General features: G+C 43.2%; 4 protein-coding genes across 6 annotated transcripts; 3 read left to right on the top strand and 1 right to left on the bottom strand.

The window, feature by feature from the left end:
• Positions 1-19,907: 19,907 nt before the first annotated feature.
• Positions 19,908-26,496, top strand: LOC101771804 (SURP and G-patch domain-containing protein 1-like protein). The gene is made up of 9 exons (XM_022824156.1): positions 19,908-20,057; positions 20,322-20,739; positions 23,871-23,994; positions 24,117-24,223; positions 24,310-24,444; positions 24,762-24,890; positions 24,986-25,165; positions 25,724-25,902; positions 25,980-26,496. Exons 2-9 carry the CDS (start codon positions 20,367-20,369, stop codon positions 26,004-26,006), a joined length of 1,254 nt encoding a protein of 417 aa, XP_022679891.1. The 5' UTR covers positions 19,908-20,057; positions 20,322-20,366; the 3' UTR covers positions 26,007-26,496.
• Positions 26,497-27,824: 1,328 nt separating this feature from the next.
• On the top strand, positions 27,825-31,476 carry LOC101772490 (ras-related protein RGP1). Its single transcript, XM_004956408.3, has 2 exons — positions 27,825-28,437; positions 30,786-31,476. Exons 1-2 carry the CDS (start codon positions 28,217-28,219, stop codon positions 31,231-31,233), a joined length of 669 nt encoding a protein of 222 aa, XP_004956465.1. The 5' UTR covers positions 27,825-28,216; the 3' UTR covers positions 31,234-31,476.
• A 13,318-nt stretch (positions 31,477-44,794) lies between these two features.
• Positions 44,795-47,818, top strand: LOC101772893. Its single transcript, XM_004956409.2, has 2 exons — positions 44,795-45,243; positions 46,693-47,818. The coding sequence occupies exons 1-2, from the start codon at positions 44,931-44,933 to the stop codon at positions 47,673-47,675; spliced, it is 1,296 nt and encodes a 431-aa protein (XP_004956466.1). The 5' UTR covers positions 44,795-44,930; the 3' UTR covers positions 47,676-47,818.
• Positions 47,819-48,497: 679 nt separating this feature from the next.
• On the bottom strand, positions 48,498-61,825 carry LOC101773308 (mediator of RNA polymerase II transcription subunit 14). Of its 3 annotated transcripts, none has more exons than XM_022824616.1 (9): positions 61,113-61,825; positions 58,601-59,674; positions 57,546-57,643; positions 56,641-56,815; positions 55,485-56,136; positions 55,231-55,365; positions 54,122-55,098; positions 52,317-53,368; positions 48,498-49,819 (listed from the first exon to the last, which is right to left on the bottom strand). In XM_022824616.1, the coding sequence occupies exons 1-9, from the start codon at positions 61,275-61,277 to the stop codon at positions 49,024-49,026; spliced, it is 5,124 nt and encodes a 1,707-aa protein (XP_022680351.1). In that variant the 5' UTR covers positions 61,278-61,825; the 3' UTR covers positions 48,498-49,023. The 3 variants fall into 3 exon arrangements, with proteins under 3 accessions (XP_022680351.1, XP_004956467.1, XP_022680352.1); XM_004956410.3 differs by having other exon boundaries at positions 61,165-61,825; XM_022824617.1 differs by having other exon boundaries at positions 54,122-55,008; positions 61,165-61,825.
• Positions 61,826-71,621: the final 9,796 nt, after the last annotated feature.

The raw sequence follows: 71,621 nt of genomic DNA, 5'->3' as shown, positions 1-71,621 counted from the left end.
GTATAAATTCGATCCAGACCTATCGCAATTAATGTGCATGCTGATAAACTTGAGTTCTTCAATTAGTATATATATTCATTCAGTACTATAATACCGATGCTGATAAACTAGTTTTTATAATAATTGTTGATAGTAATAATATCGATGGAGGAACCTATATTTTATGCAGGTTATTCAGGAGTTGTACAGTAGTATAAACCTGTGCTTAAACTATTAGTTGGGTTTTTTGCAATATGGCACATGATCATGAAGATCGTAGTTGGATGGAATTGTCACATACAGATGCTACGTGGCAAAACGGAGTTACTAAATTCATTGAAGACACCTTTGATGGCACCTTTCCAGGACAGACTGCACCCTGTCCATGTAGAGGATGTCGTCGCATGGCATATCAAAATAAAGAAGTTGTTGAGTTGCACTTGAATACCAGAGGGTTTGATCCGTATTACAAAAAAGCATCATACTGGTAGATCTGCTAAACGTATTGTTGTGGATGATGATGATTGGGATGTTTGTGAAGGTGAAGAAGGTGATCATGATGATGGCATCTCATCCACTAAACTGCTTTCATCACTAATTAGTGGCGCCATACATGGTGAAATTAGAGGTAGTAATATTGAGGAGCCAAATGAGTCAGCAAGAAAATTTTTCAACTTAATGGAAGAAGCTAAAAAAGAACTGTACCCAGGTTGCAAGGAGGCTACCCAAATATATTTTATTGTGAGGTTATATCAGATTAAGTGCATGTTTGGTATTAGCAACAATGCTCTAGAGCAAGTACTGTTATTATTCTGCCATGTGCTCCCCAAGGACCATTGTGTCCCAGATACCCTGGACAAAGTTTGAAAGGTAGTTCGAGACCTTGGCTTGGACTACCAAAATATTCATGCTTTTGTTAATGACTGTGTGTTATTCCGTGGAGAAGAGTACGAGAAGCTAAACACATGTCCAAAATGTGGGGAGAGTAGGTGGAAAGATACATATTTAAAGTGTGGTGGTGATGGCACTTGTGGAGTAAAGAAGAAGCTCTTACCTCGTAAGATACTGAGGTATTTTCCATTTATTCCTCGACTGCAGAGATCTATATGAATGAGACCACATCGACGCATATGCGTTGGCACAAGGAAGAATTGGTTGAAGATGGGAAAGTGCGGCACCCAGCTAACTCAAAGGCATGGAGGCATGCCAAGTATAGTTCATTTGCAAGTGATCCATGTAATGTTAGGGTGGGACTTGCATCGGATGGCTTCAATCCATTTGGGATGTTGAATGTGACTTACACTACATGGCCAGTGATCCTAATTCCTTATAACCTACCTCCTTGGTGTGCTTCAAACAATCCTATTCGATGATGTTGATGCTAATTCTTGGGCCTAAATCTCTAGGAATTAACATTGATGTATATTTGTAGCCTCTGACAGATGAGCTTAAAGAGTTATGAGACAATGGAGTTGATACTTGGGATGCGGAAAAAAAGGAAAATTTTACTCCGTGTGCAATGCTACTTTGGACAATTAATGATTTTCCTGCATATACAATGTTGTCTGGTTGGAGTACAAAAGGCAGGTTTGCTTGTCCTTATTGTCATAAGGATACTGATTACTTGTGGTTAAAATATGGTTCAAAGCATTGCTACATGGGCCATCGTCGTTACTTGCCTACGAACGATAGGTGGCAGAGAAACAAGGTCAGCTTCAATAACAAGGTAGAAATGAGGGAGACTCCAGTGCCCCTCAGTGGTGCATAAGTAGTGGAGCACTACAAGAGTTTCGACCAAGTCACTTTTGGAGCAACTACTTTGAGGAAGAGGAAGCAGCGCGATGAAGATAATAGATGGCACAACTGGAGGAAGAAGAGTATTTTCTTTGACCTTCCTTACTAGGATTATCTGCTTATACGCCATAATCTCGATGTCATGCATATTGAGAAGAATATATGTGAGAGCTTGCTAGGGACTATGCTTGATTTGGCTGGTAAAAGTAAGGACGGTGAGAAGGCTAGACTCGATATGCAAGAATTGGGTATAAGGTAGGATCAACATCTATTGTTCGATGATAAAGGAAAATACACTTTGCCACCAGCGTTGTACAAGTTAGGTGATGATTAGAAGGAAATTATGTGCAATTTTCTTCAAGGTGTTAAGATGCCCAATGCTTGTGCCTCAAATATAAAGAGATGTGTTGATGTTAATGGTTTTAAGGTTGCTCGACTTAAAAGTCATGACTACCATGTTATATTACAGAAATTTTTACACTTGGTGGTGCGCCAAATATTGCCTGAAGAAGTAGTGATCCCATTGATCGAGCTCAGTAGGCTTTTTAGTTCAATATGTTCAAAGGAGCTTGAGGAAACTGAAATGAAAGAACTTACCAAATCGATTGGAGAGACCCTTTGTTGGCTAGAGATGATATTCCCTCTAGCATTTTTTGATATTATAATGCACTTACCAGTTCATATTGCTTGGGAGGCTGAACTCGGGGGTCATGTTTCCTATAGATGGATGTATCCAGTTGAGAGGTACCTACGTACCCTCAAAGGCTATGTGAGGAACAAAGCGTGCCCAGAGGGTTCAATAGCAGAGGGGTACATCTCGGAGGAGTGCCTTACATTCTGTTCTCGGTTCTTTGAAGGTGTTAGTACAAAGCTGGATTGGCCAGAGCGTCAAGAAAGGAGCACTGTTAGTGAACCACCTGCTGGTCTAAGTGTATTTGCGAGCATGGACTTCACTGGAAATAAAAGTAGTCACAGGCACAATATGGAGATACCTTCTCCTGATTTGATGCTGCCTCATTGGCGCATGCTTTTATAAATCACAGATCTGATTACTACTGATTAGCTTTTTGCATAGCACTAGTAGTACTACATATTCATTCATTGATGCGGGGGTCTTGATATCTATGTGCACATACAGATCAGTCGAGTTGATAGGTGAGATGTGGCAGGTAATGGTACAGTGCTTGGGGGCAAAAGGACAAGATGTGCGCCTGGTTCAGGCTAATATTGATAGGGCACAATTAGACTTTGTCAGCTTGTGGCATTTCAAAGATCAACTTGGATATGATGCGCGGGACTACTACTACTACAAGAAGAGAATAGGAAATGTTGATGCATCTGTTGAGTCAATTGGTTACACCAAAGATGTAGAGCGCATGCTTCAGTACATGGATTCATCTGAAGAAAGGAAACTAAGGTTGATACTATCAAAACAACAACTGGTTGGAGCTGTCAACATTACACCCCTGAAACGACCAAGGATGAATGAGTCTAATGATGTTACTGATGCTGATGATGATACTAGTAATGATGAATCACTTGATGAATACAAACATTGGCTTCAAGACCAAGACCTAGATTGTGATATGTATGCTGTTTGTACTACACTATGCACATGTGTCTATAACTGTACAATGTACTCACATAATTGTGTTGGTAACTTGCAGATGTATACGATGACTACAGGGAAGAAACAGTAAAAACATACTCTAAATGGTAAAGGCAGAAGGACCATATGAGAGATATTGTAAATCCTTTTTCCTTTGAACTAATTCTTATTTTTGATGAAAATTGTACAATCCTCTAAGTGCACTTGTTTTTCATTTGTTCAGTGGCTTATAATAGAGGTCAAGCAAAGCCTACAGAAGTACGTGATGAGAGCAATGGTAGTAGCGCCACGCTGCCATCACAATGGCCAACTCATGCTAGGAAACCAAAGCAGACAAAAGGTTCTAAAAGCTTCACACCTTCTGCAGTTTTTTATGCTCTTATTATGCACGACTTAATGTAAGTTTCTATTTTTTTATTGTAAGTAGGTGGCAAGAAAATGGGCAGAGGATGCTTGAAAGGGCTAGCTGCGGTGGCCAAGAGATCGAAGACTGGCCCACAGAAACTGAAAATCAAATTTTTCGAAAATGTGGGTGGTCCCTGTGGAGATAATAGACGTACCTTTGTGGATGAGGTTGTTCTGTTTACAAAGCAGAAGGCTCCATTAATTGGAGTTAGAAATTGGAAATATGTGTGTCAGCATGTCAAGGATGATATCGCAGATTCTGTAATGGTATGTCAATGGCCACCTCATGCTGCATTATAATGTTATATATTAGTCTTGTTCCCTCTATTTTCTTGGAAACATACATTATGAATGTAGCATACATAACAAGTTTTCTTTCCCACTAGGATCATTGGGACCTTGAGACCACTGAGAGTCCGAACAAAAAGATATGGAAGGTTGCCAATGAACGCTACAAAAGTTGGCGATTCGTTTTGCATTCTACATACAAGGCATATGACAGTTATGATGAGAGAATGAAACATAAGCCTGAAGACATAGATATTGTGGAGTGGCACTATTTGAACATGTACTTTGGAACTAAGGACTTCAAGGTAAGCCCTCTTTTGTAAGTAAAAGAACACAATCATGAGTTCAACTTTTCATCGCTAACCATTACTTTACGAGATGATTGTGCAGAGTAGGAGCAGCACGAACTCTTCGAATTGCAGCCAACTGAGAACAAATCACTTAGGGGGTTCCAAACCTTTCTCGCAGTGGAGTTGGGACAAGGTAAAGATTTATTTACTTATTCTCAACTTTCACTACATTACACAATGATATATTAATGGCATTTAATGTTGCCATCATAGAGAGATCCAGTAACTGGTGTTGAGCTACCCCTTTTGGAACTTTGGAAGACTACTCACACTAGGGAAGGAAGATAGACAAATCACCTGGCTAAGAGTATTTATGTGAGTACTGAGTGCTAATTTGATCATAACATTGATTCGGCATTACAAGCTATTTTTTTGTATGAAAACATGACCAAATTAATGTTTCTTGCCATCAGACTAGTACATCCAGAAAATTATCTCAAACACAATCAGATGAAGAAGAACCAACAAGTCACACTTCTGGACCTACTAAGGAACACCAAATTTTCCAGGAAACATACAGGGAACAACAGGAGCCAAATACAGCAGGTCACGTGGTCATGGTTACTTGTCGAATCCAAAACGAAGGCAGGAAGCCCTTCAGGAGAGAATGATTCAGGAGAGAATAGAGAGGCTCGAAGAACAAGAATGTCAGTTACAGGAAAAAAATGTAGAAGCATGAAGCTGAAAAGGAAGCAGCGAGAGAACAACTTAAAGCCGCACTTAGACAACAATTGATGGGGGAAGTTGGAACAATGATTGCGCCTTATCGTCAGGCTTTACTGCGAGAGGTAACTAGAATATAATTTGTGCATGTTTATTTCTGTTGTGTTCTAAATTTGCATAATATCACTAATATCTAGCCTCCTCTCTTTTAAAATCCATAGCATACCCCGGCAAACAACAATAATACAACTGAAGTTGATGCTAGGACCACCGAGGATAACATTGATGCAAGGCCAGTACTGCACAGCCAAGAAACAAGGAACCAGGTATCGACAATAATTGGTTGTGATTGAAAATATATATACATATGTTGCTAATCTCTTGCCTGCCCGCTTTTAAATTGTGCAGCATACCCCTCAAACCAACAATAATACAACTGACGATGAAGTTGGGAGCACTGAGGAAAATCTTTCTGCAACACAAGTAGTGCATAGTCAAGAAACATCAAACCAAGTGTCGGGCATACATCCCAGGCCCATGAGTAAGCCCTGTGTGGCCCACTGAGGGGCGTAATCGGACGTAATCAAGGCTCGGGGGCTACACGGCAGAGGAAGGTAGCCTACTCGGACTCCCAAAGATTAGTCAGCATACATATGGAAACTACTGTCTACACCGAGTAGAACTCTGTAACCGTATCCGACTAGGATTCTAGCCTGTAACCCTGCTCCCCCGATCATATAAGGGTGGGCATGGACCCCCTCAAAGACAACTCTCTCTCAACTCGCCCAAGTTTAATACAAACGACATACAAGACGTAGGGTATTACGCGATCTAGCGACCCGAACCTGTCTAAATCGTGTTCCTTGCGTCACCATTGACTCCTTGATTCTCGACGGCACCCACCGCACAAAAGACCACCTAAACACCGACACCAAGTAACAACATCGAACAAGCATTCCAATCATGATGGTTTTTTGCATTAAATTTCAGCTAGCATTGTTCCAAGAACTTTATTATGATTTAGAATGCTCCAAGCACCATTGTCACAACCAAAAAAAAACACTTTGGCACCAACCAGAAATGCTAAAACTGCCAACGTTGCAAAGAGTTTGTTCAATGAGAATCGCGGTAAAGGTGCAGGAGTTGTTGCAGGATCCAGATTCATTAGTACACATCAGCTTATATCTGGTGCTAAAACACGAGCAGGCAAAATGAAAGTACAACAGGCATGAACTAGAATTGTGCTTTCAATATTGTTGCATATTGATTCCAAGACAAAGTAGCTTCACAAGTTTTAATTCACTTGTTTGTTTCTCTTCGCTTCAGCATGCCAGTTAAGCTACGGAGGGGCAATAAGACTCATGGTTGCCTACAGGTTACAAGCAGACCTTCAAGCAAAGTTGATCATCATGAATGCTGGGAGTGGTCAAGATTATAGATGCGTACGAATAATATAGGTGTTCTACATACTTTATTATTGGGAGTCATGTGGATGAATGGACAAGAGTATTTTCATATGTCGAATATTCTGTTTTATCATGAATGGTGTGCGTGAATGATGGATTGATTTAATTAATGATATATATGTGGCATCAATTTTTGTTTTGGATCTTTCGTTGTATTACAAAATAAGCATATGCACTACCCAAAAGCATATGACGATGACATATTTTCCATTGCGATATCTATTGAGCATATAACCACGACCCGTATTGTGTTGCACTACCCTGTACGCATATAACCACGACATATTTTGTTGCGATATGGTTGATGCATATAACGACGGCACATACCTCATTGTGATACCTTGTAAGCATATAACGACGTTTTCTCGTCGTTGCGATATCCATTGAGCATATAACCATGACCCATATTGTGTCGCACTACCCTGTACGCATATAACCATGACATATTTTGTTGCGATATGGTTGAAACATATAACGACGGCACGTACCTCGTTGTGATACCTTGTCAGCATATAACGACGCTTTCTCGTCGTTGCAATATCCGTTGAGTATATAACAACAACACATGATTCGTTGCGCTACCCTGTATTTGTAACACGACGACATATTTTGTTGGGATATGGTTGATGCATATAGCAACGACTAGTATTTTTTTGAGATATCCTGTTAGCATATTGCAACATCATAAGTCTCGTATTACAACAACATTCTTGCGTTGTATTAACGCTTGTTTGCAACAGCACAATGTCGTTGCAATAGACACTATAGCAACGACGCCTACCGTTGCAATTACCAAAATTGCAATGACAATGGGCGTTGTAATTTCCACCAATTGTTGCGACACATGTCGTTGCAACAACTCATCCTTATGCCCACGCCTTCCTGTGTCATTTGAATACCATATTACAGCGCAGGTTTAAACAACAACATCATTTTAAGGCAACGACACAAAATTGTCGTAATAGCTCGCTATTGCAACGAAACGACCCGTATTGCAACGATTTCGTGCCGTGGCGCTAGTGACAAAACCTTGTAGTGCTAGGTTTTTGGAGGATCAAGGTGAGATGGTTTTCATCTAATCCTATTTTTTTATGAGATTTAGAGCCTTTAATTAGCCTTTTTCGTTGGTTTAATTAGTGGTGGAATTAGAGATGGATCTCGTGATTGATCACTACTGCCAGCAGTTTTTGTTTCTCTTCAAATATGGACATGTTACAGCCCGAATTAATATTCCAACCAAAAAGAAGTTTTTTTGAAGACTCAGAGTTCTTTCCATGAAGTCCTAGATCATAATTTTGGTCATCTGGTTTAAGAGATATTGCAATTCAAAGTTGGCTATCTTGTTCTGGCGAGTTTCTAAATAGTAATAGATCTATTCAATTTCAGGGACCCATAGAGCCAGAATCAGCTCTTCAAATGAATACCAAAGTTTTAGAGTTTTTATGAAGCGTTCCCGATTGGTATAGATCATAATTTTCAGCTAGCTAGAACACCAGATATGAAATTCTAAAGTGGACTGTTAGTTTTGTGTTGTCAGATTCAACACTTGAGATTGCTACACTGATTAATTAATCTTAGTGAATTTTACTGCGAAGAGCCATCTAACCAAAGTTATGGATAACATAATTGTGAATTCTCTGGTAAAGTTTCATAATTTTTGGATGAATGACTTAGTAGATATAAAGGTTTTACCATTGAGTGTCAGAACTCAAGACAGATTCTATAGTCTGAATTGAACTGAAGATCAGGACAGTTTACTTTTGTAATGTTTTCACCAATGAAAGTTCTTCTCCTTTCTCTGTAGTTTCTGAATATGTATTTATTTACTTGCATTTCTTTTGTAGATTAAAAGATACAAAAAAAGAGAAGTGTTGCTGCTCTTGTAGGATGATTGCGTTTTTTGCTGATTTTGTCTTTTTGTCTTGTAGGATTCCAGGTGTAGGAGCCATATACCTATTGTTTGTATATGTTTGTTTGAGTTGTGTGTACTTAGTTCATGATGATACACAGGTGGTATTGCTCTGGATCGTGCCTAGTGGCATTTGCATCATCGCTTTGAGGCAAGTAAATGTAGCAGTGGTTTCGCTACAGCTTTGACTTGTGGTTTATTCTACCTGCACATTAATAAATTCAGAAACCTAACAAAGAAATATTCCATAACAAAAGATTAAGCTATTTGTTAAATTACCTTATTACTTGTTCTATAATAATATTGGTGGCTCCTTATTCCATCATGAGGTAAGAGGTATGTTTATGTATGTGGTTGTTTGTGGCATAAGTGGAAACCTTACTTGCAGTTGCACTATATCATTGCATCATATTGCATTGCACATCATTCGTGGATGTCACTGCTTGTTGGCCGCGACCATACTGGTACAACATCGTACGTTGCTTGAGGAGGGGTATGATGCAGCTTCATACCTTGTTGGGTATGGAGGCAAGGCATATGCATTGCATTTACACTCATTGTGGTTTATATATTAGAGTATTATGCATCAACATGAATTGGATATGAGGTCTTGATCATCTGAAGTTAATGTGCGGTTGTGGTTTATTCATTTTTGTTCATATGAGGATGGCTTTCACAATGATCTAGTATATCTTATTTTATCATGTATCTATGTTTAAATTGATGAATAATGAACTCATAGTTTAAATAACTTGGTAAAGCAGTTTGCTTACTGAGATTTATTCTCACACCCCTTTTATCTTTCCAGGTGCTTGAGTGGATGTTTTGCTTGAAGGGATGGGATTAGCTGCACATCTTCACATCTTTGCCACTTTCCATTTATAATAATAATGATACATTTGTCTTGTTGTAATGAACATACAGTAGATCTTGTGGTGACCATTTGTGATTTCCTAATGATGAGTGTGGTTGACCTTTGTTAATTTTTATTTTGTTAACTTGCTCATTAAATGCTAGTATGTGGTTTATCTCTGTATATCATTTATGTTGATGCTTCCGTATTTTACTCTATTTATGGGGTTATGCTGCCGAATTTTTTACTCCAGTATGTGGGAAGGATGTTTAGTGACATCTTGGGCTTTTGTGGTGTCTGGGGTGTTACACCGGTGTTTGGTTTGAGTAGGTGGTTGGTGAAGAGGAGGTCGGGGTGGAGGTCGTCGACAGTGAGGTGGGCGGCGGCTGGGAAATGGTGATTCCCATCCGAGAGGTGGATGGTGATTGATGCCAGGAAGTTTAGGAGGGAGCTGGTGAGGTGGAGAGGCCATCGGCGCATTGGCCGGAGCTTGAAGAATCGAGCCGATGGGCGTGGTGTGGTTGGTGGAGCGGAAATGGAGGAGGAAGGGAGGAGGATGAATCCGGGGTGGTCTGGTTAAATGCCGGGGGTACCGAACCGGAGGGTGTGTGGGCGTGGGCGTGGCAAGCTACTGCGGCCGTGGGTTGGCCATCCATCGGGATGGCCGGACGCCGGCAATTGGTGGCACAAGGGTTCTGTCGTCGGTCCGCTAGTGAACGGTGGACCGTTTGGTCTTCCAAATTTTTTTTTTGTTGAGTGTCAACATGTTTGAGCAGCTGTCTTCAAGGGTCCAAAACTCGAATTTTCTGCGCATAACCTTCACTTGAGTTCTATACAAAAGTTGTAGTCTAAGCCCAACTCTCCAACTTTCACTAACGGTGATAGTTCTAAAGTTCAATGGTTTGCAAGTTATTACGGCTAAAACTTTGAACAAACTCTATTTTCATTGGAATGTCAGTGGCTCAAACATAGGTTTTGGCCAAATTTGAACAAAGATTTGAAAGACAAGATATTTTTTAGTCATGCCAAACATGTTATTCTTGTCATTTTCTAGCATAGAACAAAAAGTTCTATAAAGAAATTTTTAAAAATTCTTATGAAAAATTGGGAGAAAATCAATTGCCCTCGAGGCTAGTTTGAGCTGTTCTAAGGACTTAAAGATTTTCCACCTGTTGGCCAAAATAGTGGTTTGACTAGATTTTGACCAAGGTTTTCAACATTTAAACAAAGTTTTCATACAACCGCAACACATCTAGATGAAAGTATATACTCTATATTGCAACTTTCATGTTGGTCAAAATTTAGATGTGTTGGAAAAATAATATTTAAAGATCGATCAAACATAGCAAAAAATGAATAAGAAATGTGTTTTCTCATTCTATCTCACTTTCAATTGAAATGTTTGACTTGCGTCAACATTCAAACATGTTTATGGTCTAATTTCGGTTCATTTGACATTTTTAACTATATTGGTAGATGTTCTATATTTTTCCCAATTTGCCCTTTATTTTTAAAATTACTTAATTTTTTAATTAGCTTAAATCTGCCTTAATTTTATTTTAAAATGTAAAAATACATCATTTGTGTAATAACACTTACAAAAATTGAATCATGAAAAAATGCACATATAAAAATACTAATGATCATGATTATGCAGATGATTAGGTCCTAATTACTACGAGGCTTTGTATGTCTAGCAACATGTTTTTGTTTGAGCTTAGCTTCAAGATTAACTTGCTTGCATTGCTGTCTCTCTTCCTCCTCTTTTGGTTAAGTCCCTTGAGTGCCAGCAGTTGGAATATGATTTTTAATCATTAATGCTACTTGATCAAACCTCCTATTGAGTTCTTCACGTAAGGTTCGAATCTGCTCCTCTACAACATCAACTCTCTTTCCCAATTCCTCCATGTCTTACTGCAGGTTCTCAAAGAAAACAACAACCGGAGATGATCAACGAGGTCCTGATACCATTTTGATGCAGCATACTAAATTGAAGGAACCACTCCAAGGTGTTGTAGGTAGTTGTAGCACAAAATGTTGAAGGAACTACTTCAACATGCTAGTAGATAATGCCCTAAGGGTAGTCTGAATCCACAGACAACAAGAGCTTAATCCAAAGCTCAAAGAAGAGATCTGGTCTAAGATCTATGATAGGTACATCAAGTTCAATTCATAAGGTAGTGAGTATATAAAACTTACAAACCTAGAGGGCATTGGCTCTATTTATAGGCTCAAGAGTGTTATACAATTCACATACAACTATATGCCAACAATTTGCCAACTAGATGGCAGCTAAGGGTACAACTAGATATTAGTCATAACAACTCAACTATTGCTCATTGACACCTAAGGCACAACTTCTAGGACAACATAGTAGCTTCTAGCAATATAATGACATATGCCATGACATCATATTCATCTTGACTAAGGTAATTTTTCATGAATATGTAGTAGAGATAAAACTCAAATTGACTTCTTGTTCTTGGTAGCAAAAGTCGTATTTACCTGTAAGGCTTGATAGTTTATTAATTTCTATTACGATGTCCCTCATCACCCATTCCACGTGAGGAGCTAAGCCATAAGCAGATTTTGAAGCGGGGTGTTATGTACATCGAAGCAATAGCTTGTGGGTGGGAGGGCAACAGCTAGCAAGGTCATGGGGTACGGGACAACAACGATGGTATGCAAGCGGTGGAAGGCAGGCAACGACTACTAGCGAGGTTGTTCGGGGGATCCACAAGTGCAGTGGTCGAAGACTAAGACTATAAGTGGATGTTTTGATTAGTTATAATAAGAGAACTAAAGTTTAGCCCTAGTTGTGCTAAAGAGGCTAAACATGGGCTAAAGTTGAGCTAATTAGTGCTAATAGGCTCTAACCACTAAATAACCACTATCTATACAACTGGATCAGTAATTAACTTTGATTTAATCCTTCAATTTGGCATCTAAATAAAAGTGCTAAAACATAGTCCTGGGGATTGAAACTTCCCCTAAAGCATAGAGTCGACGGCCTAGGCAACAAGCCATAGCGGTAGTGTGGTCACTCGGGACGAGAGGTTGAGAGCGGTATCGAGATGGTAGTGTGGTCACTCGGGACGAGAGGTTGAGAGCGGTATCGAGATATCTGACTATTGCTAATTGGAGGCTCCTTTTAAAACCTCCATATGAAGCTACCTGGGATCCTAGATGGACGCTCCTATTATGTTTTCTAAAATATTACCCACCTGCTATTATAAAAATAGCTTAAAGTAACCCCTACGAAGACAAAGAAGCCACTATTGCTAATATTACTCCTATGCCTTGGAGGTGAGTTTAGTCATACCTTTTCCTTGGTGCATGCATGCTACCATCCCTATCCTAAAATATCTAGACCACTGTAGGGGTGTTGCTGCACGCTTGCTTCATTAACATTGGTGGCCGGTGGTCTTCGCGCTTGGAGTATGTGCACCCATATGTCAGGATAAGATAGCAAGTGGAACACTTGCCTGTTCTCCCATTTTTACCGTGTAGCATTGATTTCCTTTGGACTGAAGGAAGGGCCAGCTCATGCAGTTCCATAGGTCCCTCCTTCCCAGGGCTCATTTCCGGTGATGTTCCTAGGATCCTTCCATGGCAGGCCAGTGCGTGACGTGGGGCCACCACGGCCCTAGGAGGTCTTGTCATCCCCAGGTTCAAGCTGTGTGGTGGGCTTGCCGTGCCATTCGTCGCGGCTGTCAGTTGCCCTTCAGGTTGGTCTCATCGTGGCGTCTGCATGCCCGCGACTAAGCGGACCCTTGTTCTTGTGAAGATGATAGTATCCATAAAATGGTTTTTTGCTTGTTATTGATGCCATGGTGCGGCCAAGTGTCATCTAAGTGAACACATGGTGCAGAACATCAATCTAGCGAAAACAACTTTCCTTTATTGTGGAGATAGGGCTATTTTGATGTACTCTAAGCTAGAGGTTGTATTTCTACACACATACTTTAGAGCTTCCACCACCAAGTTAAGTACATTGGTGTATAGCAATTAACACAAGATTAAGAAGTTGATTAGTACTCTCTTCGTTCAGAAATGATAGGCATATTTGAACTATGGAAAAATCTTCGACAATAGATTTTAACTATTAATTTATCTCATAATATAATATCAATCGCTAAACAAATCCAAATTATTCGCTTCAAGTATAGCAAAAGTCCACATAACCTTATTAAACTATTTTTGTTCAGTTTACCCAAAACTATATCAAGTACTATAACCTTATGATTCAATTTGCCCTCTAACATAATTTGTTTTTTTTCTTCTTTCACAAGTACTCCCTCCATTTCAAAATTCCCTCCATTTCAAAATGTATGTCGTTTTGGATTTTCTAGATACATAGACTTTGTTATGTATCTAGACATAACCCTATATTTAGGTGCATAACAATATCTATGTATCTAGAAAAACTAAAATAACCTACATTTTAGAATGAAGGTAGTACAATTCAATTTTGTGATATGATAGTAGACATCATAACAGATGTTAGAAAATTACATCATTAAATTTTTAATCAATATTTTATAGGTTAGGATATTTAATAACGATTAATCTTTTGGGTGCGAAATTATATGAAAGTAATGATGAAAACTTGATAATATATTTTTTGGACCTACCACCCTACAATATTTTTAATTAAAACTCAACTTGTCTATGGAGAAAAAAAGATAAATTGTATCATAGGCTAAATTGAACCAAATTGTATAGTTTATGGGTAAATTAAAAAATAGTTTAGAGATTATCGAAACTTTGGCTATATTTAATTAGATTAATTTGGACTTTTTCCCTAATGAAGTAAGAAAAAAGGGTAAAACATAGATAATGGGTAGGAATTCAGGGGCTCCTATATAACTTGTGGAAGTTAAATAAGCATGGTAACTTTAAAGTCCATTAGCTCAATATTTGAGAAGAATAGGTTTAACTTTTTATAAAAAATAGATCAACATTTAGAAATAATAGATTCAACATTTTTTGAAAACACATATCAATATTCTAAAAAATTTGCTCTATTCAATATTTTTCGCGGACTATTTCAACATTTCAAGAGAATGCATTCAACATTTATCACAATCTAGATCAACATTTTTGAAAAACATAGCTGGTCCATTGTTTTGTTCTCCGACGACGACGTGTGGCGATGGCGGTAGCAGTAGCGGCGCATGACCGGGGCAGTGGAGGCAGCACGGCATGGCGGAGGCGGCAACGCACGACAGAGATGGCGATAGAAGCGGGCACGATGGCGGGTGCAACGGCAGCAGCGGCCGCAGCAGGGGACGTGTAGTAGTGGTGGAGGCGGCGTTAACGGTGTGCGCAACAGCAGGGTCAGTGGCGGAGGGTGCGATGGAGGCGGTGGTAGCAGCGAAGGACCGAAGGATACAGATAGTAAAGCACAAACAAGTAAGCTTCACCAGACTGTACAAATGCACGGCGAGCCCATGCAAAGGGTTTGGCTAAAGATATGCCAAATTCCTCCAAGTACGCCCCAATTATACAGGTTTCAATCGGACGATTAGGGGGTGTTTGGATATCCCTGCTAAACTTTAGCACCTGTCACATCGGATGTTTGGATGCTAATTAGTAATTAGGAGTATTAAACATTGTCTAATTATAAAACTAATTGCACAGATGGAGTCTAATTCGCGAGAGGAATCTATTAAACTTAATTAGTGCATGATTTGATAATATGGTGCGATGGAGGCGGTGGTAGCAGCGAAGGACTGAAGGATACAGATAGTAAAGCACAAACAAGTAAGCTTCACCAGACCGCAAATACACGGCGAGCCTATGCAAAGGGTTTGGTTAAAGATATGCCAAATTCCTCCAAGTACGTCCCAATTATACAGGTTTTAATCGGACGATTAAGGGGATGTTTAGATACCCCTGCTAAACTTTAGCACCTGCCACATTAGATGTTTGGATGCTAATTAGTAATTAGGAGTATTAAACATAGTCTAATTACACAACTAATTGCACATATGGAGTCTAATTCACGAGACGAATCTATTAAGCCTAATTAGTGCATGATTTGACAAAATGAAGCTATTGTAACCATTTGCTAATGATGGATTAATTAGCCTTAATAGATTCGTCTTGCGAATTAGACTCCATCTATACAATTAGTTTGTAATTAGCTCATGTTTAGTCCTCCTAATTAGTATCCGAACATCCAATATAAGAGCAACTCCAAGAGACTGCTAATCTTACCCCCTAATACTTTTTTTGGGGAAAAAAGAGAAAAAACAAACTCCAACAGTACACCTAAACATTCCCCAATTTTTTAGCAACGCTAAAAAACAACCTACCACCATGTATATTTTAGCGTTCCCGTTTCTCCCCCAATCGCGATTCCCGCGCGTGAGCCCACCTGTTCCCGCGCGCGCGAGCAGATATTCCTTCCCCGTGCGGCCTCTTCCCGCGCGCGTAGCGGCGGCGGCGGGGAGAGCAGCGGGGTGAGGGGCGTCGGCCGGGTGGACGACGAGCGCTACGCGGCGGCGGCGGCCCGCGGCAGCGTCCCGGTGGACGGCGAGGGCCAGGCGGCGGCAGGTCGGGGCGGCATCCCGGTGGACGGCGAGCGTCGGGTGGCGGTACGCTCCTCTCCTCCCCTGCGCAAGAGTCCGGGTTCCAGGCGGCGGTGGCAAGCAAAAGAAGAAGGTGCGGCTGTCTCTCCGACTCGCTCGTCTCTTCGCACAGTCAGGGCTGCTGCCATCTCTGGGGTTCTAATGGTGGATGCGCTTATTTGTTTTTGCAGAAGTGGAGCAAGGGAAAGCAAAAGGAGAAGGTGAAGAACTCGGTGCTGTTCGACCAGGCCACCTACGACAAGCTGCTCTCCGAGGCGCCCAAGTACAAGCTAATCACCCCCTCCGTCCTCTCCGAGCGCCTCAGGGTAAACCCCTCATTCCAGATCTGGAGTACCATGAGTCGTGGGAACAGAACTAACTTGCATTATCTTCACTGTTCAGCGTGATCTTTGCTTATAAGTGACTGAACTGTTGTTTTGCTTCTGATGCTGAACTTAGCAAGCAACAGATACCTAGACAGTGGTGTTCACTAGTGTTGAGCACAAGACATTCTAGCCTTGTGATCTCGAACACTACTTATGAAATTAGCAACAGAACTATATTTATATTGAACTTTTGTTAACTTACATCTATGTGTCATATCTAACTGAACTTAGAAGTAGTCTAAAACCTATCAATAAGGGATAGCTGACTGAGTCTTTGTTTTTCCTTATGCCGTTGAATTCAGCAATAGAAACTGGTGCACTATCATTCAGATAATGCATTGGTGTTATAAAGTAATTACTATGATGATATTGAGATGACTGGTGTAAGAAGGTGACTGGTGTAAACAATTAACTGCTCTTTTTTGTCTAAACTGAAGGCCATATAAGTTAAGAATATTTCATATCAACAATGAACTTACTTTATTTTATTAGATGGAACCATAATACAACTAATATATTACAATGGTGTTGTGGAACAGAGCTAACTTGCATTGCTGATATTGTTCTGCATATCTTCGCTTGGACGTGCCTGAACTCTTTGTTGCCTGTGCAGATGCAGGCACCACGGCAGGGCCAAGTAAGGCGCAGTGGAGGGATGCTTCAACGGCGTGTGGTGCTCGTCGGCGGCGACCACATCCCTCAATGGAACAGCAGCAACAGAAATTTGGAGAGGTCCAGCAGCGACGACCTCGACCTGCCTGGTAGTGGTGACATGTGTGGTGATCTGCAAGGTCCTCCGATTGTAGCTCTTACCAGTGATGATTTGGACTCCCTATCGACGGTGCCGTACCCATCCAGCGGCGGCTCTTCTGGTGCTTTCGAACAAGCGGCCAACGGCAACCCATTTGTGAATGGTATGAATCATAAGCTCTTTAACTCAATTCCCCGTGAGATAAGATAGATTTCTTGTGCTGTGTAGTCAATTCTAAGTGACTACTGCTCCATGGCCAATGTATAGCCTGTGCACATGTGGATGATAGCATTGGCGCCGATGGGTCTTGCCAACAAAAGTAATAGTAGTTGGCCTGCTAATTAATACAATATAGTATATGTGCATGGCAAGCGTGACCAGAAAACGGGACTTGTATTTGTTGCTTGATAGCCAAAAAAGCGGTTGTTGTCTGAAAACTTGTCACATGGTGCTGCTGCTGCTGCATGGCCATGACAGTGCTTGATGATCCGCCAAATAGAGCAGTGGCTGTGGCCAGCCGACATATTGGTTCCTTGTGAGTCAGAATGGTCCTGATGGATGCCTTAATGGTCCTTATGACACTCCTGCATTTCATAACGTGCTCATGAAATTGCATCCATTCCCTTCCTTGCTGCCAGATGAACATCTCGATCCGAGGATCCTGCATTCGGAGGATTTCCCTCTGGTCTCTTATAACTCTCTTCCGCACTGTCCATTATTGTTATAGCATAGAGACATAGATAATGGTACTGCATGTAGACTGACTGTGATCTGTGAGAGATGTATTTGTATTTGCAATATGCTATGGTAGTTCTAGATCATTAACTTTGCTTATCCTTAATCTGATAGTGACGTGTGAGGGCCTTGTTCCTTGTAATTCTTGTTCTGTACAAGCTTTGTACTGTCGACTTCATAATTGAGCTGCAGGCATGTGAATGAACTGTATTACTTTGAAAAGAAACTTGGTTCTATGCTGTGAAGCAAAACTAAAGGGTATGTGGTTAAGTGGAAGTAGGAACAAGGAACAGTTTCATTGCTTCTCATAAGATGAGTTATAAATACTAAAATCAACTGTGATCCTGACTAGTTGGCTCATATTCCCTTCACTTTAGGGACTTAGCTAGCTGACTAGTTGGCTCCTAGCATGTAGTCACCATCTTGTTGGCATGATAAAATATGCCACTTGAGCAAGTTTTTATATGTGCAGCCTCCATATACCACTTGATGTTTATTTTCTACCTACTGGGCAGGAAACGGATATTTTTCCAACATGATGATGGATGAAACCAATTTAGGGGATTCTCATTATTATAGCAACACATGTGGTGACCAACAATCCCAAGCAATTGAAGTTGGTCCAGCAGCCCCCTCCGCAAGGCCGAACCATAAGAGATCAAAGAACTTCAGTGACCACGAAGATGAGGTTTTGGTTTCAGCATGGTTGAATGTAAGCTTGGATCCGATCGTAGGCAAAGATCAAAAAGGTGCCAAGTATTGGTCTCGTATCTGTGATTACTTCCATGAACACAAGACGTGCACCTCAAAGCGTACCATAAATTCTCTCATGCACCGGTGGGAGACCATACAAAAATGTGTGAACAAGTTTTGTGGATGTCTAGCACGAATTGAGTTAAGGCGTCAGAGTGGTAGTACAATGAAAGACAAGGTACTTACTATGCAATACCACGATTTGTTTCAACTATTTTATTTTTATATATCGTATATGAATATTTCTTGTATGGTGGTGCTTGTAGGTTGCAGAGGCATGTGCTTTGTACAAGTCTGAAGACGAACATCAGAAAGCATTCCAGTTCATGCATTGCTGGAATAAGCTGAGAACACAACCAAAATGGCTTTCTAAAATTGATGAATTGACTGTTGGTAAAACATCTAACAAGAAGCAGAAGACAAGCTCAACTGTTGACCCGAATGCAAGTTCACCAAGTGAAATAGGACAAGGTGAGGTTCAAGGTCTAGAGGATAATGCATTGACAAGGCCGATTGGTAAGAAGAAGGCAAAAGCAGCACTGCTGCAAGAGAAGAAAAAAAGTGTGACAGCAACCTTAGAAAATATGTGGGCACAGAAGAAAGAAACTGATGGGGAGAAAGAGCTAAAAAAAGAGGAGAGGTTCAACAAAGCTTTCGCTCTTGAACAAGATCGAGTTGCAAATGAAAAACTACTTAATGTGATATTGTGTGATATTTTTTTTGATATGGTATTGTGTGATGTTCGAAACTTAATTAGTATTTGAATCTTCTAAGAGTAGTATTTCCATATGGTACTGTGTGATGTTCGAAACTTAATTAGTATTTGAATCTTCTAAAGAGTAGTATTTCCATATGGTATTAACCTGGATTTGAAGCGTCTTGTGTCGATTTTAATGTTTGCTCAGTCAATGTTTGCTCAGTCAATACTATTCGGTAATAACCAAAAAGAAGTCCGGCGGCGTGCCTTGACGAGGGCCTGGAAAAAAGAAGTCCGGTGGCGTCAGGGAAAAAAGAAGCCTGGCGACGAGCGAGGGGTCCCAGCCTGCTGGAAAAAAAACGATCCTAAAATGGGCCCAATATGATGATGTGGCTTCATTTGAAATATTAGCGGATTAGTTTTTAGCATTCTGCTGTGGACTGATATGTTTTTTGGGGGAAAAATTTTTAGCATAGCCCCCAATACCTCGTTTTGGGGAAGAATTTTTTGGGAAACTATTGGAGTTGCTCTAACACCGCTAAAGTTTAGCAATCCGTATCCAAACACCCCTAACAAAACTTCGCACGCATCTTCAACACAGAAACCCAATAAGTTGGGCGTCCCGTCGTCCGTCGTCCGTTGCAAACATGCAATAGAGACCATGGGCCCGCCAGGGGCCCAAAACCCAGCAAACCCGGGCCCGGTTCCGCGATGCGCATGCGGAAGCCGAAGGAATCGGTATCCGCTCCACCGTCATATTCTCTCTCGTTCTCCTTTCCCGATCGATCCCCATCCATCGCCGACTCGCCGTAGACGAAACTTTCCTCTCGACTGCCTATACCAGGTAAATTCCCCGTCCGCCGGCCCAACGATCGATCCGATCCCCGCGATTCGAGCCCTCGCGCATCGATCCGTGATTTCTTAGCTTTGTTTTTGGGACATTAGGGTTGATTATTTTGGAAATAGGCAGTTTTTTTTCTTTTTTATGCGGGAAACTACCGAATCGCCACTAGGGTTCTCGTTCCCTTTCGATCTGTAGCGAGCCTTGTTAGATTTTTTTCTCCAACGGTGGTCGGAGGTTATTAATTGGAGGTTGAAAGAATTGTAGCTGTTTTACACAGCCAGTGCTGCAGTGGGGAGCATCTGCCAAGCCATGGACAAGGGGCTCTTCGCCAACGACGGCTCCTTCATGGAGAGGTTCAAGCAGATGCAGCAGGAGCAGGAAAAGGAGAAGGCTGCCGCAGCGGCAGCCTCATCGGCACCGCCCAAGCCTGCGAACCCCAAACAGGGGTTCACTGTGGCGGCGAACAAGAGGCCCTTTGAGCTGAAGAAGGCCGGACCGGTCGCCACGGGTGGGAAGCTTGCCTTCAGCCTCAAGAAGGCCAAGGTTGCAATTGCGCCTGTTTTTGCGCCCGAGGATGACGATGAGGAGGGTGCAGCGGATGTGGAGAGGGAGGAGCCCGCCAAGCGTCAGAAATCTGTGAAAGCTGATACTCCTGCGGTGGCTGCCCCGACGGGGGCTGTTGGTAATCATTTATTCATTTCTTGCTGTTATAGTGTTATTTTTTTAGTGTTGCAGCACTACCTTACTTGGTTTTATTGGCATTCTGTGGGTTGTACTTGGCATCCAATGATTGAATACAACTGTGTGATAAGACATTCAATTCAATGTTGTTATGCTCTTGAACATCAGTGATATATTAACCTTTTCTTTTCAAGTAACGAGGCCTTTTAACCTTTGAATTTTGTTTATGGTTTTAGATTATCTCATTTTTTCTCGAACAACGCAGGAGAACTGCGCGTCATTTCATTAAGGTAGAAAAGAGTACACGGGTCTAGAGAGACCAAACCCAGGCACCAGAACAGGCACCCCGCGCGCGCGCGCGCACACACACACACCTAGAGCCAAAAAGTCACATTTGCGCCATGGAAAATATGAGACGACCAAACGACTCCGAGCTTTAAGCCCTGAAAATCAGCGACCTGGACACAAGCTCCTGGAGTTTGGAGGCCCCTGCCGAGCACCAAAGGCCTCCCTCCAAACTAACAGACCTAAGGACCTCTTGGATGTTTGGCCTCTTCTTCTCAAATACACAAGCATTGCGATGTTTCGATAACTCCCAAGCCACCAAGATTAGTAAGGAATTCAGGCCCTTATGTGCTTCTTTTGGAGCTGCTGCAATAGATTTCCTCCACCAACCTGAAAAGCGATTCACTATAGGTTGTGGTGCCAACTGCAACACTCCTAACTGCTGCAAGATTATGGTCCAGACTTTGCGAGTGAAAACACATCCTACTCGCAGATGATTTATTGTTTCCTCCGCCTGATCACAAAATGGGCAAGCCTTTGGATGGGGCAGATTTCTCTTTGCTAGTCGATCAGCTGTCCAAACTCGGTTATGAAATACCAACCAAATGAAGAACCTACAGCGTGGGGGAGCCCAGGGTTTTCCAAATTCTTCTCCACGGGCTGAACTTGATGGATCCCACAAAAAAGGCCGCATAGGCGGACTTACTGCTGTAAGAACCATTCTTGGTTAGCTTCCATTTGTAATGATCCGGTACATTTTGGTGTAGAATAAGACCATCCACCATATCCCAAATGAGAAGATAATCGTTCGGAACCTCTATAGTAAGAGTTCCCTTGATGTCATGCATCCATCTCCTATTTTGTAGTGCTTGAGCCACAGTCCTCCTTTTGGCAGTACGTTTCGGGACTGTTTTGAACAGATTAGGGGCTATCTCGGCCAAGGTATGCCCATCCAACCACCTGTCTTTGCAGAACAATATTTCCTCCCCATTTCCAACTATGGCATCAACTGCTACATCAAAGAGAGCCTGAGCCTTGAGGGGAACGGTAACAGGGAGACCAGCCCAAGGTCTGTCAGGGTTTGTTTTTTGTGCCCATAACCAGCAGATCCTCAATGCCAAGCCAAGAAATTCCAGATTATGAATCCCAAGGCCTCCATACTCAAGTGGTCTCTGCACTTTCTCCCAAGCTAGCAGACAATTGCCACCATTGGCCTGTTCATGACCCTTCCAGAGGAACCCTCGTCGTCTTTTATCAATAGCTTTGAAGAACCATTTTGGTAAATCCATGGCTATTAAAAGATAAATTGGGGCAGCAGTCAGCACCACTTTCACCATGACCAAGCGCCTGGCCCTGTTCATTAGAGATGCCTTCCATCCTGGGAGATAATCTGCCAGTTTATCAACTAAAGGCAGCAGCACCTCCTTGGTTGGTTTGCCAATGGTGAGCGGGAGGCTGAGGTAGGTACAGGGGAAAGCCTTGATGGTGCAAGAGAGAACATTTGCTTTGAGTGTCAACTCCTCATCAGAGCAATGAATTGGATTAGATTATCTCATTGGATATTATGCAAATCATTTCACTTGTATGTGACACATCTATGGTTTGGAGAACAACAAAAAAACATCTAAGATTTTTGCTCTTGGAATAAAGTATCATTAGCAACGATTATATTATCACTTCTTTTATGCACACTTTATAACCTCACCATATGGTTTTCCATGCCTTTGAGGCTGGTTATCCTGGCATCTAGCTGCAAACGGCATCGAATGCATATTGATAGTGAAATTAACATTCTGATGAAACTAGAAACTAGTTCTGCATTGCATATTTATTTCTAGTGGAATTAAGCAACTAAGGGCCTGCTAGAATATCAAATATTTTTCAAAGTTTCATATGGTTTCTAAAGTATACCATAGCATACAAAACTTTTAGGTGTTTGGATACAAGTTTTACAACTGTAGTATTGCAACCATGTTATTTTTGTAGCTTTTAGAAAACCAATTATCACCTCTTCTTTTTTCTAAAAATGAAGCATGCCTCAATCTCTGTTGGCATTCAAGTTGTGAACCATTGGCCCGCCATATCACGCAAAGTATTACCAGTAAATTGATTCTTAATACGGTGCACTGTACAGTGCTGTGCTGTTCTATTTGGGTTGTTAAAACTTTAGCCTATTCTGATCTACCACATATATGTAAAATACTGTTATATATCAAAGCTATCTACAACCAAATAGTATGTATGCATCAAGATTTATTTAATTTTCATGTGGGACAGATTACAATATATCTGTTCATAAAGGAAGAACACTATACCCTGTAAACCATCAAACTTATAATGCTTTTCCTAAATAGACCACAGTTTATTTCCATATTTTAAAAACTGCGGTTTTTAGGAACAATGATTTTTTAAAATGCTTCACATCCAAAAAGGCCCTAAAAGTATTGAATGCAGATTTACAAACAATGAAAATGAGTCTTGATAGCAACAGATTGCGATACATAACGATGGTGAAATTTACCGAATAATAATTTTTTAATAATCATTTTCTTGACATTGCACCAGGGTGCTGTGATTGAACTTTCCTATTATGCTTCATGAATACATTGTTAGGTTTACAAAAGAAACATCTTTTCTGTGTCTGCATTCGTATCAGTTGCTACTGGAAGCAGAAAGTTGTGAAGGTTTTGGTTTTTCTTTCTTATTGCTGCAGCTTATAGATTAACTGTATCGACATTGCGGGGACGAATGTTGATTGAAAGAGTTGAAGTGTGGCAGTCTACTGCAGCAATTTGCATTGCCTTGTCATGTGGCTTGATATTAATCAGTTCTTTAAGTGACATGCAGCCCCACTACCAAATGATATAACAGTGAGGCAAGTTGCTGACAAATTAGCAAGCTTTGTTGCCAAAAATGGGAGACAGTTTGAGAATATCACACGGCAGAGGAATCCTGGAGATACACCATTCAAGTATGACTACACTACTTATTTCTGATCAACAGCGTCTATTTTTCTTTAGATTGCCATGTCTTTCACTTTCATATTCTAAAATCTGACTTTTAACAAATTGTTGAATCTTGGGTTATTTGCAGGTTTCTGTTTGATAAGCACTGTCCAGACTACAAATATTATGAGTTTCGTCTTGCTGAAGAGGAAAAGATTCTTGCTCAATCCAAGGAGGCTGAAGCAGCAAAAAATGGTTTGTGGCTTAATATTTATGTGTTTCTTTTCTATATTTTAAAACTTATGTGCAAATCTTGATGATGTATGCTCTTGTTAATGAAGCTAACATTGCTAGCTCCAAAGCACTGGTTGGTCTGCATAGAAGCTCATTTGAACAAAAGTCCAACTATCAAACACCTGCATCAGCGTTGTATGGGGCATATGAGGGCAGTTCTTCCCAAGGAAGCTCTAGTTATGGTATATGTGGTTTCCTTATCCTTTTCTGATATTATTTGGCAACTTCTCTATGTCAGTGAACTGTGTTCGCCCGTTCACTTGTTTGATTGAGTTGGCAACTCATCCAAGTCTAGCACTTCAATTGCTTTGGCTACTTCTTATTTGATACCTTTGAATATCTTATTTCATTTTATGGCTTAATGTGTATAATAAATGTATTGTACCCTACTGCATGTCATCTCCATGATTTCGAGTTTGCTTAAGAAATAAATACCATTGTCTCCTGACTTCAACTGTTGATTATTATTATATGTGCTCAATGCACTCATTTGTTGCAGGTGATACGTCTGCACCCTCGGATCCTGTAGCATTGATGGAATTCTACATGAAGAAGGCTGCACAGGAAGAAAGGAAGAGACCACCAAGGCAGTCGAAAGATGAAATGCCACCACCTCCTTCTCTTCAAGGTACATTTTCTGTAATAGTATTCTTTGTACAGGGAGAATGCAGAGACTTCAATATTTATTCCAGTACAAGTGTACAATTAATTCTTATTTTGCAGGTTCTCCTAAAAAGGGACACCACATGGGTGACTTTATTCCTCCAGAAGAACTTGAAAAGTTCATGGCACGTTGTAATGATGCTGAAGCACAAAAAGCTACCAAAGAAGCTGCTGAGAAGGCTAAGATTCAAGCAGACAATATTGGGCACAAACTTCTGTCTAAGATGGGCTGGAGGGAAGGTTAGTCTTTGAATACGAGATAGCATAATTGTCAATTACAGTAATTCTCTGGTAAACCCTTGTCAGATTTTTTTCTCTTTTAAGACAAAATTGTTTGGTCCTATTCAATTTTCTTTAAAAAAACTATAACCACTTAAGCAGTAAAGAGTCAAGCCATAAAGTCCCCAATGTTTGGGAGGCTGTTGGATGTTTAAATTATAGCAACAGTTACAACACCTATCTAAATCCTGATCATCATCGCTCTTATTTCTTGATGCCTATTTGCTATCTGCTTGCTCTGTCTCCCATCTCTCGAGGCTTCTGTCATGTTCAGCCAGCAAACCTTCAACTTTGTTAAATATGCTGTCAACATTAAACTCAGAAAAGTCCTCGATTCCAAACATGGAAACACCAGAAAGGAACTATTTCGTGGTAGATCCTTTTTTCCGTCAGGATTGTGTTGCATGCATCAATTCTCAACATTGGTGCCCTGGTGGAACTTTTTTTCAGTCACATAGGCAGGCAAGCGTTTACATACACCATCCTGCTTCTAGGTGTTAATTATAGTTTACTCTGCAGGTGAGGGTCTTGGTAGCGAGAGGAGGGGCCGTGCAGATCCTGTTATGGCTGGAGATGTGAAGAAGGATCATCTTGGTGTTGGTGCTGTCCAGCCTGGTGAAGTCACATCTGAAGATGACATCTATGAGCAATACAAGAAGCGAATGATGCTAGGCTACCGTTATAGGCCAAACCCACTGGTATACTATCTACCGTTACTGGCTTTGATGAGCTTTTAGTTACTTCTTTTTACCTGACGCTTTTGCCATTTTTGCAGAACAATCCAAGGAAAGCATACTACTGATGCAAGGGAGTTCATCCGAGGGGAGATGTAAGGCACCATTTTTTGTTCACAGAACTAATAGGTTAGGTGATATCACTAACAGCATTGAAAGTTTTTGTTCATCAACAGAAAAGCCAAGAAGTCATTTATTCAGGACAAACTTGGAATGCCACAGATCTGAGGCTTCCGGGGGTTCTACAGTAGCTTTGTTCTTTGTGTAGTGTTGATCAGTGTATTTTTCAATACACATACATTGTTGGCGCTGAAATCAAGAGTGTTTGGAACAGCGATGTATTGCTTTCTTTATGGATGACTATATTTTCCTCATTATTATTGTTATTATTTTGGTGCTGGTAAGGATAAGCCACAAAATTGCTATGCAAGGGTTCTATCTGAATCGAATCAACTATCAGTGTTAGGAAGTATATATGGTCTGCTTGCTCCAATGTAGATGTTTCTGCAAATTGGAAACTGAATGATGATTTACCTTTTATATAGTAGTTATGAGAAACTGCTGAAGTATGAATGTAAGCGTAAGTGGAGTCCAATGATATGATAGCCTCCACCGCATGTCCTTGTTTGGATTGGATGCTCCATTTTTCTACTGTACCTTAAATCACAGTGCTCATGCATTATTCAGTAGGGGCTGCAGTATAGACTTTCGACCAAGGCAGGGAGTCACAGTTGTTGCATTTGCATAGACAAATGAGCTACCAATGTCAAAATAATTGACCCTTAGCGGATGTATTGAGATCAAATGAGTGTGTAACAATTAGTGCGTACCTAAATGTTAAAGCAAGCTGATGGGTTAATTTCCCTCACGTTTCACAAGCTCATTTGATTTTCTTTCCTCCAATTTCTCACTGTGACATTGTATAGTAGTACTTTATTTCAAAAAAAATCATTGCATAGTAGTCTACCCTAAAGATGCCATGAGTATTCAAGCACCACGGTGACAAATTAAAAATGACATCAATCATGGATTTGAGGCTTCTACTTGAATTGGACAAATACTTACTCTGTTATTTATATATGATTCCAAACTCATACATGGCATATGATGGGCATGCCATATTTTCTCACGCATTTCATTCAATGCTACCCACTGCCTTTCACGCACTTCTCATTTCTTTTGTTAGCGGTGGTTTTCAGTCACTTACATTGCATTTCTCAAGATCCAAAATAGTGAAAACAATATTATTCCTGCGGAACAAATACTTACTCTGTTCTTTATATATGATTCCAAATTCATATATGGCATATGATGGGCATGAACAAAGGATTGAGCGAACCATTTCCTTTGGAAAGTTTCCACTACCTTAATGTTTTGACGGAAATAAAAGGAAAATTTCCTGAGGTTGGAGAGAAGCAAGCGCCAGCACTAAGCACTACGCATCACGCAAAAATCACATCATACCGAAGGCAAGAAAAACAAAGAATCCAGGAAACACTTGCTTTTCATACATGCAGATGCATTGCGCTGGCCATGCCTCAATTTGAAAGCTACAATCTGCACTCTAATGCTCATTAGTTGGACCAAGCAGTCCTAATGGGATTATACGTCAATTGTTAAGAAAAGAGAAGCAAAGTGCACTATTAGTCTAAACAAATAAGATTAAACGCCTACTTTTCAAATTTCCTATTCTCTTCTTATTCATGTGTTTCAAACCTCTATTCTTGCAAAATTCTTACATTTTTCAATCATACGTTTTCCCACCTCATTCATTTCATATTACTGTGTTTTCTCTCATTTCTATCCTTCGTTTCAAATAGACCTTATTTGAGAGCTGAACAGAAGGGCGTTGAAACATGGTCGTTGACGGCTGAACATGGTCGTGCTCCTACCTCCGTGTAGTGCCATTCCATTTCTTCTTCACCTTCTCTCTTCGACCAGACCACCTCGTGCTCGTGCGGTCGTGCCCGTGGCCTCCCTCTGACCTCTGTTGATCCCTTCAACACGTCCGCTATTTTAACATTAATCAATCTAGTTAATTACACCTCTTGACTGCTTCTACTCCCGATAACAATCACGGACTCCACCGCCTGCTCCTCCTCTTCTCCAACCTCGCGATCCTGGAAAGTAGAAATCAACAAACCCCCGTTCTTGATGCCAAGGTCCTAGTTGGATCAATCGAGAGAGGAAGGGGGATCGTTCTTGGATAGGAGAAAACAATTCTAGAGAGAGAGAGAAGGCTATCCATCTTTTAAATTGGGACGACGGGGGCGAGGAGATGTCTCGGGGCGAGCTGGGGCAGAAGATCGACTACGTCTTCAAGGTGGTGCTCATCGGCGACTCCGCGGTCGGCAAGTCGCAGCTGCTCGCGCGCTTCGCCCGCAACGAGTTCAACCTCGACTCCAAGGCCACCATCGGGGTCGAGTTCCAGACGCGCACCCTCACCATCGACAAGCGCACCGTCAAGGCGCAGATCTGGGACACCGCCGGCCAGGAGAGGTTGGTAATCAAATCGATCAACCGATCCATCCATCTTTTCCTAAAACTAAAAATAGGCAAGCATAGCAGAGGAAAAAGAAAATGTCATCTTGATCCAAAGAATTGATGGTGTTGCGTTGCTGTGGGGCAAAAATATAGTACAGTATGCAATGAAAATTTTGTTATCCTGATGGTGGTGATGGACAAAGCTACGCGTAAGAAAAGGCTTCCTTTCGTATTGAAAGTAAGAGTTGGGAGACTTTCAGATGTAGGTTAACTTAAAGTCTACAAGATATTCACTTTTGGGCTCCGTCCCTATTGCTGCAGATGGGTAGGTAGTTCATAAACAGAATTGCACGGTCCTAGAGTTTGATGTGTTTGAGTCAGCTGCCGTTTTCTAGATTTCATGTTTTGATGTTGGGCCACAATCATTGGCCCCGCACTATCTCAATCAATGCCTCTGTTATGTCTGTTTCTTACATATATAACTACGTGTAAGGTGTAACAATCTTTGTTTTGTGAATTGGTCTTGGAATGGTGAGGCTGTATGTTGGAAAGGATAATACTGTTCTCTGTGTGCAATAACTGCACAATGATAAATTGGTGAAACTGCTGGAAGTTAGGTTTATCATGAATTGAATTTCTTGCTTTGCATAAAATGATTAATATTGTCTAGATGAACAGGTCACACTCTCATTGAATATAGAATTTAACGAGCAGTGGAAGCAGGCGGTAAAAAATTAAATATTTGACAGAAATAGGAGCTTGGGAGCAACTAGTATAAGAAGATGGGTAGAAAACACCGTCCTAAATGTTCACATGTGTTCTCTATACACTGTACATCTTGCGCTCATGTATTGTACATTTAGATATTAGGCTAGTGATTTGCTAGCTTGCTTAGACAGGTTAGGTGTTTGGAAAAGCCTAAAAGAGAACTTTCAACAGCACCAAATTTGTACCTGCAAGATTAGCTCTCCCTCATTTTTATGTGGAGAGTTAGGTTATTCCAAACTGTCGGACAGCAGACATTAGCTCCGCAGATTGGGGAGGTCTCCTTTGATGATTGGTGAGAAAGAGCAGTTTCAGGAGCAGGAGAACAACTACAGAAGGGTCTCAATTCTCTGATTATTCTGGGCGCATGGATCTTATGGAACCACCGAAATAGGTGTGTGTTTGATGGTGTATCTCCTAACCTAGCTAGAGCTCTAATGCTTGCTGGTGAGGAATTACATGTGTGGGGTTTGGCCAGCGCCAGAGGTATTCCCTACCTCCTCGCCCTTGGACCGGATTAGGTGCTGGAAGTGTTGGTCGCTTTTTTGTTTTACCAGGCGCGCTTTTTTCCTTTAAAACTCTGAGGGTGTGTGTGTCCTGTAAGGGCTCTTCCCCTTTTTTTTCTTAATATAATGATACGCAGCTATCCTGCGTGTTCGAGAAAAAAAAAGAGTTAGGTTATTCCTCAAATTCCAGCATGCATTGCTCCAGCAGGTAGCGCATTCCAAATGACATGCCAGTGTAGCTTGCCGTCACGGTAACTAACCAAATAATGATCCAGGGCAAATATGAACAAAACATACCTGCAGTGAGCCAGCGCTACCTGATACGCACTAGTTTTTCCAACTCGGCTATTTCTCAGCTCAGTAAGGAACTAATAGTACATGTGGTAGATATTACAAAGCAAATATCCTCTCGTAGGTAAAATTTAATAGGGAATATATAGGGAAACTAAAATGTGAACCTAATTGCATACACAGTTATGTGCCTTTAAACTTTTAAATTTTGAATAAAGACATGATCTAGCACAACTTGAGTGGTGTGGATAAGGGGTATGTGTTCACCTAGGTACACAGAGTCCATGTCCATTGGGGTATCCTCTGTTTTCAATGGAGAACTAGAAACTGAACTTTGTTCTACTTCCAGTTTTTGAATCTTGGCATGTATTAGAGTAATTTTAGCAAAAGTATGTTGGATGTACTCTCTCCATTCTATTTTATTTGGTATTATCTTTTCATACACAAATAACAAAAAAGCACATGATGGCCAAATGACCCTATTGAGTTGTGTACTTGTGTATGATGTCTTAAATTCATTTGTCCCTTGAATCTTGTGTCTTCTATGTTAACGAACGTTAAACAAAGCTATTTAATCATGTATATTATACATGCTAAATGGGCTAGGGACACTAGAAAGAGTTAGTTCAGTTCTCAAGATTATATATATTATCAAATGTAAACAAACAATCACACTTTTCACTCCTAATAAAACATGGAAGAAAAAAAAAGTGGAGGGAGTGTCTCTTGGTTCATCTACGCCATCTCTTTATGTAAGCATTCACACTATTAATGTCTAAACCTTTCTTAATGTGGTAACAGGTACCGAGCTGTAACAAGTGCCTACTACAGAGGTGCAGTTGGAGCTATGTTAGTATATGACATAACCAAGCGCCAGTCCTTTGATCATGTGGTTAGGTGGCTTGAGGAGCTACGTGGTCATGCAGATAAGAACATTGTTATCATGCTTATTGGTAACAAATCTGATCTAGGCACGCTTCGTGCCGTGCCAACGGAGGATGCTAAGGAGTTTGCTGAGCGTGAGAACCTCTTTTTCATGGAGACCTCTGCCCTTGAGGCCACCAATGTTGAGAGCGCCTTCATGACTGTCCTGACAGAGATTTACCGGATTGTCAGCAAGAAAAACCTTGTTGCCAATGAGGAGTCTGATTCCAGTGGAAGTTCGAGTCTACTGAAAGGAACCAAGATTGTTATCCCTGGTCAGGAGCCACCCCCTGCATCCAAGGCGACATGTTGTATGTCCTCCTAGGGATGATATTGTACCATGTTCTTTCTGGTAGTAGGAGTTTCTGATTACTCCTGCCATATCTGCACATTGAATGGCTGGGATTCTTGGGAGTAAAGATGAGGTCTACAGGAACAGTTAACTCATATAAATTGTAATTGTCTCGGGACTGCCCTTCTTTTTGTATCTAATATTGTGATATAGTGCAATTATTAAGAATCCTTCTTCCCTTCGGATAATATTTACAGCCTTTTCTTTTTGCTATATTGTTCTTGTGCCTGCACAAACATGGACTTCATACACTTTATTTCTGCACTGTACTCGGTCCTGTCTAAGAAAATGCTGATAGCAGAAAAATCCGGTACCAGTGTGGCTATCATATACAGAAGCAAGCCTGCTTCATGTAATACTGGCCACACCCCACTATGATTTATCATGCAGCAGAACAGAGTATGCCAAGTTGATCCAGGATGTGGTTTTGCTTATCCTTTGTTCCTTTGCGAAGTCTAAACACGACATGTCATCCTACTGTTGATACTGTAAACCCTTTTACTCCTTGGTTTCAATTCCTGTTGATTATTAATTCGGCGGGTCATTTACAAGATCTCTGTTCAACAATTCTCCTATACGTCGTGGATAATTTTGTGTGCATGAAAGCTTCCTTTGTACCATCTCCTTCCATTGAATTTTTTATACTTATCTGAAGAAAAGCCATGGTATTATTGCATCATTACTAATGTATTGTACACAACATTCAGATAAGAAGCGTCCGGTCAGAAGAATCCAAAAGCCTTTGTATCCTCAATGGCACAGTCAAGATTAACTGGACGCAATGAGTGAACAAAGAAATGTAGTGGGCCTAGCACAAAGAATAGTTTGTTCTCTCATCCAATGAGCTTCTCATGTTCATGTTCAGATCCTACCATGTCCATGCCCTTTCAATAGAACATTGGTGTTCGAGATATGGCAGAGTTTCTTTGAACAACTAGATCTTATATTATTCAAATTGACTTATTGTGGGAAATCAGGCTGATGGAGAAGGATTTTTTTTATATGAAAAATAAAAAAGTAATCTAGAACCGATATAGTCTGGGGAATTCTCCAAGAAGAGCCCCTTGTTTCTTCCCTCTTTCAAGTAAATCTTCTAGATGCACAAAATCCAAAGTTGGGGTCCCTCCAAAGTTCCATATATAAGTGGATCTTTCAAGGTAGGCTCAATTCCTCACAGAACGATGCAAGAGAATATCCTTCCCTGCTGAAAACCTGAAAAGCAATGTGTTAAAGAATAGCTAGTGTCTCTATCTCTTCTCTGACGTAAAACTAAGAATGATCATGTGTATCCGTATGATATGATGCAGATACACTTATCAAGACAAACACTGGCCATTCAATATTTCTGCGTGATTCAGCTCCGAGTAGGACACTGAGACTTGATTTTAAAAGTAAAACAATAATAATTTCTTATAATCTTCATGTGAACTTTTAATGAATATAAGAACTAAACAGTAATGGTATGTAAGTAGTAGCTCAATAGATATTTTGAAGAAGCTACTCAATTAACAGTTTATTTAATTTCTATTGCAAAATATTCGCATGTCATAGTTGAATTTTCAGAATTCACAAACCATAGCTCTCTTATTTTATTTTTATGATCATTTTATAAATATTTCTATGGAAGATCAGCTTAATGAAACACATACAATGCAATTTCTCAAAAAATTTGATACACCCCAAACGCTTGTTCTTGCTTACATGCAAAGGATATTTGTCCACCATAATAAAGTAACTTATCCAGGAGGCCTGAAATTCTCTCTTTGTCTTTAACATATTTGTGCCTGTAAGTTTCTTCTAGGTACTGAAATTGCTTCTCCTTATATTTCTTTTAAAAAACACCGAGCTATACTTCTAAATTGGAAGATTCAATTATTCCAGCATTCCACGAGGGATCTTGCATCTAGCTTCAACTCCCAAGGTGTCGGAGCCCAACCCCAAAAGTGGCAGCGGCACTGATCCGGGCTTACTGCCGATCAGGCGCGTGCCAATGGGTCTGACCGGCCGGTCAGACCGGTCAGCTTGAGTCCGAGGCAAAATCTGGAGTCCTGATCGAATTGGAGATGAATCGAGATTGCGGGAAAGGCTCCTAGCTGATCGAGGGCTATCACCCAATCGTCAAACACAATTATTTACCTTTTATCTTCAAATCCTAGCTTTTCCAACCCCTTCCTTTCCTCCTTCGTCTCGACGGTGTTTGAGGATGTTCTGAGTAGCCTGACCGATCTTAAAGTAACCCTAGGCGCGCCACCTCTGAAGGGGTCCCTCCCGAGGTGGTGTTTCTAGGTTTTCGCGGCGTCCCTGCGTTGGACCGGTCTGACCAGCCTACCTGACCGGTCTGACTGGCCAGGAACAGAGGTTCTGACGAGGTGATCAACTGGTGTACGTGCTAGCTAGCGCATTCGTGTGTTGGCTAAAAAAAGTGTCAACACATTTTGGCAACTCCGCTGGGGATAAAAGATCTGGTTTTACAATTGTTCCAGAAAACCCTAGTAAGATGGGATCCACTACGGACATAGACAAGGATAACATCATCACGGCATCCATGGAGGATCTCAGTGAGGAGGAGCAACGGAATATAGCGACGCACCAGGAATACATCAAGATGCAATATCTCATGGGCATCAAGAAAGATCGCAAGGGCAAGGTGACGAGAGTGTAGGACTTCGAGCTGCCCACAATCAAGATGAAGGATAGCATGATCGAGGAAATTCACGATGTAAGTAATCTCCCCTCCGATCAAGCCGCCGTTAATGCAGAGCTTCGTAAGAACCTTGCTGACCAAAATAGGGTTACTACTACATTAATGGCACGAATAGATCAACTTGTAGGAAGTAAATCTGTTTCATGTAATAAAAATGATTTTTCTCAAGTTGATTCGCATGGGGCTGTGCATACGAGTTCGTCGGCAAATACAGGGGCTACTCCTGAAAACCCGACGTATGGCATTCCGTTGAATTTCTACACGGGACAAATGCCACCCCGGGCCCAACTACCAAAGCTGAACACAGCTGAAGTGGTCAAATCGGTCCAGGCAGGCGGTCCGACCGGTCAGGCTTCCAGGCCGGCCAGTTAGACATTGTCCCTGAAACACCTGTGCCGCTTGCTGTTGTGCCCTACTCGGTTGCTTCTGACCATGTTGGTGAGCTTGGGATTAGCACACCCTCGATTAGCACGATAGCATATACGTCACCTCCAATCCCTAACACCACTATTGCATCTAGGGGGATTTCGAATGACGTGTTTTCTGATTTGCACCGCACTCAGAACGGTAACCCACCCCACGTGAGTAATGTGAATACATCAACCCCAGAGCAATTAGAGTTACACTCCCTTCACGAGATTAGAAGATTTAGAGAGGAGATGTTGGCTTTGATGCAAAGTAAATTCAACATAGATACTAGTAGTTTGAAATTATATCAAAATCCGTATCAAGCTGATTTTGACTATATCCCCTATCCTGTCGGTTAGTGCATGCCCGACTTTGTTAAATTTAGTGGTGAAGATAATCGAACCACATGGGAGTACATTAGTCAGTATCTGGCTCAGCTAGGCGAAGTGGGTTATTATAATGCTTTGCGAGTTCGCTTGTTTTCTTTGTCATTAACTAGAACCGTTTTCGCTTGGTACTTGTCTTTGGCTCCCGGCTCTATTGATTCGTGGGAACAATTAGACCAGAGATTTCATGATCACTTTTATACTGGGAGTTTTCAATTGAAGTTGACGGATTTGACATCGGTTAGGCAAGGCAAAGAAGAATCTATCTTTGATTATATAAGATGGTTTAAAGAAACTAAAAACGGTGCTTTAATTTGTCACTTTCTGATAGTGATCTGGCTGATCTTGCACTTAAGGGTTTGAAATCCTCCATTAGGGATTGGCTAGAAGGTTTTAAGCTTCACACTATCGCACAAGTACTTATGAAGGCTTCAACAATGGAACTTAGGATTGCTAAAGAAAAATATAACTTTAAGTCTCGTATGCATGCTATTGAATATGATTCTGATAGTTCGAACGACGATGACAATGAAGTTTATATTACTGAATTTGTGTGGACTTCTAAAGCTAAATCATCTTATTCTTGTACATCTCTTAAGCTGGCCTAAAAGAGTCGGCAAGAAGAAGTAAAATTTACTTTTGATGTTTCCAAGTGTGATCGTATTTTTGATGAATTGCTTAAAGTTGGACATCTGAAAATATCCCATACTATGCCTCCACTTGAAGAATTGAAAAGGAAAGCATATTGCAAGTTTCATAATACTTTTTCTCATGCTACTAATGATTGCAATGTGTTCCGTCGACAGGTTCAATTGGCTATAAATGAAGGCCGGTTGACATTCCATGAGATGCAAGTGGATAAGGCACCGTTCCCTGTCAACACAATGGATATCCAGCAACCCAAGGTACTGGTTTGGCCGCATCAAGCCGAAGCTACTAACGGTAAGAATGTGGTGATCGGGGAAGAGAAGCCTGATTTGAGAGGCAAAGAGTTAACAAGGGAGGTGGTGTATGAGAAGAATCCAGATGGCAGAGAGTCATTCAAAATCACTGTGAAAGCCTTTGGACACAGGGGGCAAGCATCGCCCACGACATCAGGTCAAACGCCGATCGTGTCTGCTGGTTAGACCGAACCGGTTGGATCGGTGCAGGGGACCGGTCAGATCGGTTCACCTCAAAGCCGCCCCCGAATGATAAAACCAAAGCGTCTAGAGATTGGGATCTGGAAGCTCAATATGGCAAAAGATCAGGGGAGCAGCCCTAGGGAAAGGGTCACTTTTGATATGCTTCTGGACAAGTATACTAAAGAAAAGGCCGTTACAAGGGATCAGCCGGTAAAAAAGAGAATGAGGTCACCTACTCATCAAGGGAGATAAGGTTCATCGTGGAGAGCAGTTATTAGGCAGAAAGGTGACCATGTGAAATCAAGGCAGTACCCCTCCGCATCTTGGGCTCCTCTAGCATCAAATCCTCCATGCCCAGTGTGAGATGACAATGGGGTAATGTGGGTGCCCTATCAGCCGTGTAGCGGCCGTCTTTCCATCCTGGATGGGGAGGTTCTAGAAAGTCAGCTTTGGATAGAATCTCATGCTCCGTGCAAAGCCGATGGGCACCCCGCTCATCTGGTCAGGGTCCACAGACTCGACCGATCAGACCGGCCCACCCTGACCGGTCAGACCAGTTTGTCCTGGCACCCTGGATTTCTCCTTTGAAGCAAGTGTATCAGCCTAAATAGAGGGAGGAAGAGACTCAGAAGATGGAAGTAGACTCAGAGAAAGGCCAAGGAAAAGCTATTATTCAAATTGGGTCTATGGATGTTCCGTCGAGGCTAATGCAAAAGGGCTGATTGGCACAAGCAACCCGGTCGTGACATCTATGCAGAAGGCTCCCACTGCCAATGATCATGAGGCTAGTAGTAGCGGGTCAAGCTCCAAATATCTTTTACCAAGATGGTGTCCTCCCGGGTTGACTCACACATAAAGGAGGAAGTTGCAGAGGCTGAGGCTACAAGAGAAAAGGGAACAAGAGCTAATGAAACAGAGGGATGAGGCGTTCAATAGATACAGACCCGTAGCACCTCAGAAGAAGGAGTGGAGAGCAAAGACCGACGCCCCAGCTCCACCAGTCAGACCGGTTGAGGAACCGGTCAGACCGATCGAGGCGTCTGTGCCAGTGCCCGAGCTGGTCAAACCGATCAGGGAACCGGTCAAACCGGTCGAGCTAGAGACGTCGCCCGGTTTCGCTCTTTCTACCCCTATGGTTTGCAACAATGACTTGGCATCAGTCCATGAGACAGAGGACGATGAATAACTTGTTGATTACAGAGGACCCGAGAGCATGGCCCTGGAGATAAATGTGATTCATATGTCGATGCATGGTTATGTACTCTCGGAGGAGGATTTGGCTCACCTTGACTTTGGGCCTAAGGATGATGTGTTCTAAAAGCCTAAAGCCACTGCAAATCATCTGAAAGCGCTATATATGTGAGGACATATCAGTGGGAAGCCAATTTCTCGGATGTTGGTTGATGGAAGGGCAATTGTCAACTTAATATCCTATTCTTTGTTCAAGGAATTAGGTGGTTCAAATGAGGAGCTAATCAAGACCAACATGACTGTCAGTGGTGTGGGAGGAGGCGAGCTTATGGGAGCTAAATGCATTGTCTCTATGGAACTTACCATTGGGAGCAAGACGTTGGCCACCGCGTTCTTCGTCGTCGAGACCCAAGGTAACTTTAGTTTGATTTTGGGTCATGATTGGATTCATGCAAATCAATGTGTTCCTTCAACGCTACATCAATGCTTGATCCAATGGGTTGGGGACGATGTGGAGGTTGTGCATGGTGATACGTCGGCTTGTGTTGCTGTAGCCTATAGTTCCACCGTGAATGTTCATGATAATGTTACGTGCTTATCTAGTGTAGATCTTTCCGATTGTGAGTATATTAGCTGCACCAAGGATGGTTTTGTTGCTGCTGTATTAAAGCAGGTTAATGATCGGCAGGCTTACCGCATATGATGTAATGGATGTAAATTTACAATGGTTGCAGCAGAGGCTAGAACACTATCAAGCACAGAAGAATGATATGTGTGAGGCCATTGAGGATCTTGATGACATGAGTAAATTAGGATAAGGGTTTACATCGGCTGATCATTTAGAGGAGGTGGATATTGATGATGGTATTGTACCAAGACCAATGTTTGTAAACAAAAATCTTGAGCCTGTTTTCAAGGCCGTTTTAATAAAGTTATTAAAAGAGTATGTCGACTGTTTTGCATGGAATTATACTGAAATGCCTGGTTTAAGCCGCGAGCTAGTTGAGCATGGGCTACCTATCAAACCTGGTTTTCGGCCTCATAAACAACCTGCTAGGCATTTTAATCCTATTATTTATGATCGAGTGAAAGAGGAAATCAATCGGTTTCTTAATGCTAAGTTTATTAGGCCTTGTCAATATGCTGATTGGGTTTCTAATATTATGCCTGTTGAGAAGAAGGGCATAGGTAAGCTCAGATTGTGCATTGATTTCAGAGATCTTAATAGAGCTTCACCAAAAGATGAATATACTATGCCTATAGCCGATGTACTTATTAATGTTGCATCTGGACATAAAATGATTAGCTTTCTTGATGGCAATGCTGGATACAATCAAATCTTTATGGACGAAGAGGATGTGTCCAAAACGGCCTTTGTGTGTCTAGGATTTGTTGGTTTGTTTGAGTGGATTGTCATGACTTTTGGTTTGAAGAATGCTGGTGCTACTTATCAAAGGGCTATGAATTTGATTTTTCATGATTTGCTTGGAATAGTGCTGGAAGTATATATCGACAAAATTGTTGTGAAATCGGCCGAGCTAGGATTCCATTTGGCTGATTGGAGGCTTGCATTTGAGAAAATGCGTCGGTATGGTTTGAAGATGAATCTACTCAAATGTGCTTTTGGTGTATCGGCTAGGAAATTCTTGGGCTTTGTAGTGCATGAGAAAGGTGTTGAGATCGATCCTAACAAGATTGAATCTATCAGAAAAACTATAAGCTCCTATTGTAAAAGAGAGTTGCAGAAGTTTCTGGGCAAGGTGAATTACTTGAGAAGATTTATATGCAACTTGTCCGGGAAGGTGAATGCGTTTACTCCTTTACTTGGGGCTAAAACAGTAAGAAGCATTTGAACAAATCAAGAATTATTTATCTTCACTGCCCATTCTTCAGGCTCCAAAACATGGTATTCCTTTTAAATTATATCTGGCAGCCGAAAAGGGTGTTTCTGGGGTAGTTTTAACTCAAGAGACTGAAGGGAAGGAGCACATTGTTACCTATGTGAGTAGAAGGCTATTGGATGCTGAGACGAGGTACACTTTTATTGAAAAGTTTTGCTTATCATTATATCATGCTTGTACCAAGTTAAGGCATTATTTATTATCAAATACTTGCATAGTGGTTTGTCAAACCGATTAAATATGATCTGGTTTGTGAACCGTTGAAATCAATGAAGGGTCAAGTCCTAGACGATTTTATCGTTGAGCATAGAATTGATGAACAACTTGATTTAAATGTCGGTTATACCACTATTACCCCTTGGAAGTTGTACTTTGATGGATCGGTTTGCAAAAGTGGCTGCGGTGTTGGTGTGGTGCTTATTTCACCCAACGGGGCTATTTTTGAGTTTCTTAGCCAGTTGGATCACAGGTGTACCAATAATCAAACTGAATATGAGGCTTCGCTATTCGGTTTGGAAATTTTACAAGAGATGGGGGTAAAACATGTTGAAGCTTATGGAGATTCTCTGTTGGTGGTACAGCAAGTGTCTAAGGTTTTCCAATGTTTAGACGGGTTTTTAAATGCCTATCTTGATAAGTGCTTAGACAACGTAACTTGCATGGATCAATTTACTATTTATCATGTACCAAGGGAAGAGAATCTGAGGGCTAATGCTCTGGCATAACAAGTGTCTAGCTATAACATCCAGAAACGAAACTTTCACGAAAGAAAGCCAACACTTTGTGAGGCCAAGTGTTACGTCCTCGAGGGACCGGTCCAACCGGCCTCCGAAACCGGTTTGATCGGTCCAACCGGTTTGACCGCCCAGCCGGCCGGTCTGACCGGTGAAGTTTCCACTTTGGCCATGGATCATTCCAAATTTGCTAAGGACGAAGCGAATGACTGGAGAACGCCTCTGATTAATTATTTGCGAGATCGTGCATGAAGGAGTTTGTGGTACGCATCAATCAGCTCGTGTGATGAATGGCTTCTCAAGCGGGCTTGCTTTTATTGGCCTAATATGATAGCTGATTGTTTTTGTTACTACAAAGGTTGTGAAGAGTGTCAGAAGTTTGGGGATGTTCAGTTGGTTCCTGCTTCATCGATGCATTCAATTATAAAACCGTGGCTGTTTAGAGGACGGGGATTGGATTTCGTTGGTAAGATTCATCCTTCTTCGTCGAAAGGACATTGTTTTGTGATTGTGGCTACTGATTACTTTACCAAGTGGACTGAAGCAATTCCCCTCAAGAATATAACACATCGAGAGGTGATTGAGTTTATTAAGGAGCATATTATACACAAATTTGGTATTCTACAAACATTGGCTATGGATCAGGGGACTTCATTTATATCTAAAGAAGTGCAGGAGTTTGTGGAATCTTATGGAATTGAATTATTCAATTCATCTCCTTATTATGCTCAAGCTAATGGTCAAGCCGAGTCTAGCAACAAGATTCTAATTAAGCTCATCAAGAAGAAGAAGATAGAGGATAATCCTAAAAGATAGCATGAAGTTTTATCTGAAGCTTTATGGGCTCATAGTATTTCTAGACATGGCGCCACCAAAGTTACTCCTTTTGAGCTTGTCTATGGTCAAGAAGCCGTTTTACTCGTTGAGGTGAATCTGGGTGCATATAGGGTGGCTAAGCAGAATGATCTTGATTTTGACACCTACTATGTCTTAATGATGGATAATATTGACGAGGTCACCGACAAGCGGATGGAGGCTTTGATGGAAATTGAAAAGGATAAAATTCAGGTAGCAAGAGCATACAATAAACAAGTCAAGACCAAAACATTTCAGGTAGGAGATCTGGTTTAGAAGACAATTCTACCTATAGGAACTAACAGCAATAAATTTGGAAAATGGTCTCCAAGTTGGGAAGGGCCATATAGAATTACAAGTGTGCTCCGTGAAAATTCTTATATGGTGGAGACTTTACGTGGATTTCAACTATGTAGAGCTCTGAATAGGATGTACTTGAAAATGTACCATCCAAGTGTTTGGCAAGATGTTTAAAAGCAATATGGCCGATACTTTGAAATATCGCCTTAGAACAAAATGGCTGGTGGGATCCATCACCCTTAGGTTTATTTTTTGGTACGCAAGCTTTACCAAGAAATAGGGGGGCATGTGTTGGAGCCCAAAAGTGGCAGCGGCGCTGATCTAGGCTTACTGCCGATCAGGCGCGTGCGAACGGGTCTGACCGGTTGCCCCGATCGGTCAGCCGGTCAGCCCGAGTCCGAGGCAAAATCTGGAGTCCTGGTCGAATTGGAGATGAATCGGGATTGTGGGAAAAGGCCTCCCACCCTATAAATATAAAGGGTCCTGGCCGATTGAGGGCTATCAGCCAATCGTCAAACACAATTATTTACTTTTTATCTTCAAACCCTAGCTTTTCCAACCCCTACTTTCCTCCTTCGTCTCGACAGCATTTGAGGATATTCTGAGTGGTCTGACCGATCTCCGAGCAACCCTAGGCGCGCCACCTCTAACAGGATCCCTCCCGAGGTGGTGTTTCTAGGTTTTCGCGACGTCCCTACGTTGAACCGGTCTGACCGGCCTGCCTGACCAGTCTGACCGGCTAGGAGCAAAGGTTCCGACAAGGTGATCAACTGGTGCATGTAGCTCGCGCATTCGTGTGTTGGCAAAAAAAAAAAAAGCGTCACAAGCCAAATCCAAGTGAAAGTTGGGTCGTTCCGTTCGAGGGAATTGGGTAGCTCCATTGTTCATGTCAGTTGACTTTGCATTCTATACCAGTATTGGTTACTGGTCTCTCAATTTTATATTGTTGTTGCTCCCCCCCCCCCCCCCCCCTCGAAGAATCAAGAAACTCTCAGCACCTGCCTGATACAGTGTACTACTACCACAGTGTGAAGCTGCTACACAATCTGAAACAATTGAACTAGTATATTGAACAACTTCAGCAGCTGGCCTAATTGTAAACTCCTTCCACTTGCAGAAGGTGCACCAAACCAAGGCCACTTTGAGATATGTTGCCTGCATGTTAAGGATGTAGCACTGGTTGGTCCTGAAAAGATAATTATCCATCATTTTTTTTAAAAGAATAATTATCCATCATTGGAGACCGCAGTTTTCGACATCAGAAAAGAAATGCAATTTGTTTAGCTGCATCTCTTCCTTAGAACCATACTATTTCCATCCTAGTAGCTGTGGTTTTTTATGATTGATCCTGATGTTCAAAAGATGATGTTGATAATGATAAGTGTTAACTGTCCTTGAAGACTGAATCTTGGTGCCATGGATCCTGCCAATAAAGTGGACTTTTAAAGTTCCAGAAGTTGAGTTCTACACTACCCAACACATTTACCAGGGTTACACTTGTATCATAACCGCATCTTTTTCAAGAACATGTCACTGGTAAGGCTAGAATTTGAAATAGCCTAGTATATTCATTCTAATTGTTGGACAATAAGACTGAAAGTTTCAATTATCGAAAAATTAGACATGCAGTTGGCCTAAAAATATGTGATCTGTTTGGTTCCGCAAAGATGTTTTTAGTTGAATATATGATTGGATTTGAGAATAACTTGCGTTTCCTTTGTACAATTACTTGATAATACTACTTTCTAATTTGACTCTGGAAAAGACATTGATCACAAAGCAGATTTGGAAGCTTCAAAAGCTCTCTTTGTAAGCCCCGCTCGTGTCTCCATCAGCCTTGTGATAAGGTACTGGTTTGCAGTCAACTCTGGCTGTGAAGGAAAACAAATAAATAGTTTTGGTTTATCTTATCAGCTGGATAACTGTCATACCAGTACGTTTCTGTCCGAAGCTGGAACAATGTAGAAAAAAGCTCTCATCTTCAGACTTTGAACTCAGACAAACCAGTTGCATTGGAAGTAATGGCATTTGCTCTTGGAAACTTCTTGGTTCATATACTTCTCAAAGGTCTGAGAAAATATGCACTACATGACCCCCGTAGTTCTTTGTAAAACCAGCTGTATCCAAGCTAGGAATAGCAAATCGGCGTTCTAAGGTATAGGAGCGTAAGAAAAACCAGGGATTAGGTTCTACTCCAAGAGGCTGAATTCACCGGCATGGATTGGAAGATGAAGCGATCCAAGAGCGTTCCTAAGCTGAAGAACTCGTCGCCTACAAGTCCGACAAAAGGTAACTAATATTTTCCCAGCCGAAGTTAGGATGGATGTAATAATCTTTAAGGGAAAGTGCAATTGCTTTTTATTTAGATAGGAGGTTTTTCTTTTCCCCTTTGGTTCATTGCAAATGAAATATTTGTGATGAAAATTCCATTCGATGCAGCAGCAAATAGGTGACAGATGATCTTGCATGCCATAAAATGGTTTATACTGATTTCTGGGAAAAATAATGGTGTATTAAGTCACGCTAGATGCGTTGATCGGTCGGTTGACCCTAGTAATTTGGTAGTATACTTTGAGATTCCAAGGTTGGGGGCATGCAATTTCGTCGCAACGGAGGAATTTAGAATTCTTGGGAATGTCAAAGTTTGACAGTCTTTGCTGGTTCTTACAAGAGCATGCGTGCTGAGCTTTTCTGAAACTTGATGTCGATCGCTTTCTCCGAGAATTTCAGCTAGACCAACGTGTCCTGACAGTCTCTGATAGCTTGGTTTGTGGGTAATTTTATTTTTTTATCCATTGGAGAAAACGTATTCATCACTGGCAGGGTAATTTTCAAGAACTACTAGAGGCAGTGCACTGTTGACTTGCACGCGCCGGAGGGCCCAACCACCAGGTCTTGCAGCTGTGACTCCGGCGTTAGATATATATATGCAGACAAAATAGTTCGTCGCGACGCGCAAAGGTCAAGAACCTACAAGGAGAGATGCGCATGCACAAACCAGTTAGAAGTGATCAGATATTCCATGAGAGCTGACAGCACTTCTATTTTGTTGAGGAAAAAAAGTTCATGGAAAAGAACACTGAACCCAGGGAAAAAACACTGGTCCTTAATCATGCCTTTTGTTGAAACCTCAGTCCAGGTCAATTGCTCTCCGCGGTTGAATGCATATCTAAGAGCCACCCAAACTTCTCCAGACGAGGTATCATCCACCCGCAATACACGAGCAGTTGCTTTGCACTTCCGGCCATGGCTCCGGAGTCCAGAAACCAAGTCCCAGCTGCTCTGGGCGTGTGCGCGGGAGAGGGATACGGCGTTCACGCCATTCAAGACATGCTCGCCTGGTTATTCGACGTTCGAGAATGGTAGGGGAATGTACATGCGCCTCAGGTATATTTTACTCGTGGGTAAGCGGGTATGGGTACCGCTGGGTAGAGGTTTTTGCCCATTCCATGTACCATTGCCATCTCTAAATGGAGCAGCTTCGTCCTGCTCCATCTCATCCCACCAACCAAATTGCATCCATGAGATTTTCTTTCTCTTTGCATAGATTGTGAACAATTCCTTGTGTTGGATGCCGCTGATGTCTGATAGAATTGGTTTGTAAAAATCCATATTAATAGCCGTTCTAATTAGGCAAGAAGCATCTTGTATACAATAATATATGGTAAATAAAATATATAATCATGGTAGTAAAACAAAAAAAACATACGGGTTGACAAAATCTTGTTTCCTAGTAGTGAAGTGAAATCTTGTACATCACAAAATACATGATAATTTTAGGCCGTGTCAACGGCATGATAGGCATATATTTAAAAGCAGAGGTGTAGTTATTAAATTGTTAAAAAGACGATGCCAAACTTTCCACAGTCAGGGTCATTCTAGCACAATTAGATTCCAAATACTGGCGCATCTCACATCCCAAGGACCTTTTATTCCCTTCCATTTTGTATATATATATATATAAACCAGTGCATCTCCTCTCTGCTCCTCTGACCTCCATTTCCCACGCACCACCACCATAGTCCAAAACCAAGAAACCACCAAGAACACCTCATCCAGCTCTGCTCATGCCGAGCGACCAACCGGAGCCGCTGGCGCTGGCGCCGTTCGAGCTCCAAGCCGGCCCGGCGATGCCGCCGGCCAGGAGCGGCGGCGGCAAGATGCACCGGCTGCTCCGGTCGGCCTTCAAGCGCGGGGACTCGGCCTCGCCAGGCAGCGGGGAGGAGGCGGACCAGCTGAGCCGATCAGCGTCCGGGTCGTCTTCCTCGGCAGCGAGCAGCGGCCGCCCGCCGTCCGGGAGGCGGGTCGGGCGGCGCGGCGGCGGCGGCGACGGCTCCGTCGACGGCGACCGGTCCAGCCGCGAGAGCTTCGAGCTCGACGGTGAGACGGGCTTCCTTCCTTTGCCTTGCCTTGCTCAGTTCATCTCTTCTGGAATATTTTTTAACTGAATTGAGCAAGTTTTTTTTAGGTTTATGAGCTAAATAAATTACACTAGGGTTATATGTTCTGTTAATTTCTGTACTTTTTTATGCGAAATTGAGCGAATTTAAGTTATGCGACAACCTTTGTTTTTTTAAACGTATGCAACAACTTTTAGCTTGCCATTGTTGTCGTGGCCTTGTTGGATGATGGTACCTCCAAGGCTCTTAAACTTATTGCCTTTGTTTAATCCTAAATTGGTCATGTACTCATGACAAGGACGCTAGGATTATATTTTGTATTATCGTAATTTCCGACGATTCAATTGCGTAACCAGCAAGATTGAGCATCAAGTCTTCTTAGGTTTCTGTAATTCTATAGTTCATATATCAAAGAAAGGGTCACCTTCTTGGAAGTTACATGACCTTGTCAATCTGTCCCGGGACATTATATTATCTTGTTTTGCTTCTCTTTGTTGCTAGAAGCAGTTTATATCTTCCATGAAACAAAGGAGAAGATAGAAACAAATTGTCACTCTGACACTGTCCCCTTTGAAACTAGTTGGACAAGAGGAAGTCTCTTTCTCTCATGTTGCTTTCTCAACTCAGAAAGTCTAACAACGCAAGCAGGTAGGGGCCTTTTCTGCCAGCCCTTTTAAGGTTCCAGAGCATGATAACAATACCTTGGCCCTTGGGCCCCATGATATTGAATTGGCAACTTATGTTGCTTTGGCAGCAGTTCACATTCATTAGTAAGTCCCTTTCATGCAGTGGAAAAAATGTCCAGCATATCCAATGACAGAACAATGTTTTTGTTTTCGTGCTCCCACACTTGGTAGTGCAGGTAACAGTGTTGAAGGTGTCTAAAAATTAAGATCATTATTACAAACACATTGCCTTATATACTGGTTATGTGGCGAAATCTCGCTCTCTAAACTTCAGCGTGGTGATAGAGGCTCTACCCCGTCCACAGGTTATTGCCTCTTCGGAAAGCCTTTTTTTATCTTTGAACTGGGAGTGCTAGCAACAATAACATGACTTGCAAATTGCAAGCATGTCTTGAGCTTGGTGACCTTCTGAAGGTCAAAGCACCAAATACCAAGATCACATCTCTTCTGCTAGATTACTTGTGGTCAGCTTGTGAGTATTTTAGTAATTGCTTATCCTAGATCCAATGCTTGTTCCATGATTGCATTCTTTTATGTTGATTCTCTGCGCAATTTACTGTCTTTATATGCATAAACTAGGTTGCAAATTGACTAGTAAAATGTTGTCAAGTTGCTGGTTGGTCATGAGCTCAAACAATTGCCATATGCATTGTGTTCTGAGTGGAATCTCTTCTGCTGAACTGCATGCGCTCAGATTGAAATTGTTTGCTGACATGGATATTCGACCCCTGCATGAATTAAAGGTTCCAAGAACGGCAAGTTGCTGTCGGCGCTGCGCGACGCCAAGATCGGCCATGCTTACGAGCCGTTCCAGTGGGAGAAGAAGATGAGGGAGCTCCTCCCGGTGCCGGCGGCGAGCTGCTTCCTGTCCCTGCTTCTTCTGCCCAAGGCGACGGACGGGTCCAACACCCGGTACAACTCCCTGGACGACACCCTGGCGCGCGCGGACGCGTGGCTCCGGTCGTCGCAGGCCTCCGGCGTGCCCGTCGTGTTCATGAGCGTGCAGACGGAGGCGCTGCTGACCAAGATCTCCGGCGAGACGGCGCTGTCTACGGTGAACACGGGCTCGCTGTCGGACCTCGCCGGGATGGCGAGCGCCAGCCTGTACGGGTTCGAGGACTACCACGGCGTGGACATCGGCGTGGTCCGCGCCGTGCGGCTGTGGTACGCGGCGGTGGCGGGGGAGGCAGCGCTGGAGCTCCGGCTGCGCCCCGGCGACACGCGTCTGGGATTCGCCATCAGCCGCACGGAGGAAGGGTTCATCTACGTGTCGTCGGTGGCGGAGGAAGGGACGCCGGGGGTGGCGTCGGCGCGATCGGGGCTCCTGGAGCTCCACCGGGCGGCGCGCGCGGCGTCGAGGCTGCTGGTGGTGTCCCGCGTCGGCGGCGAGAAGGTGCTGCCGTGGATGGCGTCGGCGTCCGGGGACGTCAAGTGCTTCGACACCGTGTCGCTGAGCCAGAAGCTGTCGCTGCACCGCCACGCGCTCCGCCCCATCACGCTGCACTTCCTCATGTGGGACCACGACCTCGCCGCGGCGCTGCCCCGGGGGGACGACGCCGACGTCGAGAAGCCGCCACCGGTGCTCCTGCTGCCGTCGCCACTCGCCGTGGCGGAGACGACGGAGGCCGACGAGATCGACGGCGACGGGCCGGGGCTCGCCGGCAAGGACTCCAGGGACTCGTCGTTCAGGTTCCAGAACATCGGCCTCCCCGATAGCTGGTTGTGACTTCATCACGTCTGAAGTAGTAGTAATATGCTGCACTACATGTTTCTTTTTTCTTTCTTTTTTTTTAAAAAGAGAACTGTTGATTATGTATGCTTGATAGGAGTAACCAAGTGACGAGCATCATGTCTACCTCAAAGGTTCAATTCGAAATCTAATTTGAATAGAAAGCGTGTGGTGCGCTATAGTACCTAGTACCTACATAGAACAACGGTTAACATGATTTGAACATTTTCGGCTGAAATTAACCGTATCATACACCATCATCACCATCCACTAACAGAAACAGTGGTTTTCTTTCCCGTAGTCACCTGTATAAACCTATGCAAGACATTGTCCATCGACAGGCATGCCCATACCACTGAAAGACATTCAAGACGCCAAACATAGGGCTCCATCCGCTGCTTAGCATCGTTGAAGCTCCTTCAAGTGCTTGGTTATGAAACTTCAGTTGAAAAATACATCCTACCAAGATATGGTTCTCCATTAGTGTTGGCAAGTCAAGGCGTCGCACAATACATGTTACCGGCCAATCACAAGGTTACCACCACGATAATACGTTGGGCTGAACAAGTTGTGAATGTTCAAGCCAATCCATGTGGTCAGTTTGCCAGCCATGAGTTAAGATGAAAAAAATCGAAACGCAATGACACGACAGCATGCACTCGTCTATTAATCCATCCATCAATTTGGACCCAGCCGATTTTGTGTTGCATATTAAAAATCATACTACCAACAAGAACGACTGAAACATACTTTACTAGGCACAATAATGAAAAGAAACATCAATAAAAGCTACAACTACAAGCAACGTACTCTGCAGCCTTGAGTCATTCGAAACACAACTTTGGATGTCCTGCTTATACAAACGGAATGTGTCAGTCCAAGTTCAGTGCCAGTTTATCATGTACACCACCACACATGCCAGATCTGCTTTTGTCTAGATTAACATCCTACAGACAGAAGAAAAATAAAAACTCCTAAATGTGCTATCCAGCAGGGGAAAAGAAGGGTAAGATGACTACAGCAGTTTACATGATACAGAAGACCAATTTCCGAAGATCTTTTTTCACCCCTGTGAGCAACTCCATCTTAATACATTACTACCCACGCTAGCTATGTTACAGCCTACACACTCAAATGGGCTAAGGGTCCATATGAGTCAACCAACACCATTTATACTGTACAAAATTGTCAATCTGAACAAGCCTCAGGCTGAGAAGCTGTCGCTGCTACCAAATGAGATAACTCCTTTACCTCTGCACGGAGCCACAAAGCCAAAGGCCATGCTGAGTATACAAGTCGGATCATCGGGAATGGCCTAGTACGACACAGCTCATTCCAAGTAAGCTCATGATGCAGTAGAGCCTGCAGAAAGTGGGCCGTCTCTTAGCTGTTGTAGACAGTGTTGGAGTTGCTTTTGGATCATCTCGGCAACCATTCGCAGCCTTCCTTGGCCTACCTCTCCAGCCACAGCAGACACATTCACAGTCTCCACAGCTCTTGAAACCTTCTGCTTACATCTTTCCCACTCCTCAAGTTGCAACCAGCAGGCTCTCCCACCATGGCTCCCATCCATTGCAAGGAATGCTATATGATTGTTGTCCCCAAAAGAATACCGGAGTCTCACTGATACACAATATGGAAGCCAGGCAGCTCCACCAGCTACATTCATGTGAGGAATGAGAGCATGGTCAAGTACAAATGTCAGGGCAAACTCTACTGAACTGTGGGCTCTATCATGATGAATGTTACTCTTGGCCAAAGTGCTCTCTGTATTATCAGCCGAAGCTGATCCTGAGTGATTCTCCAAACAAAGCTCGATCCGAGCCCTCTGAGCAGTAGCAATGTCCCCATGAGCCTGGGAAAAACCTTTCTTCCATGCAATCAACTTTAAAAACTCACGCAGTACCGAAATCGGCAACGTGAGCAAAGTGATAAAAGAAGCAACTCTAGAAGCATCATATGGTTCGGAGGCAACACGCCTGCTAAAATAGTCACATATTTCATTGATTTCAGCTGCTGCTAGCTCTTCCTGAGCATTGCTCTGAGCCTGCTGTTGCTGTTGCTGGTGGTGAAATCTTTTAACACTCAAAACTTGTAGTAGCAGTTGAACCCGATGAACACTGACTGCAAATACATAGCCTCTGCAAGATGAAAACAGGAACCAATTTATTGGCAGTCCCAAATGTAAATACTTAACTGAAAGGAAAAACAAGGAAGATGAGTCATTGTGAACTGTTGACACCTAACACTAGCAGTCTAGCACTCAGTGGCAGAGCCAGCTGGGGTGCCCAGTGTGCCAGGCACACCCAAAACTCCTATACATCCCCAGGGAGTAGTTAGGCATAGCAAAATTTATAGTTTACAAACTCATTTACTCAGCACTCACACACAAGTAGAGGCCTCAAGTATATGTTCTCTAATCTTCATTAGGACCATAATACTTTTCATGTGTCCAGGCAGGCAGCTGCTGGGCATTTGATCACCACTGACAATATTAACTCTCTATGATTTAAAATTAATTACCTTATCCAAGGACATTTCAAGTGTGTTTTTTCCCAACTGCAAGTGAGATGCACATACGCAGTTACGCACCAATGCACATAGGCCACAAGCATGGAATTTGATAAGGTTTGAACTCCAGTTTGATAACTCCATTGATGATATGAAAAAACTGATGATCTAATCAATTCTGTTAGCACTCTATTAGGCTTGTTGAAGCAAATAAACATGCTATTTATGATTAGGTGTATTTGTTTCTTAAGGTATTGTTGTGGTGATGGCAAGTGTTGAAATTGTTTTTATTTTTCACAATGATCCTAGCAAAGAATAAGTTGAGAAATAGTAGTAGAGATAAGACAATTGTTTGGCCACATTTATGGAGTGGAATATTTTGCTAAAGGTAATTAACGATAACATAATCAAAACTTCCATGACCACGATGAAGTGTATTGAGTGGAAGAATTTATGGTATTGTATCTATTTATGTAAGACCTTATTTTACAAATATTAACACTTTATATTGCAATTTTATAAATTCAAATTAATTTTTAAATGCACAATATTAATAAGCCCTTTTTAATACATTTATTTTATATTGACTTCGGGGCCTTAAGAAAATTTGGTGTGCACACCCATCGCAGAACTCCTGGCTCCACTGCTGCTAGCAGCCTAGCACTTTTTCAGCTTGGAACTCTCGTCTAAGCTCAACCACATGTCAGACAGCATCAAAACCAGTGTTCTTAAGGCGGTAAGGCAAGCCGTGGTGACCCACCCCCTCTCAAATGCCTAGGAAAAACAGCTTTCTGAGTAACAGCAAAGCAACTGCAGGAAGGAGGAAAACAAAAAGGGAAAACAAAAGGAGAAAAGGGGAGGGACAAAGGAGAAGGAACGGGTTAAGCTGTTGCCCCAGCCCAACAGCCAGCCCATTTGTGCCTCCCTCCCAGTCCCTGCCTCCTATGCGGATGCAGCTCCGCTCCCAGACTCAAAATAGTCGTCGCGTCTCTCACTTCCCCCTCTGGGGGCCAGCCGGCTTGCGCCTCCCACCTGTCTCTTCTTGTGCGGCTAGCCCACTACCCCTCATCACTCACTCCCCTACCCCCTCAGATCCACTGCCACTGCCGCTGCAGCTGACCGGAGGGAATGGCTAGATGAAATAACCGAGCCAGAACAGAATACCAGCAAAAACATCTCGGAACAAGGTTCGAGCGGCCGTCGCTCAACGGATAAAAGTTACTCTAGGGAACCTAACAACACATCTTCACAGACCAAGAACTACGAGATCACCCCTTTCATTCTGGGGTGACTGCCGGGAAAAGCATGAAAAAAAGGCTCGCGTTTTTCAAGTGAGTCCTGGTAAAGCTCCCAGACGGCACTTTTTCCTGTCGCGTAAAAAAAAGGCTTTACACGAGAGCAATAGAGGTTGGTGAGAAGAGATATACTTTACATCCCAGAGGGATAGAGAGGGAGGGCAGAGCTTTTTTTTTGGTTTTTTCATGTGCTATTTGGGGGATTTATTCTTCTACTAGGGGGTAGAAATCAAAAAATCTTAGTTAAGAGGGGTCATAGTCCTATTGAAACCAAGAAATATAGGCCTGCTCAATGCTGTCTCGGCCACCAGCGAAATTTCCGGCAAGGAATGGTGCATGTGGTGGTTGCTTGGCCTTGCTGGCCGGTTCCCCACTTGTTCCTCATTCATCTCTTTCCCCTCCCACCATTCTCATGCGTGCACTAATTTTGTCATGGCGACAAGGACACCCAGGATTTGTACTCGCCTAAGCGACGCTTAAAGTTAGGCGACGGTGCGACGCCTTTAAAACCATGATCAAAGCAAATAAAGAAACAACAGAACAACACCCATATTCAGTAAATATGTAAAATACTCCAATGAATATATATTCCAAAGAGCAACATATAAACAGAATAAGGCACTATTTTCAAAAGAAAGCCATGGTGATCAATATCTCTAACACCAATATAGATATATAAAATTCCATGCACAGTAGAAAACTAAGGGTAATTTGGCAACGAATATCATATTGATACTGAATCCTAATCGTGTAGTAGAAAAGTGAATGGCATAGATTTAAGTATCATGATGCTAGAAAACTAAGGATATCTGCTAGTTTTATAGTTTCTTACCCCACATAGAACCGGAGTGCAGGCTGCTCTTGATCCAAATTCAAGAGTGCCCCTTCATTGTCCTTTAGGATTGATCCCAGTATTTCTTTCAAAAGTTCAGGTAATTGTGCAAATAACCATAGAACTCCAAGGTACTTAAGTATCCCTCTCAGAACCTTTTTCAGAGCTGCCAAAGGAACCCAGCCACCACCATATCCACCATCATCCCCAAGACCTATGAAAGCTGTGTTAATTTCCCCTTTCATGTGCACAGGGAGACCAGCTCCAGGAGCAAGTCGTACAGAAGCTCCACCAATCCCTGAAGCAAGAGCTGAAGAAGCCAACATGGCATTTCCTGCTCGACTCAAACTGGCTGCTACATGGTTAGCAACACCAGAAGTTGGCCTAGATAAAGAAACACCAGGAGTAGCACTTAAGCGACTTGCACTAGGAGCAGTTTGTGGAGCTCCAGCATTGTTATTTAAGTGTCCGCTAGCCTGCGCAGCATTCATGAAGTTGGGTTCAAGAGCATTTAGACCCTGAGCAACATGTTCCATTATGAAAGGTCGGAACTGTGGGCATGGCAATGATCCACCAACTGATGGTCCACCTTTAGGAGGGGTAGCTGGCTGGAGCCAAACTTGATCCCCAGCAAAGCAGCGCATGTCAACAGAAAATTTCTTACGATATATAATGCGTATCCAGTATGGCCCACGAAGTACAACAGAAACATCAAAAGGCAGTAATGAACTGGGAACAAGTCCAGGTCCACCCCGTCCAGCAGCTGAAAGCATGGCAGCAGCATGGAGATTATGACTGCTCAAATGGGCAGCTGCAGCATTTGAGGGGACAGGTGCATGATGTATGCTTGATGAAGATGATCCATTTGCTAATGGCCCTTGTGTAGGGATGTTGTTGGCCTGTTTTGGCATAGAGCTATATCCAGATGAAACAGTTACAGGCATCCTTGCAGGACGAATTGCACCTCCAAGGGCAAGTAATGGTCCTGCTGTAAGTCGAATGCAATCCAAGAAGGATGCTACCTCCCCACCATTCACGAAATCCTCCAGAAACTGCATTCATGCAAGATTGATTCTGAGATGAACTAAGCATATAAAGGTGAATTTTATTGCAAGATCAATTAAGAAATATATCACAAACTTCATGCCTAAACAGAGAACATGGTTTCAGCTATTTATCAACAGATACATGTTGAGAATGGATGGAAGCTTGGAATGACCCATCTGGCACTTCCAGTAAAGGATCTCACAGGCGTTGTCTGGTGAAACAGTGAAAATGCCAGCACCCATTTATACTTCCTGCCTATACACTGTTGATGCCATTTTCAAAAGATAAAATGATAAATGTACACTTCTTGTGAAAAAAAAAGTTAGCAAGTATGCAACTGAGCACATGCCAGCCTACAAAATAACATTTTGTCCCAAGAAGAATGTTCAAGGATATGTATTCAGAGCAATATTGACAGTTAAAATTAAGGCAAAATTAATGTACACTGATCTGAAGCTTGCTAAAGCACATTGAGAGGTTCAATCAGAACTAGTAAGAAGCTAAGTAATGTTTAGAAAAAAAACATCACATTAGAAAAGAGGAAACAGAAAGAATTTTCTTATTTATCATCCAAGGCCTTATTGAAAACTATTTGAATCCATTTAAGCTACCAAAATATCAGCAAAATATCAGCAGTAGAACTTTCCATGCTGAAATATATTCGGAATATTGGTAGCAAACTTGATAGAAAGATTCGAAGCCATCAAATGCGATCAATCTAAAAGAAAAATGAAATACGAAGATAAGTATGCATGAACCTTTGTGTGTGGCCAAAGCTGATCCGGAGAAACATGCATTGTGCAACCACCCTTAGCAATCTCCCATTCAACAACAATGTGTACCATCGGCATGGTGCCATAACTGAACCACAAGCTCATTAGACCGACAGCTTCAATCCTGAATGTCTTTCTCATCTGATCAGATAGCTTGTCTGAAGCATCACTGTTGCCTTTATTAACAGATTGTGATTTCATCTCCGTGGATAACTGATTGTCATCTAGCTTATCATCAATTTTCACGCCAATCAGTCTCCTCATTCCACAAGCGAAAGAACGAGCATTTGAAAGTCGTCGTAAATCCGACACAAGCTTCTGGACGCTATCTGCCTCAACAGTGTTGTAAGTTAAAACTACACCATCAGAATCAAAGGAGATATGTGAATCCATTTCTGAGGTATTCGCAATGCGAATACCAACACCCCATTGTGTCGTGGTGTTTCCTCCATTGAGTTCCCAAAGTTCCCTGAAATGTGGATCATTTATCCTAACATCCCAAGACATGCTTCCAGCCTTACCAAGGCGCAAGCATATATGCTTCCACGAATCATCTTGTGCAAAAGGTAATGTTAACCAAAGATTAGATGATGGTGTCCGCAGACCAACTTCTTCCACATATGGAATTGCAAGAGAATCCATCTGAGCTGTTAGTTGAGCATGTTTGATGCATAACGAACAGTGTCTTATCACATGTAGTAGCACAGAAGCATATATAGTTGCTGGGACACAATTATTTCTTTCCGCAAGAACATCTCCATAGGTGAGGCTGGCTCTTGATTGCAAATTAGATGTGTATGCCTGCAATGGCAGGGGACTCCGCGCTGATTCTGATATTTTTCTCCGTTTAATTGGATCACTAGGTTGCAGTCCTTGTAATGAAGGGATAATTGGTAAGAAATCTGAAAGAGAGCGTTTCCTAGATGCACCATCAGAGCCAGCAGTAATAAGCTTCTCTAGTCCTGACAATTGCCCAAGTAAGATAATCATATTTGCAACAATAAATTTATAATGAAGCCTAATCTAGTTCACCACAGATGTTTACCGATATATTTATATCTGATTCTAATATATAGAAGATTATGGTAAAATACCTCCTGTTGTAGTTGAAGGTCTAACCAAATGATCAGAGGGAGAGTTCCCAAGACTGCCTGAATGGGAGCTTTGAACAGGGATTTGATTGCTGTTACTATTGCTTGAAGGGACAAGCTGAAGTGATTTATTTACATCTGCAATACATTGTCACATGGAGAACTTAGTGAGACAAATTCATGATTAGAATTAGAACCTGACAACTTGGTCGTAGATGCATTGATTACAGGACTCAAGAAAGAAAAGGTGTCTGTACCGTGTAAATGTCTAAAATTACTTGGGAAATAGCTGTTCAAACTGACACTTGGATGAACTTTTAAAATATTATTAGCTTGAGTATGAGATAAGCCTCCATCGTGCATTGGTGAGACAGCCCTAGCATTTACTCCTTGAATACCAACTGAAAGAGAACTCAGATGAGGTGTCGCTGGCAAACTAGATGGTAGTATAGAATGGTTCTGTGCAGCAGTAGAACCACGTTCATATTCGAAAACCTCATCAACAATAGACGAAAACGATGGTGAACAAGCAGGAAGTAGTGGAAGAGGCTCAATTCCATTTTGGACAGGAAGATCACTATCCATTATGTCAGCAGAGCTCATTATACTTTGTAGGGCCTGCAGCTTCACATCAAAAGGATTGGTAGTTGACTCACTTTTAAGTATTTGCATCTGCCCAACATTGATTTTGTTAAACCTAATAGCTTCTTTAGCATCAGCATTTGCATTAGTCTTATCACTTGCATCACACTGTGTCTCAAGCAAATGAAAAACAGGCCTGAAGTCCTTATCAAGTTGCATCAACAGATAATAGGCATTTGCACAATGTGGAAATCCCATTATCATAAAATCTGAACCATCTAATATGGCCTTTGGAATCTTCAGAGTGCCCTGAGACTGCTGGTAGACCTGGAATAAAAACAATATAATTTCACACTTTATGTTTGCAAAAAACTGAGTTTAGCATGCTCTAACAAGTCATGATAAACCGTATACTGCCTTAATCCATGATAACAGACCAAGCAAAAATCCATGATAACCGTACACAGAAGCTAAAAGAAACTTATCACTTCCAGAAAGGCATAATTCAAAGTAAGAAATGGCACAAGCATTTACTACTGCCAAGTCATACTTAAAAGGATGTCATCTTCTGCTCTCCAATACCAATATCATTCATCTTCTTAATAATATACTTACAATAATACTACAAAAATGTACATGAAAGTACCATATTATAAAGATCAACTAATCAGTTTCATCATTACAAGTCACCAATTTAAATATTTGAAAAGATATTATTAATCAAAAGTGCATGCATCCCATGGTGGCATTTCAATGTTGTGCAAGAAGCACTAGATGACATCACATCTGCTAGTGAAAAAGTTCAGATATTATTGTAAACACAGTGACAACCTTAAGGCCAAAAAACCTTCCAGCTGCTGCAAATAGGTGGAGGATGCTCCTGGTCCTTAAGCTTGAAAAAACCTCAGTAGCTGAAGTACTCCCTTTGTTTAGAGCTTCCTCACAGTCCATAAGTGCAGCAGGTGGTAATATGTTTTCCGGTGATTGAAGGAGAAAGCGGCCACTCCTATTGAAGAGAAAAGAGTTAAACATTTAGGGAGTTGAGAAGGCTAAACCAGAACTGAGACATATAAATAAATCTACCATTATTGTCTTCAGAAAGGAAAAAGTATCACTCCTATATGATATCTAGCAACTTAATGGACATAAATATTATGCACAAAAAAATGACAGTGCTGCAAAAATTCTGAGCCCTGAACATTAGTATGTGTCTACTCTACCCCCAAAAAAAATGGTTCAACGCAATCCTCATGTAGAGTTGTAGACCACAGAAAATAAATCCTCTTGGCCATTTTGTAGAGTGGTTTTGCTTGCATGGCACGAAGAATTTCCTTTTCACCATGCAGGATATTAAGATGACTAGTATAAACCTCCCCTCCTGTCCCTTTCAGTGCCTCAAGTTTTGACAAATCTGTACACGCTCACTTCTTACGTATTGAAACCAATCGAGTTAAATAGAACTTTTCTTTTTTCTATTATGGAGTTTACTTTTTTCTATCCAACAATATCTTAATGACCTCGAAATGACACTCTAAAATGCCAATGTTCCACCAGGTAGAGTTGACACACCATAAGTCAAATATTTTCTTTTCCGAATTATTTTATGATTACCATTTATCAAATGGTTCTCGTCACACATTTCAGTGATGCAATTGTGGTTCTAAAGCTTTTGTAACACAAAAGAGGGTTTATAAAGAATGGGAAAGATACTAGGATCAATCAAAGTACTGACACACCTGATATTTATTCCAAGGCTAATATACGCCTGACCATATGCCCTTACTTGAAGCACTTCATTCCCAAAACAATCTGAGGAGCCCTTCTTCTCTGCATTCTGCAAAATTCATAAACATAAAAACGGATCAATTCCATGCTACAACTGCAAAAAGGGCATACACAAGAAAAACAAATCTTTTAAGCATCTGATGCAATTGATGGCTGAACAAAATCAATCGTTCCATGTACATGTCTCATTTACAAACCATATGTTCTAGACATGCATTATGACCTGAGTATTTTGGCGCAACAATTCAGTATCCTCATGTTAGCAATTTATGAATTAAAATGTGAAGATAAAAGAGCTAACATAATTCAATGCAAATATGACAGATCAAGTTGAAGCATGATATGAACATGCATATAATTCATCAGACTTTTTTTGCAACAGTCATCAAACTCACCTAAAACAACAACGGAAATAATAAATTCTGAGAACAAGTGAAAACTTTTGGAAAATGTTCAAAACCCACCAGTTTACAGAAATATCGTCAAAACATAAAAACACATGAAACACATCCAATATCATCTTTGATTGCAAACGGAGAATCATTTAGGGTCAAGATAATTAATCTAGGATATCAGCGCCTGAGTAAAAACAGCATTGGAACCATGGTACAACAGGTATTAATTCAAGAATAGTACCCACTACAATTGTTTCTGGCAGAATGTCAACCCAGCTTTTAGTTTTTATATTGGTAGCTCTTTCTGAGCATGACAAAATAGACACACATGGGCATGCAGAGACACATAACTATTCCGAATTTTACACAACAAAGGATATCATATGCTAAAGCACAGTAATCTCAATGCCAGTACTCTTTCACATCATTCAAGCAATCTCTATACATCCGAAACAATTAAATATGGGAATGCATGCAACTCCTGGTTCAGGAAAAGCTTAAGTGCCAACACATGGTAGAAGGAACTAAACATCTAAAATACAGTTTAGCCAATAGCAGATAGGTAAGGCCATGCAAATACAAAACTTAAGCTAAAAATTTTCTATCATTACCTTCTTTGGGTCCTTCGCTGCAGTGACATCTCGTTTCAGGATAACATCTTTTGGGGACTGAGAAACTTGGACATTTTTGCACAGTTGTCTCTGAATATTAAGAAGGCGTGTGTGCCTATTGCAAGTGATTGCTCTCAAAATGAGTTGTTCAACATCAATGCAACTCAGATCAAGAGAAAGATTCGCCTCTTTATCAGTAAATGGGTCGAGCACAAATGAACTATGCTGACACTTTATCTGCATGTCCTGCCCTGCCTCAATTTTGATAAAAGGAGATGAATCAGGTTCTGCTGTGCTAGTGCTTTTTTCATCTAGCCAGTAATTAACTTTCAGGCCAGGTATCTTAAAACCACTTGAATCCAATTCCCCATCTTGAACAAGCTGCATTAGAGAAGCATTTCCAATTTGTCCAGTGGCACTGTCAGAGATGAGTTCAGATCTTATCGCATCTTTCCACCTTCCCTGTCGAAGGGCATTAGCCTGCCTAATAATAGTGTCCATAGCAAGAGAGATGCAGAACTCATGAAGTATAGCATATAGCACTGTGAAGGGATTCTCAGAAGCTGCCATTCTTCTTTCTATATCATCACCAAGAGCAAATCTCCTACTTTCATCAAGCTTAATAGGACCTTTCTTCTCGCCAACCAGTAACTCCATATGCAATATCCTCCATAAGTCTACATTACCACGGTAACCTAGTGTGAGAAGAACTTTAAATTCTCCATCTACACGTAAAACTGCTATTCCATCAGTTACGGAAACATTAGATACTTCTTTAGGTCTAGGTGTCACAAGTACTTTGTACCGCACACTAGCATCTAATTTCCGCAGAGCACGTTTTTCTTCATCTGGGGAAAGTCGATTTTGACTTCCTATGTCTTCTATGCATTTTGGCAGCCTATGATAACCCCCTGTAAGCATGACTTCAATAGCAGAAGGAACATCAAACATAGGAGCCTGAGCTTTCACCAAATCTTCGTGCATAAAGAACAGCGAGTCAGCTGTTTGAGTGAAGCATGTTTCATGGATGCTGAGAGTTGTTCCGAGCTGTTGACAATAATGAACCAAAGGAACCTGAATAGATTAAAAGTAGATACGTTAATGACAATATACTGCAATTCACACCTTGGAAAACTAAACCAATGAGGAAAGTTTCTAAAAACTTAGTTTATCATGATAACAATTGTGTAAGGTCATAAGGGTTAATATTAACAGAGGCTGTAAAACAAACATCAGCGCAGTCTATACTATATAAAAAAGGGCATGGAGTAAATAACCTACAGCCAAATGTATACAGATAGAATATACTGTCAGATTAAATCACAGTTTTTAACAAAATGCTTATCATCACAATTGACCTAACTGAAAATTAAGGTACAACGGGACATATTTAATGCAATCCATTGACTAGGTGGAATGACGCAACATGCCATGAAATCAACCTGAAAATTTGTGAAGTTATTGAGGAACTGCTCTATGGACTAGGCCAATGCCATATCCAAGCTTCATCACTGCTTGGGGCAAAGAAAGAAAGTCTTACGGTATATAGTAGCCTTTCGGCTTTCATTGCACCTTTGTCTTTAACTTATTGCTTACTGGTAATTTTCATTTTCCCTGCCCTAGGATCAATTAAATTTGAAATACAAAATTTATATGGATGTTGACTAAATTAAAAGCTATCTAATGAAAAATTAGAATGAAGTAAAAATGGCTTACATGGTTGCACTAGGATTAGTTTGCATCAAATATGCTATAAACAAGTAATTTACACCAGTATAACAGCCACATTAGCACATTTCAAACCATACACTATAATCTGGACTGAAAACATTAAATCAAAGAGTAAGGGTGTTGTTAATTTCTATTTGTTGATTAGCATTCTCCTAATATATGCGTGTAAGGTGGTGGGCACTATTTCAAAATGGAGTACAGTACATTGGAAAATGAATTTCTTTCACCCGCTTCATCTATGTCAGAGCACACCATGTGAGCACCAGAAGAAGAATATAAGTTTCTAGAGCCAAGCAAGGTTTTTCTCGAACTACGCAGGAGAGCTGCGTGTCATTTCATTAAGGTAGAAAAAAAGGAATACACGAATCTGGTTAGACCTAACTTGAGTACAAGAAAAGAAAAAACAACCCACACACACCACTCTTATAGAAAAAACCGACACGCCATTGCACCAAATCAAACTAAACAAATAAATAAACATGCCAAGATTTAACCGGATTACTTTTTATCCACAAAACAATTGTTAATGTTCCACTAGTAGCAAACCTACTAGCATAGTCCATCAACAATCACCAATCTTTACTAGCCCACTACACTGCAACAAGCCAACAACTATCAAGCCAGATAGGCAAGACAATGCCACTAAAGCTACAAGCCCTAACACCACAACTAAATTTCTTGTCATTACACTATGATATTAGTACTAAATTGGAGCCAGTTGCATCAGTAAAATTGAATTATTGACATGTTACCACACTGGAATTATGGAAAGGAAACTAACGAGCGAGAGGAAATAGTTCTGCTGAGAGCCTGAGACACAAATTAGGTGGCACCTGCTGGCACCACTTGGCGAGGACGTGGAGGCGAAGCATGCGCTGGCGCGTGCGTGTGATGAACTTGAGCAAATCGATCTTCTTCTCAGTGTCGGACCGCTGCCAGCCGCCATTGGCTCCGGTGCCGAGACCCTTCCCCTCGGCCTCCGCCTGGGACTTCTCCACGAGCTCCCGCAGCGCGAGGTACGACTCCTCCGCCGCCCGTCGCACCACCGCGCCCAGCTCCACCGTCTGCTGCCCCAGCAGCCCCGCCATCCCCGCCCGCCCCGCAGCTAGGGTTTCAGCGTCGCACCACCTTCGCCTTCTTCAGCTCCTTCTCCTACCGGAACCCCGCGCGCACCGGAGACGGAACCCTAGCCCCGCCTCGGCAACGGGCGCCCGCGAGGACCGGGAGGAATCGCACCGCGTTTCGGCGCGCCACGCCGGGAATTGGGGTGGAAGCGGGGAGCGGGACTAAAACTGGAAACTAGTATATCGAAGATAGGGCTCCAAGAGGCGGCTGAGGCCGGCGGCGAGGAGAGATGGAAAGGGGCGATAGGGTGGAGGCGTGAGAGGGAGGTCGCCGGCGGCGAATCGGCGGCGGCGAGGAGGTGGGACGAGGGGTGAGGCCTCCTCCCCTCTCTCCCTTCTGCGATCGGTCGGGACCCGACGGTGCGTGCGAGTGCGCCCTAGTCGACGGGCCCACGCGAAGCCGGAGGGTCTGAAGGGTGTTATCTGCCGTTCGATCGGGATGGAGCCATGCAGGCAAATGGATCAACGGCTGGATGACTGGATGGATACACCACTACGAACTGCGCTCTGCCGTCTCGGGCTCTCGGCATCCCTGTGACCGAACCAACCGGCAATGAGACTGCAACACACTCGATGAAGGTAAGAACAACTCCAGCAGCATATACGTACGTTTGGATATCTCAAATTTGTTATAGCCTTTTAGGTATATAAGAGATAAAATGTTGGGAAAATTTTTGATAGTATACCTAGGACGGGTAACCTATATTCCATTTGAGGATTAATTTACGAATGGAATCATTTTTTCAGAAGCCAATCTGCAAAATCAACACATCCTTGTCCTCTCCTCTCCCTATTCTTCCCCCTCGCACCTGCAGGCGCCAGCCCGCCACTGCTTCGCCACCCTCCCCTCCTCCTCCCACCACCCTCTGCTCCCTCCCCTCATAGACCAAGGCGAGGACCACACGATGGACGGGTGGCGAACCTCGCCCCGACCCACCCTCTACCCAGGTCACGGCGCTGCTTGCCCCACACGTCCCCACCCTCCACTCCAAATCGGAGTCGGGAGCTGATCCTTCACCACGAATTGACAAGTTATGGCCTCACAAGCTCCTCCCCACGACCATGGAAGGAGGTGCAGATTCTTGGGCAGCATACCTCGCCTGCTACGTGATTCTTGGGTGGCAGAGCTCGCCCGCTCGTGTGTGGTGTAGCTCACTGGCCTTTCGAAATGGACCTCGAGCTCGGGCAGCTGAGCTTGGCCCCTACATGTGGCGGAGCTCAAGCCTCTGTAGCAAAGTTTGTTTGCCCGCGTGCGGCGGCGGCGGCTGTTCATGGCGGAGCTTGCCGGCGCGGCAATAGGTCAGTGTTTATCTTCAATATCAGCATATAAATGATATCAAAACTATTGATCATACCTGATAATTGGGGCGTTTTCGCATATGCATTGTATTTTGGAGGATATTATATTTTCGTAAGAAATTGGACTAAATTGGAGCATAATTGGACAAAGCCCTAGACAAGTGTCGGCCATACATCTATGGGCCCACTGGGAGGCTTGGACAGTCCCACAATACGAGGCTATACACCGAGACGTGTCAGACATGCAGACTACGGTGCAGGACGGCGTGGTCTACATGGAGGATAAGGACTAGTTGAGGATTAGGAAACTACTCATAGCAATTAGAGTAGGACTCTCTAATCGAGTCCGACTAGTATTTTTGTAAACAGCTGACCTATTCCCTGCCCCCGGCAATATAAAGCGAGGCAGGGACCCCCTCCAAACAACATCAATCAATACAATCCAACCAACACACAGGACGTAGGGTATTACGCGACATAAGCAGCCCGAACCTATCTAATCATGTGTTCGATTCACCTTCGAGTTCCTTATCTCGGAGAGCCCTACGCATAAAACACTACCTCGGGTACCCCCTCGGTAGGTTGCCGGGTCTAAACACCAACAGCTGGCGCACCAGGTAGGGGCTCTCGCCAAAGATCCACCGGCGAACTCGATGGCTCAAGTCATCATCAAGCCCACCGTCGTGTTCGAAGCGGGCGCGATGTTCGTCTTTGGCTCCTGGGTTTGCATCGCCGACAGTGCTGAAAATTTCTACCGTCACATCGCGCCTGCCCTAGAGGAGAAGCACTACGACATCAACCTTCATCGACAAGCTTTGGAGGATTTCGTTGAAAAATTCAACAAAATTTTTGACCTCTCCTGAGGATCAAGGGACGAGTCCGAATACAACTCGACTTCTCCCACCAGTCGGATTGGTTCTCACGAGCTGGCGCTTAAGCCATCGTGTGAATCGGTCTATGATACAAGTCGATTCCTGTTCGGACTCTGAAACTCGGGTGTTGTCTACCAAGCTACCCTATCCAGATCTCAATCCAACTTGGATTCGATTGAGCACCTCAACTACTACTCGGATCCGGATGAGGATACTCCTTTATCAGGTCCACAGCAGGGCCTATTGATCACATCCACTCCACAAGGTAGATTTGTTTACTGGCCCAACATGAAGCCCTCTGCTCTCGCCAAGAACAACGAGTCACGCCTTGTCGCATACCTCGATACTCTCCCATACCAGGATGGTACCCCTTATCTCCTATCTACAAAGAAGACGGCCCTACAGAGATTGTCACATTAAGCTCGGGTAGTTTTTCTCCAGAACAAGAACTACTCGCCATCGTCGCTCCTCAAGAGGACGACAGCAAATAGCCACCTGAAAGGCATCCGCGACGCAAGCACCATCCAAATGACGTGTCAGCGGATGAGCTCACCGCCAACGTAGAAGGAGAAGAGACCAAAAGTCAAAGGAATCATCGACGAGCAAGAAACGAGCTACAAGCAGATCATCGCTGCCGCCTTGCATCTGATCTACCCATCATGAACTTGGACCATGCGTTTGAAGCTATTCAATCACATCACCATCACACTCCTCTCGTCACCATCGCATCCATCGACCTGATTACTTAGGCCATGCCGCAAACCAAGTACACCAGGTAATTGTCTCTATTGGTAGAGCATGCATACGAGCAACTTGATCGATAGAGCCCAATCGGCTCATTTCAACGCACCTCTTCCCATCGTGGTAGTAGCGCCAGACCTAGTCGCAACGAGAATGTCAGACTGAGTTAAAACAAGGTTCTTAGAATTGAAAACCCCAAACCAAGTCAGCACAGGGCAGAAGGTAGTCGAACGGGATCCTCGGGAGGCCGCGGCCATCGTGGGCCCTAACCAGAGCCTGAGCAACCAACGCACGACCTCCGTCAGAAGCTCAACAAGAATCGCGACGCTCGTGACATCATCAAAGGGCGCCATCGCAAACGAGAGCAGGAAGTCAACTACTCAGGAGAAGATTCTGATGGGTTTCCCGCCTTCTCAAAATGAGTACGCAAGACGGTTCTACCTGACAAGTTTAAACTTCCTGGTATTACCAAGTACGACAGCAAGCTAGACCCAGTCCAGTGGTTGAGGTGCTACTCACTATCAGTCAAGGTGGCGGGAGGAAACGATGATACCAAAATCATCTACTTCCCCATTTGCATAGAGGTAGGGCCACTCACATGGCTCGAATCTATATAAGAGAACTCCATTAACACGTGGAGCCAACTGAAGGCGGCATTCACAAACTTCGAAGGGGCAATGCAACATCCTAGCAACAGGATCGACTTGTCACAAATCAAACAACAACAAGGCGAGACCTTGCATAGTTATCTACGCTGTTTTTTCGACAAGAAGGCCATGATCATAGACATCATAGAGCGGGATGTCGGGACTACTCCCCAGACCCACGAGTAGGCCTTGGACGGCCCACTAAGGGACGTACTCGGACGTAATCAGAACAAGGATGGGCGTATCCTACACGGACTAGTCTTGTATGTTTATGGAAAACTACTCGGGACGATACCGAGTAGAACTCTGTAATAGTACCCGACCAGGACTCAGACTTGTAACCCTGCCCTCCCGGGTATATAAGGCCGGGCAGGGACCCCCCCTCAAGACAGATCCCTCAGGACCAGAACATACATCAATACAAACCAACACACAGGACGTAGGGTATTATGCGATCTAGCGGCCCGAACCTGTCTAAATCGTGTTCCTTGCGTCACCATGGATTCCTTGATTCTCGACGACCCTTACCGCATAAAAGACCACCTAGGGTACCCCCTAGGCGGGTTGCCGGTCTAAAACACCGACAGCTGGCGCGCCAGGTAGGGGAGCTCGTCGAGTTTCTCAGCGCGAACTCAATGGCGAAAGTCATCATTAGGCCCGTCTTCTTCATTGAAGCCGGCGCCACCTTCGTCTTCGGATCCTGGCTCTGCGTCGCCGAAGGCTCGGGATCGTTTCGGCACCAGGTCATCGACACTCAGAAGACGAAAGCAGAAGAAGTGACCGGAAAAAATCAAGATTTCAAAGTCAACAAGCTTAAGTTCGACTACGCGTCGGATTCGATTTCGTCTCGGACTACGCCAACGCCTCGCTCAAGGGTCGGGCTCCGCTGACCCCAGGCCTCGGGGTCAGGCGAGGCGGATTCTCGCTCAGGGGTCAGGCTCTCCCGACCCCTGGACTCGGGGTCGGGCGAGGCGGACTTCCATTCAGGGTCGGGCGAGGTGGAGCTACTCCCTCACAGGGATGGGCTCAGCCGACCCCTGAACTCAGGGTCGGACTCACCTCGGATTCGGCCCCAGTCAGCATCTAAATCAGTCTTGATTTCAAAGCGGTTCCCGCACGAACTCTACAACGCAACAAAAGTCTATCAAGATTTTCTTGCTCAAACCCAAGTTGAACTCGGGCATGACGAGGACGTTGACTCCAACTCATCCTACTCACCAGAAATACCATTATCTGGCCCAGCCCAAGGGTTGGTAATAACTTCGACACCGCAAGGCAGATTCGTCCACTGGCCGGGACTTCGACCATCTTTCCTCGACCGTGACTACGACTCGCGCCTCATCGCCCACATAGACAACTTGCCATATCAAGAAGGCGTTCCACTTACATCCAACCACGAAGGAAGCTACACAGAGATTGCTACATCAAGTTCCGGAAGCTACTACCCGAACAGGGAGATACTTGTTATTACTCCAATTAACAACCTGGGAACTAGCCAGAATAGAACCCCCGGGTGACTAGCACAAGTCGATAACATCTCTGACGATGAGTCTACAGCCGACTATGAAACCCCTGAACAGCGCAAGCAACGAAGGGCGCGCAATACTACTCGAGCTGAGCGTCGACATTCAATGGCTACAAATATCCCTATTACAAATCTTGAACGAGCTTTCAACGCAGTTCAGGCTCAGGAGCACAATACTCCACTCGCGGCTATCGCTTCCATCAACATTTTGACGACATTGATGCCTCAAGATAATGATAACGTAGCCACAACTCAACTCGTGCAGCGTGGCAATGGACTAATTGCACAACTCGCAGAGCAAGCTTACAAGCTGCTTGACAAAGAATCACCAATCCCGTTTGTTCCTCGCATTACAGATGGAAGTAAGGGGGCTGCAGATAAAAATGCCGCCCCACGAAACGATGAGGCAGTCAACCAACCCCGGCAACACAGCCAGGGTCCAAGCAAGCATAAAGCTCCTACTCAACAGAAGGATGTAGGTGAAGCCAGCTGCACCAACTCGGTTAAAAGTGTTCGTCCTACTCGGAAGAACCGCGAGTTATCCAACATCAGCGATCTACGAGAAATCCTCAACAACCGGCGCGAAAGGGAAATCGACAGCTACAATCACTTTCCTGCTTTCACAAACCGGGTAATGAAAACAAAATTACCTGAAAAATTCAAACCGACCGGCATTACCAAGTATGTTGGCAAGCAAGATCCAGTTCAATGGCTCTGCTGTTACTCGCTAGCCGTCCAAGCAGCTGGTGGCAATAACGACACCAAAGTCATTCATTTCCCCATATGCATGGAACCCGCACCACTGACCTGGCTCGAGTCACTCAAACCCAAATCCATCGACTCTTGGGCAGACTTGACAAAAGCTTTTACCAACAACTTCGCCGGCTCCATGGCTAGACCAGACAACAAGATTGATTTACAACAAATTAAGCAGAGAGAGGGCGAAACCCTACGTGACTATCTACGACGGTTCTTCGAAAAGAAGGCTACCATAGTAGACATCTCTGAAGCAGACGTCATCGAGTGTTTCCAAAACGGACTCTACGATCGACGAACATACCAAGATTTCGGTCACCGACGGCCAGCCGATGTCAAAAAACTCAAGCTCATGGTGCAACAATGGGCCGATGAAGAAGACAAAGAACGTGAACGGTTCGGTTCCCACCGTAATCGCGGACGTGACAACACCCACAACAATGACACAGATAAAACTCGTCATAACGATGCTCGGAATTCCTATCGGGGTAATCATAATCGCAAAAGGAAGCCTGACAACACTATTGCTACCATGACCACCTCCAGGAAAAAGGGACAGCGCAGAAACGACGACGGACCAACCTTCACGGAGCTACTCAAAAAGCAGTGCCCATGGCACCCGACTAGCAAGCACTCCGCATTGGACTGTTACAGCATGCGCCAAGTCATGCAAGATTTACTAGCACCACCAACTCCTGAAGAGTACGCCAAAAACAGAGACAAGGGTAAAAACAAAGCCCGCAACGACGAAGATGAAGATGACGATTTCCAACTAGCCTCAAAAACCCTCAACGTCATTTATGGTGGCATCCCTGGCACAGCATCCAAGCGAGCCAACAAACTCGTACTCTGGGAGATCATGGCCATCGAGCCGACGGACCCCACACTGCTAAAGTGGTCGGAAGTTCCAATTTCTTTCAGCAGAAAAGATCAATGGACAAAATTTTCAGAACCCGGCCGTTTTCCACTAGTCTTGGATCCGGTCGTGGCAGGTTCCAAGTTAACCAAAGTACTCATCGACGGCGGGAGCGGCCTCAACGTTATCTTCGCCAAAACATTAAGGAAAATGTGCCTCGACATCACTAACATGCTTACTCCAACGAATTCACCCTTCTACGGCATTGTACCCGGGAACGCGGCCATACCGCTGGGACAGGTTGTCCTTCCAGTCACCTTCGGAACTAAGGAACACTACCGCACCGAGTACATGAGATTCAAGGTCGCCGACTTCGAGACTTCTTATCACGCCATACTCGGACGGCCAGCACTAGCAAAATTTATGGCCATACCACATTATGTCTACATGGTACTCAAGATGCCAGGTCCCAAAGGAGAGCTCACGCTACAAGGAGATCTCCGGAGATCCTACGAGTGTGACACCGAAGCCGTGGAAATCGCTGCGACTACTCAATCTCCCAGTCCCATGCAGCAAGTCTTCACAGCTTCAAAGAAACTCCATCCAACTGAACTCGAGATCCCTGAAAACAAGTTGGGCTCCACAAAGGTGAAACCTGCCAGTGAGCAAGACTTCAAATCGATCAACCTCCAGACCGGAGATCCTTCCAAGACAACCTTGATCGGAACGGGGCTGGATCCTAAATAGGAACTCGCGCTCGTCAGTTTCCTTCGGGCTAACCACGATATCTTCGCTTGGAAGCCGGCCGACATGCCAGGTGTGCCCAAGGAACTGATCGAGCATTCCCTCAATGTTGACCCCAAAGCTACTCTAAAACGGCAACAACTACACCGGTTCGCTCAGGACAGACGCGACGCCATCAAAAAAGAGTTAGCCAAGCTACTCGCGGCAGGATTCATCAAGGAAGTCTTCCATCCTAACTGGCTCGCCAATCCTGTGCTTGTTCGCAAGAAAAACAACGAATGGAGAATGTGTGTCGACTACACCGACCTCAACAAACACTGCCCGAAAGATCCTTTTGGGTTACCCAGGATCGATCAAGTGGTCGACTCCACCGCTGGGTGCGCCCTGCTATGTTTCCTTGATTGCTACTCCGGCTATCATCAGATAAGCCTCAAAGAGGAAGATCAAGCCAAAGCAGCGTTCATCACGCCCTTTGGAGCTTTCTGCTACAAAACAATGTCTTTCGGACTCAAGAACGCATAAGCAACTTACCAAAGGGCCATACAGATGTGCTTTGAAAAACAACTTCATCGCAATGTCGAAGCTTATGTTAACGACGTCGTCATCAAAACAAGACACCGGGAGGAACTCATTGCCGACTTGGAGGAAACTTTCTCCAGTCTCCTCGCTTTTCGATGGAAACTCAATCCTACTAAGTGCGTCTTCGGAGTACCTTCTGGCAAACTACTCGGGTTCATCATTAGCCATCGCGGCATTGAGGCCAACCCCGAGAAGATATCTGCCATCACAAACATGCAGGCTCCCGCCAGCATTAAGGATGTGCAGAAACTCACCGGCTGCATGGCCGCTCTCAACCGTTTCATCTCGAGACTTGGAGAACGGGGTCTACCCTTCTTCAAGCTTCTCAAACGCCAGGACAAGTTCAAGTGGATTGAAGAGGCAGATCAGGCTTTTACACAACTCAAAGACTTTCTGTCAAAGCCCCCTGTACTCACCGCTCCCTCGCCGAATGAGGACTTGCTCCTATACATCTCCGCTACTACTCATGTCGTCAGCACGGCAATAATAGTCGAACGGTCTGAACCGGGCCACGCCTACAAGGACCAACGACCTGTCTACTTCGTCAACGAAGTACTCTCGGACTCCAAAACTCGGTATCCACCGATACAAAAGCTATTATATGCTATCCTGCTCACCTCCCGGAAGCTGCACCATTACTTCCAAGAGCACAACATCACAGTCATCTCTGACTTCCCGCTTGACGAAATTCTCCATAACAGAGATGCCACGGGTAGGATCTCCAAATGGGCAGTCGAAATCGGGGCTCTTACTTTGAGCTTCAAGCCAAGGATAGCCATCAAGTCTCAGGCTTTGGTCGACTTCATAGCCGAGTGGACTGAAAATCAAGTCCCTACTCCAGTCGAACGACCGGAGCATTGGGTAATGTACTTCAACGGATCCCTCAAACTTGAAGGGGCCGGCGCAGGCGTCTTACTCATCTCTCCCAAAGGAGACCAACTCAAGTACGTGCTGTAGATATTCCGGGAAGCATCCAATAACGAAGTCGAGTACGAAGCACTACTACATGGCCTTCGCCTTGCGATCTCCCTCGGCATCAAACAACTACTGGTGTACGGCGACTCCTTAGTCATCATAAACCATGTCAATGATGAGTGGGACCGCAACAAGGACAACATGGACGCTTATTGCAAAGAAGTCCGTAACTTGGAAAACAAATTCTCCGGCTTGGAGTTCCATCACATCGTCCGCGACAACAACGTTGCCGCCGACGTCTTATCCAAAATGAGCTCAACTCGTGCAGAAGTTCCAGCAGGAATTTTCGTACACGAACTACACAAGCCATCCATACCTGAACAAGTCACACCGCCAGTAGTCCCGACTACTGACGCCTCTCGAGAGATCATGATGATAGAGGTCGACTGGAGGACACCCTTCATCGACTACATCAAAGATCACCAGCTACCATCCGACAAGAATAAAGCTGAGCAAATCTCCCGATGAGTAAAGAATTACGTTCTAGTCGGAGACAAGCTCTACAGGAAAGGTGCATCATCTGGAGTACTCATGAAATGCGTCACCAGAGAAGATGGCCAGGAAATCCTCGAAGAAATTCACAGAGGAATCTGTGGCAACCACGCCTCTTCAAGGACACTAGTTGGCAAGGTTTTCAGAGCAGGGTTCTACTGGCCGATGGCTTTGGCCGACGCCAAGCAACTAGTCCAGAAGTGCAAAGGTTGTCAATTCTTCACAAAACAACAACATGTGCCGGCTTACAAGCTCGTCACAATACCTCCAACATGGCCATTTGCCTGCTGGGGGCTCGACATGATTGGCCCGTTACCAACCGCGCCAGAGGGATTCAACAGAGTACTTGTGGCAATCGACAAGTTCACCAAGTGGATCGAGGTCAAACCAGTCACTTGCCCAAAGGCAGACTAAGTTCTCAATTTCTTGGATGAAATCGTACATCGTTATGGTTTTCCCAACAGGATTATTACAGATCTCGGGTCAAACTTCAACAATCACGACTTTTGGGAATATTGTGAGAACAGCGGCATCGACGTTCGCTATGTCTCGGTTGCTCATCCGCGAGCCAACGGTCAAGTCGAGCGTGCTAATGGCATGATACTCGATGCTCTGAAGAAACGACTACATGACGTCGGCAACATCAAAGGCGGCCGATGGCTCAAAGAGTTACCCAATGC

This window comes from Setaria italica, chromosome II (genome assembly GCF_000263155.2).
Source record: "Setaria italica strain Yugu1 chromosome II, Setaria_italica_v2.0, whole genome shotgun sequence".
Taxonomy (NCBI): Eukaryota; Viridiplantae; Streptophyta; class Magnoliopsida; order Poales; family Poaceae; genus Setaria; species Setaria italica.
The sequence above is the reverse complement of the archived record's forward strand: the minus strand, read 5'-3'. Positions and strand labels throughout refer to the sequence as shown.

What these genes read in the sequence shown, in the direction of transcription:
- LOC101771804 (XM_022824156.1), top strand. Translation starts at nt 20,367, where the DNA reads ATGGACAAGGGGCTCTTCGCCAACGACGGCTCCTTCATGGAGAGGTTC. An exon ending in ACCACCTCCTTCTCTTCAAG is followed by an intron (nt 24,891 to 24,985) that starts GTACATTTTCTG and finishes CTTATTTTGCAG; the next exon opens with GTTCTCCTAAAAAGGGACAC. An exon ending in GTTATAGGCCAAACCCACTG is followed by an intron (nt 25,903 to 25,979) that starts GTATACTATCTA and finishes CCATTTTTGCAG; the next exon opens with AACAATCCAAGGAAAGCATA.
- LOC101772490 (XM_004956408.3), top strand. Translation starts at nt 28,217, where the DNA reads ATGTCTCGGGGCGAGCTGGGGCAGAAGATCGACTACGTCTTCAAGGTG. An exon ending in GACACCGCCGGCCAGGAGAG is followed by an intron (nt 28,438 to 30,785) that starts GTTGGTAATCAA and finishes ATGTGGTAACAG; the next exon opens with GTACCGAGCTGTAACAAGTG.
- LOC101772893 (XM_004956409.2), top strand. Translation starts at nt 44,931, where the DNA reads ATGCCGAGCGACCAACCGGAGCCGCTGGCGCTGGCGCCGTTCGAGCTC. An exon ending in CGAGAGCTTCGAGCTCGACG is followed by an intron (nt 45,244 to 46,692) that starts GTGAGACGGGCT and finishes CATGAATTAAAG; the next exon opens with GTTCCAAGAACGGCAAGTTG.
- LOC101773308 (XM_004956410.3), bottom strand. Translation starts at nt 61,419, where the DNA reads ATGGCGGGGCTGCTGGGGCAGCAGACGGTGGAGCTGGGCGCGGTGGTG. An exon ending in TCGCCAAGTGGTGCCAGCAG is followed by an intron (nt 59,675 to 61,164) that starts GTGCCACCTAAT and finishes TAATCTATTCAG; the next exon opens with GTTCCTTTGGTTCATTATTG. An exon ending in AGCCTTGGAATAAATATCAG is followed by an intron (nt 56,816 to 57,545) that starts GTGTGTCAGTAC and finishes TCTCTTCAATAG; the next exon opens with GAGTGGCCGCTTTCTCCTTC.